Source organism: Phalacrocorax aristotelis, chromosome 1, assembly GCF_949628215.1.
Source record: "Phalacrocorax aristotelis chromosome 1, bGulAri2.1, whole genome shotgun sequence".
NCBI lineage: Eukaryota > Metazoa > Chordata > Aves > Suliformes > Phalacrocoracidae > Phalacrocorax > Phalacrocorax aristotelis.
Window position 1 is genome coordinate 159007461 of NC_134276.1, and position 70633 is coordinate 159078093.

The 70633-nt window shown below is 43.7% G+C and overlaps 4 protein-coding genes across 5 annotated transcripts in view; 2 read left to right on the forward strand and 2 right to left on the reverse strand.

Moving 5' to 3' along the window:
• Positions 1-1931: 1931 nt before the first annotated feature.
• PWP1 (PWP1 homolog, endonuclein) lies at positions 1932-21789 on the forward strand. The gene is made up of 15 exons (XM_075075768.1): positions 1932-2086; positions 2163-2221; positions 4505-4659; positions 5095-5180; positions 7565-7661; positions 9252-9362; positions 10099-10229; positions 11625-11698; positions 13866-13962; positions 14856-14917; positions 16679-16790; positions 17815-17905; positions 18750-18871; positions 19313-19418; positions 20083-21789. The coding sequence occupies exons 1-15, from the start codon at positions 2021-2023 to the stop codon at positions 20196-20198; spliced, it is 1485 nt and encodes a 494-aa protein (XP_074931869.1). The 5' UTR covers positions 1932-2020; the 3' UTR covers positions 20199-21789.
• A 560-nt stretch (positions 21790-22349) lies between these two features.
• On the reverse strand, positions 22350-40554 carry PRDM4 (PR/SET domain 4). 2 transcript variants are annotated; one of them, XM_075075753.1, is made up of 11 exons: positions 40452-40554; positions 38699-38832; positions 37849-38034; positions 34988-35782; positions 31765-31914; positions 30412-30530; positions 29580-29665; positions 28286-28413; positions 27426-27740; positions 24751-24919; positions 22350-23572 (listed from the first exon to the last, which is right to left on the reverse strand). In XM_075075753.1, exons 1-11 carry the CDS (start codon positions 40460-40462, stop codon positions 23263-23265), a joined length of 2403 nt encoding a protein of 800 aa, XP_074931854.1. In that variant the 5' UTR covers positions 40463-40554; the 3' UTR covers positions 22350-23262. The 2 variants fall into 2 exon arrangements, with proteins under 2 accessions (XP_074931854.1, XP_074931845.1); XM_075075744.1 differs by having other exon boundaries at positions 30412-30551.
• Positions 40555-46935: 6381 nt separating this feature from the next.
• ASCL4 (achaete-scute family bHLH transcription factor 4) lies at positions 46936-49584 on the forward strand. The gene has a single exon (XM_075084132.1). It carries the CDS (start codon positions 47553-47555, stop codon positions 48117-48119), a length of 567 nt encoding a protein of 188 aa, XP_074940233.1. The 5' UTR covers positions 46936-47552; the 3' UTR covers positions 48120-49584.
• Positions 49585-67945: 18361 nt separating this feature from the next.
• RTCB (RNA 2',3'-cyclic phosphate and 5'-OH ligase) overlaps positions 67946-70633 on the reverse strand; it is a 12075-nt gene continuing 9387 nt past the window's right edge. Inside the window, exons 11-12 of the mRNA XM_075075780.1 lie at positions 70116-70235; positions 67946-69039 (exon numbers count right to left, since the gene is read on the reverse strand). Coding sequence (XP_074931881.1) covers positions 68932-69039; positions 70116-70235 — 228 coding nt within the window. The 3' untranslated portion in view covers positions 67946-68931. The remainder of the gene's footprint in view (positions 69040-70115; positions 70236-70633) is intronic.

Here is a 70633-nt window from a genome sequence, read left to right on the forward strand (position 1 = left end):
ATGCCCATTCTACGGGGTACTACAAGGAATAGCTAGAAAGGCACAGCTTTTGCCTTGGTATGGTTGCGTCTACATTAAGACAAAATGCAGCAAATGGGTGAAATGAACAGGGTAGTGAAGAAGTAGTAATATTTTGATAGATATTTATTTCTCTCTCACGCCAGAACCACAGAAGAATTGGAATAAAATAATGACAATGTACAGTGGTGCTGCCTAGTGACATGTGGATGAAATAATGTGGCCATTGTATCTGCCAAGCTGAAGTTCGGTTGCCAAGTCCTTGAGCTTTACCATGAGAAATGCTCCTTCCCTTAACCTCAGCTTCCCATCCATGTAATTTGCAGCTATCCCCTGAATTAAGATTTCGGTGATGGAAACAGCAGTGATTTCTGCATGTTAGTAAGAGACTACCTTCCTATATATTCCAGCTGGCATTTTCTCTGATTTAATAAATTAGCTAGCATAGGATGCTGACATTTGGGAGGGCAAAAAGCAGCACCTCCTCTGAAGGCACCAGTCCCTCACAACTTCCTTCAACTCCCTCTCACTGTTGACTGTGCACTGGTTTCTTTTCCTTGGGTAAATTTTAGAGATCAGTAACAAAAACGATTTTCTAAAACTTTAATTTTGGTGGATTGCTGCCAGGACATTTCAGAGCCAAAGTGGAAGCAAACATCAGTGGGGCAGGTCTCTCCCTACAAGCAGGGGAAGCCATGATCCAGTGCGGGGAGCGAAGGACTTAAAGAGCCTGGAGATGGGGTAGCACTTTGCTTCACCTGAGCACCCAGGAGGAGGGGTTGCACGAGGACCTATTGCATGGCAAAGCATTAATTTCTGTTACTAATTGGGTTTTGAATTGGTCCCAGCCCCAGCTAAAGATGGCTGGGGTACCAAGTGTGACAGCCTGGCCTAATTAAGAGAAGCAACTAAGCACCCTTCCACAATTAATTTTATGAAAACCAGAGCAACTGTTGCTGAAGGCAGTCAGTGTCCCAGCAAGTTCAGTCAGAAACCAAGCATTTGTCACCCCTTGGCCCAGGGGTGCAAACAGCCCCAGCAGCCTGGTGGAAAAGGACCTGGGTGTGTCGGTTAACAGCTGGCTGAACATGAGCCGGCAGTGTGCCCAGGTGGCCAAGAAGGCCACCAGCATCCTCACTTGTATCAGGAATAGTGTGGCCAGCAGGAGCAGGGAAGTGATTGTGCCCCTGTACTCGGCACTGGTGAGGCCGCACCTCAAATACTGTGTTCAGTTTTGGGCCCCTCGGGACAAAAAGGATGTTGAGGTGCTGGAGTGTGTTCAGAGAAGAGCAACGAAACTGGTGAAAGGTCTAGAGAATGTGTCTGATGAGGAGCGGCTGAGGGAGTTGGGGTTGTTTAGCCTGGAGAAGAGGAGGCTGAGGGGAGATCTTATCGCTCTCTACAACTACCTGAAAGGAGGTTATAGTGAGGTGGGGGTTGGACTCTTCTCCCAAGTTACTAGCGATAGGATGATAGGAAATGGCCTCAGGTTGCATCAAGGGAGGTTTAGATTGGATATGAAGAAAAATTTCTGTACTGAAAGAGTGGTCAGGCATTGGAACAGGCTGCCCAGAGAGGTGGTGGAGTCAACATCCCTGGAGATATTAAAAAAACGTGTAGACCTGGCACTTCAGGTCATGGTTTAGGAGGCATGGTGGTGCTGATTTGACGGGTGGACCTGATGATCTTACAAATCTTTTAGGACCCTAACTATTCTGCGATTGTACGAGCCAACCGCCGCGCAGGCCCCACCGCGCAGGCCCGGCCCTCTCAGGGCCCGCCCCCTACAGGCCAACCGCCTCTTCCCCCTGTAGCTACGCTTACGCCCCTCCCCTCCTCCCGGGCTTTCCCGGCGCTCGGAGATGACCTCACACGGCTCTGTCTCCGCCCCTTCCGTTTTTCCCTCGCTGTTGCAGACGGACCCGCCGTCGTGTACGTCACTCGGGGCGCGCCGGAGTCGCTCGCACGTGCTGTCCCGCGCCGCTCGCTTGCCGCCGCCGCTATGAGCTGCCCCGTGACGTGCGCCGCCTGGGTGCGCTGCGGCGTTGCCAAGGAAACGCCGGACAAGGTGGGGGCGGTGGCCGGGCTGAGGGACACCCTCCCCACCCCGCCGCCCCTCACCCCGCTCTGTGTCCCCCCCGCAGGTGCAGCTCAGCGAGGAGGAGCTGAAGCGCCTCATCGAGGAGGCCCAGGAGAGGCTGGGGTGAGCCGGGGGGGGCGGCCGGGAGGGCGGGGGCCGCGCTGGAGGCGGGGGTGGAGCCCCTCGGCCGTGCCGCTGACATTGTTGAGGCTTGGGGGGGGTTGCTGAAGCCCCGGCTCGGGGTTCAGCTGCGAGCAGTGGCGATGGGCGGCGGCCGGCGCGGGTTCCTCCTGAAGCGGCTCTGTCAGGTCAGCCCGAGCTCCGGGAGGGTCGTTGGTCCGGAGTGAGAAAGGAGAAACGTTGGGTGGAGGAGACACGGCCTTCGTCGTGGGTATGACAACATGGGGTCGCTTCCCGTGTGGTGCTTCAGGTGCCAACCCCGCGCCGTCGGACCAGCTGCGCGCTTCAGGTGACGGCTGCAGAGACCGCTCGGGGCACGGCCCCGCTGGAGCTGCCCTTCCCGCCTCGAGCGAGGACATAAGTTGGGTTTGTAACCGTGGGTGCTCTGGAGATGTGGCAAACCGACATGGAAGTCCTGGACTGGCTGCGAAAAAGTGGATGTGGCGGGTGAGGCGTTGTAGTGTAAGCGAGCCTGGAGGCCACAGTGGGGCTTGGAATGGCTCGGTATTTATGCTTTGGCAAAAAAGGCAAAACATCACTCAGGGGTGTATTTATGGTTCACATATGAAATGGGGCACATCATCGCTCCACTCAGCACTGAAAGCCCTTAGTTGTGTAGTTACGTTAAGTTTTGTTGCTCATCTTTTAAGAAAAAGGTAAATAAACTTACAAAAAGAATAACAGAAGTGATGGATTTAGGAAACATGATCTGTGGAAGACAATAATGGCTCTCTTTTGTCTAGAAAAAGATGAGGTATTGAGGTCTCTTTTCTGGCCTTTTCCAGTTAGATCTGTTCATAGATTTAGGCTTCTGTTTCTGTTTCAGCTCTGTAGGGTGTGTGGTTATACCACAGTATGTGTGATTGAACAGGCACAACAGGTAGCAGTAGAAGCTTTTATAGTTGGGTGAACATTATCCACCCTATTACTGTTAGACAGATCTGTGACTTTATTGCTGAACGGAGTGTTTTGTCCCAGAATGTGTTTTGTTCTGGTTTTTTAACAGTTCCAAAATAATCTTAAACATTTGGAAGATTATTCTTTTATGTTAATTTCTTAACCAGTTGTTTAATGTTTTCTGTTATCTGTGGTGTTACTTGTTTCTCCTTCTTGCATGTGAACTTTTGGGCTTTTGAGTGGATCCCTTTCTCTTGCAATTCAAAAACATGGAAAGATTTGAGGTGCTGTTTGTTAGTAATTATGCATTCTGTTAGATTTCAGCATGGAAATTTAAAGACCTTCCTTAACAACCAAAGGGGTTATGATCTCTTTATAACACCTGGAACTTTGTAGAATTTGTTACGATGTCAGTCACTTTTTTTCCTGGACAAAGATCACAAACCAGACTCAGATTTAGAATTTCCAGTGGTAACAAGATAATTAGAGATTCTGAATCTAAATGTGAAGTGTTTATTTTACTGAACAGATTATAAAAACAGGCTTCTGATATTTACCTTAGAACATATCTATGAGAACTACCTTAGCTCATTGTTGTCTGTAAATTTTGCATGCAGAAGGACAGAAATACAGTGTTCAGCAGGGATGAGTTCCTATGGAGCACGCTCCATTGAGGCAATCTGAGATGTCTGTTAGGTTCTCAGCTGATGTTTAACGCATGCTTCCTTTTACTGAGTTCCTTGCATATGGAATTGTTGCCACAAAAGTTCCGAGTTTTCTACATGTTGTATAATTTACCCCATAAGAAGTAGTCCGCAATATCTCCCTACCTAATGAGTTTTATGTTGCTTTTTCTTCTAATTAAGTATGGAAGTATGAGGAAATAAGGTATTAAATTGTGAAGAAATGCAAGAGTCATCACACATGACAGGGCCTGTGGGTGGGAAGAAAACAAGGCAGGATTTAATTGGACACATGCAAACGTACAGAAGTGAGGTTGAGAGCGTTGTATCCACACAAAAATAAAAGGGTAAGAGAAAGGGGTTTAGACACATGATTTAGCTCTGTCGAGCAAAGTTTGTGCCACCTTTTGTCACAAAAACTTTCAAGGAAAAACTTTCTCTGGAAGCCTGAGAATAATGTTGCCTTGTATTTTGGGAAAAGGTAGGAAAGGAGTGATTGGATTTCCAAATTATTGGCGTAAAGACTTAAAACCCATGTGAACAGCCAGGATTGTGTGCTAAAATTTTGTTAGCAGTGCCCTAAGCAATTACCTAGAGGCATTCTAATGTCTGTCACAGTTTCTCAGGGTTGTGTATCTTTAAACAGGGATGGCGCTGATGGTAGCGATGAAGGCCAGATGGCACATGGCACAAATGTAGCCAATCCTGCAAGAGCTAACTCTTCTCATAAAAATGAAGACCTCTCTGACAATGAACTGGATGAATATGATCTGGAAAATTATGATGAAGAAGAATCCACAGGTAAGAAAAACTTAAATTTTAGATATGCAGCATAAGTGAAGAACTTTTTTACTTCTTGTTGTACTTAAGTCATTCGTATCCTAAAACTGCACAGTGATATGTTTCAAATGCTGGAAATTCACATTTTGGATTATTTGCTTGTCCCAGTTTCAGAACTTATTTAGTGAGTGAAATAATTCAATGTCGCCCTCCCTGACACTAGAACCCAGAGCAGTGTTGGAAAGGCCATCACTACCCCCCTGCTGTAGTGCTGGAGCAGAGCAGCAGAAGCCCCTGAAAGCACGAAGCAATTTAGTTTCCTGAGGTTATGTTTGGAACTTGGAAGTTCATTCACTCTTGATATTTTGCAATGCAGGTAATACAGGCGTTGGTACAGGACATTCTGACTTCACCTGCCAATTACATGTATAAAAATATTCTGAAATTCCCATCTAGGTGATTTAACACTTGGAGACAATTTGGCTACTCTGGCAGTATACGGAAGTAATGATAATGATCCTTTCATCACTCTAAAAACCACTGTAAGTACTGGAAAAATATTAAATATCTTTAACTGATTTTTAAGTTTATGCTGTTTATTTTCCCACATGGCCTCAGGGTCTGTAAGTGCTTGCAGTCCTTTTCCAAAGGAGTGCCAGATTTTTGATCAGACAGAACTCTTTTCTTTTAAAGTTGCTCTGTGCAGTTCCCTCTACATGTGCTTTTTACATTTAAGTCAGACATTAAGGTGACTTGGCTCATTATTTAAAGCCACGTGCTTCTGTATGTGGAGGCGGTTTGTCACCTATCTACTAGGACCCAGAAAATGCTTGAAGAAATAACAAATCTCAGTATCTGAGGCCACTAATAACCCAAATTAGAAAACCTGACAGATTGCGAGACTTACACCTTCCACTAGTTTGTGGAAGAAACCAGGCTGAGGTGGACTCAGGCTACATGTCAAATTAGGGGTATGGCATAAAGAAATATGTCCCTGATTATTATGCGTGTATTCACAGCGTACTGTGTAGTTGACAGTTTCTGCCTGTATTAGTTTCCACCAAGTATCAGATCCGGAATATCTTTGCAGAAGCTGGCTTTGTAGGAGCTCCGCAGGGGGTGAAGAAGTCTCTGGCTGTAGCCTAACACAAGTTAACTGTCAGCAGTGCTGTCCTGGTATGCAGCCTGTTTGTCTTTTTCTGGGGAGCAGGGATGCAGCATGCAAGGCATGAGGTAATCATACTACTCTACCTAACATCGGTATTGCCTTAGCTAGAATATTGGGCGCCTTTTCAGAAAAGACGCAGAGGGATTCTAGAGAGTATCCCTTAGTTCAGTTCAGAAGGATAAAATGCAGCTTTTAATTGGCTTAACTATGTCAATTATGTTAATATGTGGAGAGATAACAGAAATCAGTTACAAGGTGAGGTTGTCTGAGAAGAGACAATGTAATGTAGAGGACAGCTGGGAGAGACTGTGATCATCTGGGGCAGGGTGATGGAGTAGGTGAATTTTTGAGGCCTCTTCGAAGCATAAAGGTTCTGAGACTCTTCTGGGTGCTGTCCTTTCTATACTATTTTGTATTGTTAACGAAGCTAGTAAGGTTGAACGAAAAGAGTAGCTGTAGGCTTCTACCACAGGGTCTAGTTTGTGTGTCAGCAGACTTTGTCAAATGCGCGTGGTCTCAGACAAGGAGTTGTTATGGTGACTTCGCATACTGTAGCAAAGGTTGAGGAGGAAGGCATATGACTTATCTTTAAAAGTAGTTCACTTGCTATGTGCATTTTGGGGCACTGTATGTTTTCTCTGTGTTCCACTGAGTGGTCGATGATTTTTCTTGCTCCTGTGTACCAATAGAGGAGAGACATGCTTTAAAAGTGATTTTTAATATTTTTTTTTAATAGTCAAAGAGGTGGTGTTTGCACAGGGATTCAGGGAGAGTATGAGCTGCATTTATTCTGTGTCAGAAAAGCTAACTTTCTTCCAGACATAGAAAAATAGAACACTTTTTTTCTCAGGCCTTTCTTCTACACTCGAGTTCTTTCCTCAAATTTGGAAGAATACTTTTTAGTGCTTCAACATGCGTTTTATGTTGTCTTTTGGTATTTACTATTAGTACTGTTGAAGACTAAGTGCTATGTGGCATTAAGTTGATGAATTCAAAGGATTGCAGTACTTGATAGAATTCAAATATAGAAAAGATGCTGGAAGTGAATAAAAAAGAAAATCAAGTCTTGCAACGAGAAGTTCAAAAAGTCTTGTATGTGTTGTATATTTGAAGGATGGTACTCTGTTTGTGTAAGACTATTGACTTTTATGTAGGGTTCTTAGTTTTCCACTAACAAAAATTCCCTGAATGCCTTCCATTCCTCAGTAACAATGAAAATTAGATGAGAGGTTGCATCTGTTCCGGTACAGCTGAATGCCCAGTATAGCTGTAGGCAGTACTTTTCTGGAAATATTTTCCAGAAAGTAGACAATGCTTTAATGATCTTGGAATTGCTTCCTGGATGTGAGGAGCAGTTACAATACACTCATTGTGTAAAAAGCTGTTACACTACATAAATGTTCAAGGCATGAGGGCACAAGGGAAATAAGCTGTGTATGTGGGCTCCTGGTGGGGATTCTCTTCTCAGCCATGGGTTGCATCATGGTAGCCTCAAAAGATGGTTTCATATTTGGTAATTAAACATCTCTCTAAATCTGCTGAGGTCCTTCTGTCTATACAATAACTATTTGGTCTCCCCATGATGGAGTCTGGTTCCTGTCTTTCTCTGTTTACCACTATAAGACAGTTTCAGCAGCAGGGTGTTGGTTTTTTAGAGTTTTCAGCTATGGATAAAAGTTATTACTGCTTCAGTCTTTTGAATGTGTGTTGTTTAGCGCCTTGCTTAACATCTGTTGTCCTCTCCTTTTCGCTGTTCAGGATCAATATGAACAGGAGGACTTCTTGATTAAGCCCAGTGACAATCTTGTCCTTTGTGGCAGGGCTGATAAAGACTACTGTAGTTTGGAGGTCCATGGTAAGTAACATAGGATTTGTTCCTTACAGTGAACTTAAGGAATATGTCTTGCCTGTCCTGTTCCATACAGCTCTGTAGAGGGGCAGAGGTGTTTTGTCCAAGTCTTATTTTCTCCCTATCTGCCCTGTGTGTTTTGTCCTCTTTCCTATGTTGTGGTGCTTTTGCCACTTTCCAGAACTGGAGTATTTAATGTGGAGTTACTGTTATTTGGAGGATAGTGTGCCTTTATCAGGCTGTATAGATTTCCTTTCCTTATTTAATTCCTAATGACACTTAGAAAATACTATGGCATTTTTATTCTCTGAACATACAATCTTTCTTCCAAGCAGTCTTACTTTCCAGATCATGCAAGCTTCCTCTAGTGGTTTGTTGTTAGGTTTTTTCACTTGCTTTCTCCTTGCTTCTTTGAATGCGCTTTCCACTGCTAGGAGTGGAAGAATCAGCACCTTTTTATCATCTTAGTTTTAGAAGAGATGATCCTTAATAAGGTCTGAATACTACTTGTTGGAGAGAAGGGTTTAGTTTTTCTGTGTAAAAGATTTTTGTGTTGCAGCAAGGAGTACTGCTGAGTGTGCTGAAATTATCATCTCCTCCTATGGTGGTTCTTCGGGGGAATGTTTCTGGCCGCTTCTGCCATGGTACTTGTTTCTGCAAGCAAAGTATTCTATTTTAAGAGAACGGCAAGACCAAAGTGTTTGAAGGCATCTCTTCAGATACCAGCATCTGGCACTTTTTGTATCTGGGGGTGTTTACAATTTTTAAAAACTCTGTTATTTTCCCAGTATGAACTTATAAAACTACAGCACAGGCTTCTGCAGTTCATAACATTGGGTAGACCTGTCTTAATTACTAAGACTACTTAGTTAACTGAAGTTAACTGAAGACTTCAGTTAGTATCTGAACATCTGTCATGTTCACTTAAAAACAGCACAGTGATTTTGTGTGTGTGATGATAGCATTTTATTAAAATAATTAATGTGCTTTATCTGCTGTTCAGTTGGTAAATTTTTTTATTATAAGGAGAAAAATAGCTGGCTATAGCATTTAGTATGTGGTTGCTTTACCAGAACTCTCCATGTATCGCAGTTGCAACCTGCTAAAGGTAACTTCATCTGACTTCTTCAGCTTCCTTTGATTCGGAAACTGTTTGTCTTTTACCTTCATTTCGCCTTTGATTGTATCTAGAATTCTTTTTTTAATTGCTTATTCTATAAAATGAATGTCTAAACCTTCATTAATGTATCCTGATGCAGAAAGTGGTGGTGATAGATACAGAGTGTCTATTTTAAAGTGACCTTACAAACAAAGTAGTGTAGTATGCTACCAATAAAATGTCTAAGCTTTGCTGAGCTTGTTGCTTCTATCTAAAGTACACAGGAGTATGTTTGGTTTGTGTATTTCTATGAGGCATAACATTAGTACTTGGAGGCTCTGGCCTCTACACTAGAATTCTGAACATGCAGCGAATTTACATTCTGGATCTCTGACAATTTAATGTTTGCCACATCTGCCTTTTGCAGAAGTGAACTGTTAGTAGTTGCTTGCTTTCCCTCTTCACCGATGTCTTGTGTATCTTTAATTCTCTTTCAGTTTATAATCATGAAGAGAACTCATTTTATATACATCATGATATTCTCTTGCCGGCTTACCCTCTAAGTCTGGAGTGGTTGAATTTTGATCCTAGTCCCGATGAATCACTAGGTAAATTACAAAGGATACTGTAAATATCGAGTTAAATAACTTTTGCTTGAAAAGTATGTAAATGGAATGTTGTCACTAAAAACTTCCTCCAGTGGTATGAACAGAAATAAAACCAAGATACTGAGATGGAAAAACTGAATATTGGTTTTTTTGGTCCGGTGATACAGTCATCTTAGTGATGCTGCCGTAACAAGTGATTTGACTAAACCCCTGGTTTTATTATAAATAACTGAGTTCTTGTCAATTACCAGACCAAGCTCTTCTCTAATCCATTTTCCATTTGCAGATGAAAGGTTGCTTTTGTTCAAAATCATAATGGCCAATGCAGTTCATTAACTGTAAAACACAGCAACATTTATATAAATTTATGTACTTAGTAATATTTTTCCTGTTTTACAGAATATTTTTTTTTTGTTATTTAGCACAGGGAATGTGGGGTTTTTTTCCTTCTTAAAAAAAACAAACAAAATGTGGAACTTCGTACAGCTTCTTTGAACAAATATTTGTACTGGAGGGGAATTATATTGGAGAACAAGTAAATTTTTCTCTGGCCACATCTGCTGTCAGTTGGTATTTTTGATTTGCTCCTGTCAGTTAAAATCATCAAAGATGTTCAAGTAGAAGATTCTGGCACATAAGTTTTACTTAATCAAAGAAATAAGCAACAGTTGGATTGCCAGATATGCCGTTTCATAACTCTAAATAATTGTGGTTGCGTTTGGGTTTCTGCTTGTAGGAAACTATGTTGCAGTGGGTAACATGACCCCAGTTATTGACGTTTGGGACCTTGATATAGTAGAATCCTTAGAACCAGTCTTTTCTCTGGGAGACAAGAAGGAGAAAAAGAAGAAAAAGAAAGTAAAGAAAGTAAGTATTGCAAAATGGTTTATCTGGTTGGATGGAGGAAACTTAGAGCAAGGATAATGTTACTCACTTTTTTCCCTACACTGAAAAAATCATGGATAGTCTGGTTTAATTCTGTCTGTCCTGTTGAAAGATGGTATTTAGACAGGTTACAGAAGGTAATGTCATGGTCATCTGCGATAGGTTGAAATTAGTATTTTCCTGTGACTCAGAGTTGAAAAGGCATTGAGCAATGAAGGACAAGGTTGACACTAATAAAATACATTCACTCAGGATTCCCCTCTGTTAGCTTTATCTATCTAAAATTTAAGTATATATAAGATAGTCATCATCATCATAAGATGATTGCATAGAGACACCCCCAGAGAATGGCTGAGTTTCTTTTAGTGGACTGCAAGGAAAAACTTAACTACCAAAGAGGAAGGCTGAGGTTTAGACTGGATCCAAAGTTACATGAGATGAATCAGAGACTCATTGTGTTCCTGAATGTGTTGTTATGATTTGTCCAAATTCTTTGGTATGTAAAACAAGTATGGAAGATAATCTAGAACATTAAAGTTATGTTTTGCTTAGAGTAGATGCCTCAGAAAGTGCTTAAAGACTCCCTAGAGTAAATGGGGAAGGTGAACACTGGGTATATAGCTAATCTTGGTTTCCCAAACAAAGGAGCACTGCAGTGTTAGTCAGCTAAAGAACCGCTCTGTGAAATTGTGAAGGGGGTTTACGTCTTAAGCTCTCAGACGTTCTGGTTGTAAAAATAATAGGAAAAAAATATCCTTGGAAGGGCAATTTGTTCTGTGAAACTTGCGTCTGAAAATCACTGAGTGATCAGATTTGCTGTTGAAGATACCATTCATAAATGTTACCTCTGTGTGAAATACTAGTTGTTCTTTGTATGGATAACTAAAGCCTGGAATTAAGAACAGAAGAGGAATGGGGTGGCTTATGGGTGGTTTCCAGTTGCTGTCCCAGTAAACTTGGAAGCTTAACCATTTTAAATTAGAATTTGTAGGAGCTGGCAGCTACAAGGACCTAAAGCTCAATTAATTGGGAGGAGGGAGAGGGAACTGCCAGGAGTGTTTAGAAAGAAGCTGAAGAAGCTGCACATCAGCTGGAGACAATGAAAATTCTTCTGCTAGCCTGAAGGGAGTAACCAGTTCTGTAAGCCCACCAGCTGTGAATGGAGATTGGGGTAGGATGAATCTGAGATCTGGGGTAGGAGGTGAGGTGTAGGTACTGCAGAGGCAGTTCTATAAAAAGTCTTGTTTCAGCAAGTGAGAACAATATAAAACATGAAGTTGTTTGTGAAGGCATTAAGGACTTCATACTAATATGTTGTAATGCTTGATTTCCGTTGAAGCTGTGATTTTCAAAAGTATATTATATCTGCATATACAGAGTTTGTCTTCAGAAGAGACAGTGAAAGGACATACTGATGCTGTGCTTGATCTTTCATGGAATAAACAAAGCAGGTAAAAGAATACTTGGATAACAATAGTTGGTTACTAATTTGTGTACTTAATTAGGCATAATTTTTCACACAAAGCCAAAATCTTATGTAGTGTAACATTGAACTTGAAAGCAGTGCTGAAATTAATCAATTCTCAAAAATACACCCCCCCTTTTTTTTAACTAGCAGTCTTGATTTATGTTTCTTTTTAAAGCCTGTATATTGCTGCAGATAGCTTTTTATTTTGCAAGTTGTCTAGATGAGGGCAGAGCTAAGGTGAGTCTAAGCCATTTGATGCAGGAGCTACATTTAAGTCGAATGCACAAATGGAAGAAGCAGAAGAGCTGCCCTGATCTGCCAATGACCTAAAACATAATTTCAACAGACAGAAGTAGATTTACAGAAGGAAGTCCTTACTATGCTGGTCTTTCCCTCTGGCTTTTGCACCAGAGCTGTGAACAGAAAAGAGAGTGTAAAAGCCCTAATAGCACAGTTACAGAAATGCCTCTGAGCTTTGGGTCATCTTGTGCAGAGAGAATTCCCTGTTGCATGAATGAACTAGCAATGTAGTGCTGCTATTGAAGCAACACAAAGCTGGCCCATCTTCGGGGAGAGGTCAGGGACAATGTGCTGACTGAAATAAAGATGCTGCTGGTTTTTTATTGCTTAGGTGTTTTTTAGCAGTTCAGCTGTCCGAGGATCCTCAGCATGGGCCTTGCAACTGTTCCAGTCAGACATGGGCTGATTTTTTGTTTTTTTTTTTTTTTCCCGCTGTCATAAATGTCTCAGAAGTTACACATAGTCAGCTCTGCGTACTCCTGATCAGCAGGTGTAAGCCTTCATTTACAATGCTTTGCTATCTAGATATGGAACAAGGAAACATCCACATAGATGTGCAGTAAATGTACATAAATTGCACTCTTTAATTTACAGTATGTTGTCTACTGTTCTTAAATTATACATATGCACAGAGTGTGGTAGTGATCATTCCACAGTGTTACTGAAGAGCAGCTTTCATGTACCTATGAACAGTTGTCTGGTGATAATATGGAGGCAAGTCACAAAAATAATGGCTACAATAATTAAGTGTCTGGAATGCATAATTCTGTAATGTGCTGAGTTACAAACTCATCGATACTGGTTGATTTTTCTGGAAATAAGAACAGCCTTGAAGTGGGAAGTTTAGGGGCAAAACAAGGAACTCCTTGGAGCAGCTATATTTAAATGTTTTGGTAGTGGTGTTTTGTTTGGTGTGTTTTGTTTTTGTTTTTTAAGCAAGACATACTGTCACAAGTCTGTAAATAACTTTCTGCCTGTAGGTCATAATGATGTTACTGTAAAATGTTCTCGTAGCCTTCACTATGCATTTTCTTAACTTTCCCTTGTAACATCGTCTGGGAGAACAGTGTTTCCAGGATAATGTTAGCTCTTCCAGTCAGAAACGCTTGGTTAGTATTAAAAAAAAAAGTGTGTGGGGAGCAGTTTCAATCAGAAACAGCACATTGAGGTAACAGATCTGTTTTTAAGAGCAATGGTAGCAATTGTGCTGTGTATTTGACAGGCCTTTGGGAATGTTTTGAGGGTTTTTTTCTGATTAAACTTTTAAACTATGTGTTTATTGCATTGACATAACTGGTCAAATTTAAGTTGAAATATGAGGTCTGTAAACTAACAAAAACGTTAGCGGTTCTTTTCAGCATTCTGTGAAGGATGTACAGTGTTGGGTCTTCAGTAGTTATATAAACACTCGGATACTGGAGAGCAAAATATTTTAAAAACAGGTTTGACTCTTGGCTGTATGCATATGCAAATAAAACTAAGTTGCATAGGTAATGTTTAAAAATACTATCTTAATGTCAAAGGAAAGGAAGTGCTTAAAAGCCTTTCTTGCTTAGTTTTGTTCAGGAAATCTTCCATTAAATTAAATTTTAAGTAGTGTGGAGGGGGAAATAAAAGCAAACTGTCACTTATAAATGTTGAACTAGTATAATGTAATATAGCCTGTTAATAATCTTTACTTGTAATTTAGAATTACCTTCAGGAAATTATTCCTCAGGCTTGACATACAGTCTGGAGACCAGAGTGTATTTGAGTTCAGAATCAGGCTCTGCATGTATTTTGGTTTTTTGACCATTATTTGTTTGCATCTGTGTAAAGATTTCTAAAACTTATTTTTGATCCATTATCAGGAATGTTTTAGCAAGTGCGTCTGCTGACAGTACTGTGGTTCTGTGGGATATGTCTGTGGGTAAGCCAGCAGCCAGCCTGATGCTACATACAGACAAGGTATGTAATAATTGCTATGTTTCTTCCACTGTAAAATACAGAGAAAAAAATAACTGTAGTTTTTCATTAGCTGCTCGGTAGTGAACCCGTAGAACAATAATTCTGCAACTGTCTAACAACTGTGCAGAATTGTTTAAATTTCTGAATTAGTTGCTTCGGCGAACACCACCCTATTTGCTTTTTAAAATGTTATGTAACTTATCCTTTAGAAAGTCTGCAAAGATTTACAGCGGTTTTAAAAATGCCTTTTGTGTGAAAACCCCGATTGCTGGGAATCTAACAGTGCTGGTATAAGCTACAAAAAACAGATCTCTGAGCGTAGGTGAAACTGTAAATCTCCCTTAAAAGAAACAATGAGTGTTGGTTACAGTTTGTTCTAGGTAAGAAAGGTTTAAAGTAAATTATACTAAAATAACATAGTGATGAATACATCAGAAATTAATTAATCTCATAGTAATTAAAATGTGAAAGTTAGTTATTCATGGCTATAACCTTATTTTGCTGTTAGCAAAGTCACTGCCCTTAGCAAACTCCTGATTTTCATTTTTTGCTAACATCTGCATTTTTCCCCAAACTGGAAGCAGCTATTCTTTTACCTCTTCTGGCTTTTTTTTAATATCTAGAAGGGGGGCATATGGTTCTGTTCAGTTAAATTATGTTGGAAAATATCTTGTTTGCACTGGGTGCGATGTTTGAAATAAATGTAATGTTCATCTCTTGCACTGTTTTATGAGAAATCTGAGTATCAACAAGCTTAATAGGAGGGTGTTTTGGGGGGAAATGTGCTGGTTTTGAGGAGGGGGGGTTGTGCTCTGTTTGTTCAAAGAAAGTTCCTGTATATGTGTGTGTTATCTCAATGCTTATTTTTTAAAATAAAATCTTCTGTTCTCTAGGTCCAGACAGTGCAATTTCATCCGTTTGAAACTCAGACCCTTATTTCTGGATCTTACGATAAGTATGTCAGAGTAATGTTTTCAAATGTTCCATGTGGAAGGGTGGTAGTATTGAATTAAGCCCGTTAAGTTGCCTCATGTTTTCCTTTTCATTTGCTTATAACTGTGCCGAATTTGAATAATGTTACTGTTTTTTTCCAGTAAGGTAGCCAGGTTTGTATGTGGCCAAAATGAAGTTTTCCTTACCTCTTTCTCAGGACTAGCCAAATCCTTTAACCATCTGGACTGACATTTTCTATGCCAGGTATCTGACTGAATTTATTTCTTAATTTGGCCTTACGGCATTTTCTGCATTGGGAATGTGTCATGGGTCCTTCCTGTGAAAACTTGTCAAGGTTTTGCCAAACTGTAAGACCAGGGTAGGGGCATGAGAGGACTTCAAAATCCCAGTCCGCTCCCTACAACCTCTATTAATAGGCATGGCCATAGCCAAAGTTTAACAGGCTGCCTCCTGTGATTGCACCTTGGAGATGCTGTGAAATGATTTGTGTCTGCACACTTGGACTAGCTCTGTAATTGCTGCTCTTTATAAGCCAAACTTCCCCTCTGCTCTCCTAGGGGTAACTTTTAAATTTTGTTCTATAACCATGATTTCTTTTTTATATCGGCTTTCTTACTGTGTTTTTAAGACTCTGTCCTTGTGTTAAAGTGTTTAAAGACTTGTCAGTCTTTAGCCAGGCCTTTACGTTCTCTGTCTTGTATTATGCTCTCACTATGTCTGCTTAAGTAAAAGTGTCAGAGAAAAGCCCTTTATTGCTGTTAGGAACCTGCTTCTGTCCACTTTCCTCTCCCTCGACTTCCTTCCATAAAAATAAGAAGGAAAAAAAAGTCCAAACACTGAGACCAGTTTCTCGATCCATTTTTAGCTAGTCCGTTGATCCGACAGACACCTATAAACCAGTGTACTGTCAGTAAACTGCCTTTGAGAATGTTTCCTGTAAGCCTTCCCAGGACCACATGCTAGTCAATGAATATTGGCAGATGCCTTCATAACCTGACAGTTAGACTGCTAAAAATTGCTTATGTACTAAAAGTGTTGTTGTAAAATGCCTGGTAAAAGAGCTGAGAAAGCTAGATCTTTTTTCTTCCTTTAATTGTAGGATAGAGTCGGAGTGGGTTACACTGTGAATGTAAATTGTGGTGAGGTGTTGCGAGGGTGACGTCGGTGCTCCTTCCTTGCATTTGCATCAAGGAGCTTTCTGAGTTGAGACAGATTCTGCCACCACTGGACTGGGCACAAGCCTGTAAAGAATCCCAAAGGACCCACTAACTCCCATGTGCTCTTTCTCTTTTTTTGGAGCAGCATCTCCCTAACCGCTTGTAAAGATTAATTTTTTTTAATTAAAGCATGTTTGAAAATGTGTGTATACGTATTGCAACTTTATTTCTTTAGTGCATTTTTTGAACAGTCTTTACTTGAGTTTACTGAAGTCTGTTCATAATTAAGTGATATATTTGCATAATTATGATCTCCTGTATGATAAATATCTTATTGAGCAAATTCGTGCTCTCTTTGCTTAAATAGAATGGCTGCTTGTAAACAAGATGAAACGTTGAAGCATATGGAAAAAGCTTGTGCTTATCTGAGGAATTTTCATCTGTTATTGAGTCAGAAGACTAAATAGTGAAGTTGTTTCCATTTTCATTTTTGAACTGTAGTTTACATGGACCTTCTGTAGATGCCAGTGGTAAAAAAAAAAACCTTCATAAAGTATTCTGCCATGATTTTTTTTTTCTTAATTTCCTATCTGTTTTTCCCATAGATCAGCTGTGCTGTATGATTGCAGAAACCCACAAGATAACCATCGAATGTGGCGGTTTAGTGGTCAGGTTGAAAGAGTAACCTGGAATCACTTCTCACCTTGTCATTTGTTAGTGAGTACATGCTCTTCCATTCTTGGCCTGTTGAGTGTTGCCATTTCATTTAACCTGTATTTTCGTGTTCATAATGTTTCCGAATCATGTAATGGACCTGATGGGAAGTTGGTCTGTTGGCATTGCTTACTTTAAAAATGCAATATGTGGGAGGGTGGTTTTAAGTAGTTTTTTTTTTTAACAAGTACATCGAGACCATCTACTTATGTGATGCCTTAATTATGACAGAAGAAAAGCAATTGATGCTGCTGCATTTTTACTTCAGAGGCAACTTCTTTGCCATGTTGTTATAGTGTTCAGTGCCTGGGATATATTTTCCTTTGCATAGTTGCTATTGTGTTTCATGTAATGAGGCAGTTGCAGCTGAGAAGTAGCTAATTAGAACCAAGATGCTGAATATTAATTCAGTGTTTCAAATCAGCGCTAGAGGGCACTGTCCTCCTGTCTGCTATAGAGTAAAAATACCTCAGTTTTGTCAAGGTTTTTATAACACAACTTTTAAACAGAATTCAAAACCAAATGTTTTTTATTATTTCAATGGGTGTCTAGTTCTGTTTTTGTGTACAGCTAATAAAAGCAGTTTCTCAGTTCTGTTGGGATTATGATGTAGATATGTCAGTAAAATGATGCTTAGCTTTGCACAGGGCTATTGTGCAGCCACGGGATGGCTCCAGAAAGTTTGAACTACAATTAAGAGATTAAAGGCTCTGTATTTCATTGCCTAATGAGAAAGCCAAGCTTAGCAGTGCAACCGTCTCCAAAATACAGTTTAAGAAATTTGTATAGGATTAAGACTTAGTCCCTGCAGCATAGTTTAGGTACATAGAATAGCTCAGGCGCCAGATGGATGGAGACTGACTTCGGGCGTGCAGAACAGTGTACACTGTGTAGTGTGCCCTGCTGAGAAGTAGTGTAAGTCTGTCTCCAGCCACAGGGATTTAATAGAGGGTGGGTATTTCACAGGAGCTGTTTTACAAATGAGTGACCATGGCTGTTTGTTTTTAAAACGTTGTGGTTTCCTTAGGCAAGCACAGAGGATGGCTTTGTGTACTGTCTGGATGCTCGTTCTGATAAGCCGCTGTTTACTCTGAAAGCTCATGATGAAGAAGTGTCAGGTAAATTGTGTGTGTGTGTTGTGTTTGTCCCCAGTGGCGAGGCACATCTGGAAGATGTCTTTAACCGGTATGACTGAGGTGGTAGTGATTCCTTGCTTAACAAATTAGAGTTGAGCACAGTAATCATGGGCAGCTGGCGTGTGAAACACATCTCTGCTGAGAAGCTGTTATAAGCAAAGTATTTGAACAGCAGTGAACTTTTCTCAGTGAATATCGTGAATGAGCATGTCAAAACAGATCTGGTCACTTGGGACGCACTCCCTGTGCTCTTTGGGTGAGGAAGAATAATATACAATCTGGTCCAGGATTATGAACTATAATGTTTACCTCCTGTAGTAGTAATTATTTTATACTGACATTCAGTCTGGAGATGATTTAGGTATAGCACATGGGAAGGTTTTCACATTGCCTCATTTAGGCTACTTTAATTATTTGATCAGTGTAGAAGCTTCTAAGTAGCAAATGGAAGCACCCGATTAGGTGTCTAAAATGAGATCATGTGAATATGCCCCATCATCTTGGATAGCAAAGGAGATGGTCTTTGGCAAATGAAGAAAACTACCTGGGGAAGCCAGATCATGTGAAGTAAGAAGCAGAACAGTGGCTTCTTTGCCCTGTTACTGTTGTTGGATTGAGAGACTACCTGAAGTCAGTTTGCTCTCACTACAGGGAGCGGTGGCAGCGTGAAACGTCCGTTAGCTTTTTGCTCCTTTGTGCTGGAAGAGAGTTTAGCGTGAGGAGAATATTAGGTTTGTTCTCATGACTTCGCTTCAAAATGTGTCCTTGTCTCTGTGAAATCCTGGTTACCTGGTGCTCTCACACTGCCCCACTCTTCATCTTCCAGGGCTACAACTAAGCAGTCAGATCAAAGGGTGCCTTGTGACATCATCTGCTGACAAATATGTGAAAATCTGGGATATCCTGGGAGACAGACCAAGTTTAATTCATTCCAGGAATATGAAAATGGTAGAGTAATATTCATTTCTTGATTCCAAGATGGTTTATATGTAAACTGTCTGCTTAGAACCTTGTTTTACATAACATAACATCTTTTAGGAAAAAAAATATCACATCTGTGTATTCTGGGTAAATCATGCTCGTTACAGTGCAGTATTGAATTCGACATGTAATTGGCAGACTGCATCAACACCTCAGACCTCAACACCCGATACAATGTTCTAACAAGAACTATAGGTACCCCAACGTGTATCTGCCAGGTTCAAGATGAAGATGTGATTTACTGTTTGTAACTAGCAGCTCTTGAATTTGTGTCTTTACAAAATAAGTTTCAGGAAACTTAAGAGAGCTCACATTTGCTAAAACTTGCTTGGTGAAAGGATTTTCAGATGACAAATTCATTTTAGGATGGTATTTTTTAAAAAAATCCTCTTTCTGTCTCCCTCCCAGGGCGTTCTCTTCTGTGCAGCTTGCTGCCCTGACTTCCCGTTTGTTTTTGCCTTTGGAGGAGAGCGAGAAGGGCTGCGTGTTTGGGATATAAGCAAGATAGCTGCAGGTAACATTCTCATTCCTTTGAATCTTGTGGTTCTCCCCTTGTTCCCTGTGTGTATTTGTATATTCAGTAATGTTTTGTGGCTCTGAGAGAAACTGTAGGTTAATATTTTTAAATACCCCAAGACTGTGTATGTGTTCATGTTTTCAGCTTCAAAAAATGTAGGTGTTTTTCTAACTTGGAGAACTGTGTTTGCCACATTTATTTTCTTGTAGCTAAACGTGGGATGATGTAACACCTGATTTCTTGCAATACCCATGTTTTACTTTTTTCTTAATGTTCCTGGTGTAATCAAGTATCACATTCTTGAGCACCTGTAGGAATAAAAGTGAGGACTGGTTTTGACTGGTTGTAACTACATGTAACTAAACGGCATGAATTTTTGGAGAAGGCTTTCAAGAGCTTGGTGGAAACCAGAGAGACTAAAACCACAAATAAATTATTTAAACTTAACGTTTGCTCTTCAAAACACATCCATTTCACAGTACTTAAGTACAGGAATTACACACAGGAAAACCTCTAGAGATGCTCTGGGGGAGAAATAACAGGACTTTAGAACTGCACCAGGTTAGGGTTTCCATTCTGTGATGCTCACCGTGCTTTACCTGCTGTGCTGCTCTCATCTCTGGAACAGTACAATGTAAGCAATCCCCTGTCTGTGTTGCAGTGAATGAAGTTTTTGGAAACAGAGAGAGACTTGTTCTGGCTGGTACCACCTCTGTAGCTTGCAGCTCTGTGGCCGGAAGTACCAGCAATGATGCGGAGACAGCAATGGAATCGTGATGGACCGAACAACACAAAATCGAAGTAATTAATGGGACTATGATGAACATGCATTCTACAAATCCCCGTTTTGGTGAGAGTTCATAGAAATTACTCTAGTGTCTTGCAGTCTGCAGGGTTCTTCATCTCAGACAAAGAAACGTCATGATGTGGTTAAGCTCTACGTCAGCAGGTCCAAGTTCCTGCCTCTATTACTGGCTTTGAAAGATTAAATCACTTGCTTTTGCCTGAGATAATGATCCCTGAAACAGGGATCATATGTATAAAGTTGATATATAAAACGAAATCGTCACTAGACAAGCATCCTGCTTCTACCAGAAGTTTGTTGAATACTGCAAAGAAGGTGAATCTCTTCTAAAGGCATAAAGAAACATACTTCAGACAGCAGTTGTGTAATAAATAAACAAAAGCTGAGTGAAATGACAAGCGTAAATAGATAATTTATCCTTAATTTAAGGCTAGATTTACTGATTTCTGATACAGATTTTGGAAGTTCTTGTATGTAACTTTTTAAAGTCTTAAACGTATTTCTTGGGCAGTAAGTTGGAATCCCCGAGCAGAATCTTGAAATGCATTTGTAAGGCCTCAGACTACCAGTATCAAACCAGAAGTACCCCAGCTGTATCCCATCAAGATTAAGGGTTTCTTTCCCTGGTTCCACAGCACCTGAAGCTTATTGATCTTGCCTGTGTATTGGGTTTTTCTTCAAGCTCCAAAGATTTATATATATTTTAAAAAATATATAAATAGAATTAGAACTGAAATAAAGAGCTACTACTCAGAAGAGGATGAGAGGCTGCCAGGACACGAGGCGAGGGTAGGGATCTCAGCTGGTCACTGTCACTGGTCAAAGCTGTCCATGTTACATTACATACTCATGTTCTTAACTCCTCCCAGGTGTTTCTCCCTGAAACCTGAAGGCCTAACCACTGACTTAAACACTTCATTTATAGCATCAGGAACCTATCCAAGGAATGTGACTCAAACGATTTCCTCACATTTAAAATGAACACCCAAGTGCCTTACCCCAGGCTAGAAGTTAAACGATACTCTTACCCTCCTGTCAAGTGCTTCTCTTTCCACATACTGGAAGGTGTCTTATTAAAGTGCTGCTGCTGCAAAAACACTGAGTATTAAAGCAACTGGTATCAAAGCAGCTGTAGTGTCAGTGCATAGAGTTGACAAGCTCTTGGCCCCGCTCTCCACCCTAGCTCACGGTAACACGTTCTGGTGAGGCAAAGCAGATAAATGGTAGCAGTACAAATGGCAGGTGGGGAAAAGGCAGGGCTTCCAGGTTTCCTTCCCATCCCTTAAGTGGCTGCTTCTAAATCCAATGTTTCTAGTCTGGTGACAGGTGTTTAGCATGGCTCTACAGGAACCAAGAATATTTTGGATGTGTTGACATTCCTGCCTCAATCCTTTCTCTGCCAAGCAATAGTGAACAATGTGTGAACCACAAATTAACAACTGCTTTTGTGAAGCCTAAGACGGTGAAAGCATCGGAACCACCTCTGTTCAAGTGCTCTCCACTGAAGAGCTGCAAGTTTTTCTAAACCTTTCATTTGAAATAAACGCTTTGTGTTATGCTCTTTGGGGGTAGTAATTTCTATTACCTCTACCGCTGGTATTAATTGGTGCTGTAACTGTAGAAGATGCTTTTTGTTTTAGGAAGAAATTGCGTTACTGCAAGCCACAGACTTTTCCCTCAACTAAACAAAATCCCTCAGCCTGTCTTTCTGGAACTTAAAATTCACATACTGATCTCAGAGGGCAAGCCTGATGCATTTTCAGGTTTGAAGAACCCAGGGGGCTCACTAGGAGATCCAGCATACGGGGAGAGGTACCACTGAACTTAGGCCATTTAGGACAAGCACTAGAGCCTCTTTCACAAGTCCACCTGCAGCTGCCACCTCAGAGAACAGAGCTCAGCTCGCTGTTCTTTTACAGCACAGCCAGAGGAGCTACCTGACAAATCTACAAGGTTTAAAGCCAAGTTCTTAGCTGTGCCTGTTCAGGGAGGTGCGCCTACCTCTACTTTGTTCCAGGAAAGCTTGGGAGAGGCAGAGGCTGAAAGAGTGGTGTTATTTCTCTTAGCACCATTATCAGAAACATTTTTTCCAGAATGTGTAAATATTAAAAAAGAACACTAGAAAAGAGCCACATTTTTTAATTTTTTTAAAAGACGACAACAGAATGAAATACATCTTCATTCCATAAATAATATTAGCAGCAAACCCTCCCATTGCTCTAGGTGGCAAAAAGTTTACAGCACAAGATGTAACATATACTGTAAACACTGATCATCTGTAAGCCTCTTCCTCACGGAGTCTATACAGTCTTTACCTCTTTACCCGCTTACATTCTCCGGTAATGAGAACTAGTGAGTAATGAACTCTAGTGAACTAGAGTGAGAAGAGGCAAAACTGTTCTCCAAAACCCAATTTTTGTGGTTTTTTTTTTTTGTAGTGGGGTAATTGCCTTGTCTGCAAATGCTGATTTCATGGGCACTTTTTTTTTTTTAAATTAACCAAAGCTTTTTTCCCTTTTTTTTTTATTTATTGTTAGACAGCCTTTGCTCTGTGCCAAACTACATCCCTCAGTTAAAAACTATTTAAAAAAATGCACTGACTGCCACCACCATTTTTTTGTTTTTCTTATTGTCATAGCTTTGGCAGTTAAGGGCAGTTGGCTTACAGGTCACTGCAACCACCTGGCTACATTTCTGGATTGTGGCTCTTTACTCCAAGGGCTATGCAAAGTGGGTCATGTATCCCCACACTGGATGGATTATCTGAGTGATTTGGAAAAGAAGTATGCACGGTGCGCGTGAAAAAAATCTTGCCTCATATTTCCTTCTTGGCAACTGTTTACTTGTAGGTGCGTGATCAATTCTTGTTCAGTGTTTTGCCTACAGAGTTTATTAAGCGGTGGTAGTGCGGAGACCAAAACAGGAGGAAAATGCCTCATTTCACATATGCTGTTGACTGGGGAAACAAGGATGAGTTATTCTTTTCCTTCCCCAGTTTTAACAGCCCAGAAAATTTCCCCCTCTCTTCTCTTCTCTTCATTTGTGTCCAGAGAGGGCATCACCTGCTGAATAGACTCCATTGTTAATCCTACAGTCTTCAGTCCTCATAGAGTCTATTAATTCCTCCTCTGAATCCTCCTCCTCTTCCTCCTCTGGGGCTGACAGGCTGGATGTGGGGCCTTTACATATTTTTAAGTGGCGAGTGAGGTGATACTTAGTTAGATAAGCCTTGGAGCATTTTTCACAGACGTAGTCCCTCTTTCCTTCATGTGAATTGAGATGCTTCTTCAGGTGATTTGTCCTCAGAAACAGCTTGTCACACTTGGGGCACTTGATCTGCCGTTCTCTGAAAGATATGAAGAAGTTACGGTTTGCTTCTGCTGCAAGGCAGCTGGTCCTGTATTAAATAGTGGCGGGGTGGTGATAGAAAGGGTGAAAGGGTCAGTCTTGCTCCTAAATCTTACTTTCAACATACTTGAAGGAGAAGCAGAGCAGAAGTAACAGCACTACTGCAGCACTCAAGTGTAAATACTGCTCAGTGTTCTCTCACACAGTATGTACACAAAGCCCCTCTTCTCTCCCTGCCACCCCAGCAATATCACTGGCAGAAGTCAGGTTTTTTGGATTGACTGCTAGCTTGCAACCAACTGTTTCTCTTTCCTGCTGATAAATTAAAGAAGAAAGACGTCATCAAGAGTTTTGTTTGTTTGTTTTTCGCGTAAGACCAAAGGCTGGTTAAGCGCCAAGGTTTGGCAAGGGTAGAGGTGTTGCCATGGTGGAAAGGTTAGTCTCCCTCCTCCCTACCCTGCATAAATGGGGGGTGGGGGGGAGGGGTATGGAAGTAAAAGAAAACAAAGCTGCTGAGTGTTACCAACCCTTGGTCTGTAAATGCTAAGCAGAGGCTTACCAGACTGCAACAGTCAAATTCTGTACATGACTTTGCAAAACACCTCCCAGGAGTAGTGCTCCTGGCTCTGGCTGTTAGAACAAGCAGCAAAGCAAGTCTGTCTGTCTGCCTGTCTCTTGCTCATGCGAGCTGTGCTACGCTGTCTCCTACGCAGCATGACAGAAGCAGCAATCGATTCCAAGTGAGTACAAGAACCAGATGCTGAAAATGAAATAAGCAGAGGGCCTGGCTTTCGGCAAGCAGCCTTTAAGGGAGGACCTTGGATTGGGAATAACTAAACAGGAGGGCGAGATTCTGACAGCAAAAGAGAAGATCTGGCCTGGCAGAGAGCGGGGGGGTGGGAGAGACCTGTAGGTATCTGGAGGAGGACCTGGGGGTGGGGATGTGCCCTGACCGTAGGCATCTCCCCGTAGGAGGAGCAGGAGACCAAGTGCATGAATGAGACTGGGGGAGGAGGTAAGAGCTGGGAATGGCTGCGCCCTACCCCACTGCAAAGGGAGAGGGAGACCTATACCCCCTGGGCCAAACTATTTGCAGACTGGAGAGTCTCTCTTGGGCTGTTCAGCTTCATTATTTATTGCACTGGCCAGTCCAACACACCCTGTGAGATCACTTACTGCGTGTGAGTGAGTACGTGCTGCTTAAGGTCCTGCCTCCGCATGAAGAGCTTTTCACAGTAATCGCACTTCAGATTCTTCTCCCCTGTGTGGATGACCATGTGCGATTCCAGGTGAGCCTTCTGGGTGAACGATTTGTCGCAGAGGGTACAGCGGTAATTCTTCTGACCTAGGATTACATATGTACACCCACAAATTGACAGTCAGTGTTCCAAGAAATACAGTAAGCAAACACGCCTGACCACTTCTGAAGAAAATAAAATTTTACCCTCAAGAAAGGCAGATTCTTTGTGAACTGGACCTGTTTCCTCCCACAATTCCTTCAGACTCAGCAAAAAGCCCTACCTAGTTACAGTCTAGATTTAGCTATGCAGAAACCAGGCATTTGCCTTCAGCTCATCGTTCCCAAAGCTCTTTATCCCCCACCAAAGCAAAAAAAAAAACCAAACCACTTTGTGCTACTGTTTTGAACCACTGAGCCCTTCATGTGCTACACAGTTCTGCACTTAGTCCTTCTAAATACTACTGACTCCTCTTCCTCCAGTGCTTGTGGTCAGTCAGCCTTTCCCGTAAGACAGACTTTCTGCTTCTTGTCTATGCCAAGTGTGCCTCCCTGTTCTGCATATCGAAACAGCACCAGCAGACTTGTAAATTTTCCAGCAAAGAGATTCAGGCAAACACTTAAGAAGACTAGGCTTATCCATGATGAATTCTTGAGTAAAAATAACAGTAGCCTCCTTTTTAATAGTAACCATGGTAGCCATCTAGTTACTGTACCTGAGTACCTCCCCATCTCCACTAATTTCCCACAGGGACTGTATCTGATGCCTTACTGGAGCTCAACAACATTTGATGTGCTGCATTGCCTTTGTCTAGAAAAACAAGCTTGCTTATCTAACAAACACACCGGTACAAAGCTCACTGGCTCTTTGGTAACTTCTACATTTTATCCCATTTTTCCACTTATCTGTAGTTCTTCCATTATTCTTTGCCAGAGATAGTTCAAAACCCCTGCGTGCCACTGAATTCAGGCTACATCTGAATACCACTTGAACCCCTTTCCTGCTGCGTATTCTGTGGTCATGTATACCACATTTCTACTTGATCAGTTTATTAAAACTCCTCACTACTGAGCCCACAGCTTCGTATGCTTGACTCAAGTGTCCTGAACTCCCCGTTTTATTCCCTTTCCAGCTTTGTGACTTGCATTCTGTGACTCCCAATAGTTATTTCAACCTTGCTGAAAAAAAGGAGGCAAAAATATCCACGCTGTCTATTGCTGGCCTGTACTTGACCTTCACCCTCTCCCCTATCCTCACTCTGTGTTAAATCCATGCCTTTTGCTACGTCCTCTCTTCTTACACAGCTGAATTCACTGATCTGCTGGCAACTCCCCCATTATTCCCGAAGCCTCTAGCGATACCGAAATGCCCACAGAAGTCAACAGCATATTCAGACTTAAGTTTTGATGAGTCACAGAGCTGAGCCTTATCCACATCAGTCTGACCACACGGTTGCCAATTTCAGTCTTGTGCCATCTCCTTAAGATGAAAAATAATTCAAGTAGGAAAGAGGGGAAAGATCTCAGCCCCATATTTAAGTGGACGACTGTCCACACCACAAGCTGTCAGACCCAGCAGCTTTTTCTCATGAGTAGAAGGGAATCCTCATCTTATCATAGCTGCCAGCACTGGATCTGCTGTGGGGGAGCAAAGGGTTTGTGTCTCCCAGATGAAGGCCGACACTTCTTCCCAACTGTAATCAACTTCAACTCATCAAGTCCTGTTAGAACTGGCACAGTCAGCCAGAACACAGGTCTACATACCGTTCCATAAGCACCCACACCTCTGAACCCAGCGCAGTCCTATCCCACGCCAACTAGTGCTTAGACAGTGCTCAGGCATTAGTTTGGGTCAGCATGCACTAGAGAACATTCCTATAGACAGTCAGGATGCTGCCATTCTTACAGAAACAGGTCGAGGGAGGTGATTCTTCCCCTCTATTCTGCTCTTGTGAGACCCCAGCTGGAGTACTGCATCCAGTTCTAGGTCTCCAGTACAAGAAAGACACGGGCCTGTTAGGGTGGGTCCAGTGGAGGGCCATGAAAACAATCAGGGGGCTGGAGCACCTCTCCTATGAAGAAAGACTGAAAGAGTTGGGGTTGTTCAGCCTGGAGAAGAGAAGGCTCCACTGATACCTTATTGCAGCCTTTCAGTACTTAAAGGGAACTTATAACAAAGACAGAGACTTTTTACTAAGGCCTGTAGTGATGGGGCATGGGGCAATGGTTTTAAACTGAAAGAGGATAGATTTAGATTGAACACAAAGACTTTTTTTTTTTTTTTTTTTTTTTACAATGAGGGTAGTGAGACACTGGAACACATTTCCCAGAGAAGCTGTGGATGCCCCACCATTGGAAGTGTTCAAGGTCAGGCTGGACGGGGCTTTGAGTGACCTGATCTAGTGAAAGGCATCCCTGCCCATGGCAGGGGGGCTGGACTACATGATTTTTAAAGGTCCCTTCCAACCCCAAACATTCTACTATTCTTTGTTTCTACAAGCTTGGATTTATGGGCACAAGCTATGCCCTGCCAACTGGCCAAAAGATCACAGAGAACAGGTCCTGCCCCAATGTTTTACTAGCAGAGGCATCTCTGTAAGTCCCCAACCCTTACCTGTGTGTATCTTGAGGTGTGTCCGTAAGTTGCTAGGATCACTGAAAGCTTTGCTACAGAAATCGCACTTGTGTGGCTTCATGCCCATGTGCCCCATGAAGTGGACGTGAAGCTTGGAAGGGGAGATGAAAGCCTGTGGGCACATGGAGCACTTCCACTTCCTTTCCTTGCCATGGCCTGGTCCATGGCTGCTGCTGTGCCCCTGACTGGGGAGGTGGTTGTGAATATGGCTGCTCAAATGGGCCTTGAAGTCCGCATAGGAAGCGCATTCCTTTCCGCAGTGACAGATGTGCACATCCGGATGTTCGGGGACACCTTTGGGCACAAAAGCATCACTCTTAATGAGGCACAGCAAGGCCTAACAGAGCATGAGCATGATCCATGTTAACGCTTTGTCTGTGGGAGCAAAGCCAGCTGCAGAGATTATCACCCCCGCTCCTTTCAGCTCCGGTGCTTGCTTTTCAGCTCTTTTAGGTAGGCCATTTCAAATGTCTTGGGAGGCTAAACTTTGGAATGGTTTTGAGCACAGCTCCATGAATCCTAAATGGTGGGGGAGGATAGGAACACCTCCAGCTAGCAAAACTCCCTTAGCAGCAGATGGACGAACAGAAGAAAACCAACTCTTTTTCTCTGAAACTGCAATCTTTTACTCCTGATCAGTGAAATTAGACAGTGAAATACTTCTTTTAAACAATGGTACTTCTGTAGTCATGAAATGTAAAAGGAAACTATGACATGCACCACTAGGAACTGAGAAGGAACATAATGCACTCCCAAGTCACAGTGCCCAGAGATGGCACTAAAAGGGAATTCAAGCTGAGTACCCCTGGCAAAGCCAACAAAGATGAGCGCTTACTTACCAAGCTGTCGTGCATAGTCCCGACTGTAGTAAAAGAGAAGCTCGTGTTCAGGTGGGATGTCCCGAGAGGTGCAAAAGTACATTTTTCCATCGTGAGGATAAGCTACCAGATTCTGCTCTTCCCTGTTCCTATGGCAATAACGACAGTTATGAAAAAGAGCCCTCCAGAAATAATGACTTTTTGAGAGAGGAAAATTAAAGAAGGAAATTCCTGTAAATAGGTAATGAGAGAACCTCAATGCTTGTCAGCACATTATAAAAACTTTTATGCCTGTCACTTTTGTCCTTCTTTGTTAAAGGAAAGGAAAACTGGACCTTCAGAGCTAATCTGCTCCACTAAACAATATGTTTTTCACACCACTGCAATATCTTGCTGAGAAAATTATTAATAGACACTGGAGTGGGCTGAGAGAAGAGAGTTTATGACCTCTTAAGAAACTGCAAAAAAAAAAATATTTTTCATATTAACCCCCTTAAGAAACAGAGAACACATGAGGAAGAAATAAATATCAGTAAAGTCTTGAAGCAAAATTATCTTCAAAAATAACTCTTGAGAAGCATTTCCAAGATGCAATAATTAATCTGCTGAAGCTGTATCTTGCATACGTTTGCTCCTGGTATCTGAAACCAGCAAAAGCTCTGCTCCACTGCAATGGGAGATCAAGCATTAACTCTTGACTCCTGCATATGGAAGCAATGAAATGAATGGCATGGGAAAGCTAGTTTGTGTCACAGAGCAATAAAAAGGTTCAGCCTCCTCAGTGAACCACGTGTGGAGCAATACTGAAGCCAGTCTGAACAGTTTTCATTGCAAGTTCCAGAAAGATTGGAAAGGACAGCTCTTACAAGCTGTAAGAGCTTGGAACTTGGCCAAAAGAACCAGGGACACTTTGCTAATAAGTATTAAAATCAAAATAGACGATCAACATCATCTTCATAGATGTATCCAAAAGGAATGGGACAGAGGGAAAGCAGTAACAACCTAATACACACAGTAAGCTAATATAAAAAGAACCTGGTTTAAGGCTTTAGAACAAGGGAAACAAAGTAGGTGGGTAGGTTTGGGGCTGTTTTACTCCAGCACACATATTGATTCCCTCGTAACATTCTCCACTGCGTGCTGTTTCATTCTCCCCACCAGTCCAAGATGCCTAGATAATTCCTAAAGGTCCCCTTGGTCCTGACTCATTACCCATCTGGGCAGTCAGTGCAGCAGTGCATGTTCTCCAACATGGCCTCTTATGAGCCTACAGCTCAGGCTCCCAGCTACTTAGCACAGTACAGGTGGTTCTCACCTGGCTTTGCGTACAAACATCATCCAGTTACATTCATTTTCATCAGTTGTAATGATGCAGAACTCCAAGACACCATTGTGATAGATCTACCAGGAAAAACAAATGCAATCTTAGGACAAAACACAGCAAGAAATGCAGTGAAAGCCAGCTTCTTTCTTTAAGAGAGGATGTGTTTACCTAGAACAAGCCAGGAGGTCTCCGTTGCCGTTGCCAAGACCACAAGCCCTGTTCCTACTCCTTACTTTCCCCTTCACACAGGAATCTTGACCTCTCTGCTACCCAGGAGGCTAGAAAAACTGTTTATCAGCATCCTTCCCACACACCAGCTTTAGCTCCCAGCAGAATGCATTTGGCTGCTTTTCTTACAAGCCAAGCCTTGTGAATAATATCTGGGCAAGCAGTACATGTTTTATTTATATAGATCAATTTTGCTTTCTGAACCTGAAATGTTGTGAAAAAGAAAGCTTTAAAGGTTTTCTGAAACAATTCATTCATCACCTGAGGGAACTTTTGATAAACAATGACACAAAACAAACAAATGCTGCCTAGTAATGCATATACAATCTCTGCTGCAACTCCACACAAATACAGGAAACCACATACAGCCCTTTAAAAGAAAAGGCATTAAAGTAGTTCATTGTACTTCAGGATTGATTACCAGCATATCACAAGGTATACAACTCTGCTATGCTGATATTAAGTATTAAACAATCAAACTGCATTAATTTTTATTTTTGGCGAGGATGATAATGTTAAAGCTGCTGTGTCATGCAGCGGCTTTCACCAGATAAAGGCAATGCTGCAGAGCCTGTGAGCCACAGCATCCACTGACCTTCCAGATGTGACTAGCTGCTTTGTCTGTCCAGTCAGCCACCTCCAGAGAATGGCTCTGCTGCCCGATCAAAGGTCCAAAACAAGTCCTTACAGGAATGGTTTCTCGTGTCCACACACCTATCAGTAGAAGACCAAAATCTGCAGAAATCAATTACTTAACTAATCATGCATAACAAATAGGCAGGAGGTTTATGAAATAAAGCTCCAGGGGTAATATCTAGGCAAAAGACCATCAAAGCCTCTACTTCACATGTAAAACACACCTAAGGCAGAGACAAGAACCACCACCACCACATGACACTACTGGGAGCCGCTTTGTTTTAATTATAAATTTTATTTTATTTTTTTGTCAAAAGCAAGTAATTTACTTTTTAGTAAGCTATAAAACTAAGATCCTAGCCACTTGTACCAATTAAAAGTTTTCATGGCACTTTCTGCAGAAGCAGAAAATACTAGTTTCAGTAACTACATTTCGCCTACCTAATCCCCAGGAATTTCCAGAATTGTTGCTGGGCATTGTTAAGCAGCTTCTGCATTTCTCCCCAGAGGCAGCTGTATTTCTGTCATGGGCAGAGGGATTCCTGCGTGTATATTATTTATTATTAAACATTTTTTTATATAGATATATAGGTCTACATGAATACACTGAATAGCTTTTAGGAATAAACTGGGAACTAGTGCAGCTTGAAAAGAACAGATGTAATCTACTCTCAACAAGCAGCATCGCTAAGCAAGCCAATAATCACATTCTTCTCTAGCCTTCAGATCCTCAGGGTATTGCACTGTGCTCTTCCATTTCCAGGTGACAATGGTGTGAAATACAGTAACAAGCTCCATATCCAATGACAAGGTCACAGTCTACATGCCAAATGTAAATGGGAGGGGGGGAAAAAAAAAAACAAGACGCACTCGTGATCGATTCTCCAATGAAGAGTATCCAGAAGACCCACAGGTAGCAAACCAAGCTGATGAACAAGCAGACAGAAATCTCCTCCACTACTTCTAATTGTTACCTTCCCCCAAACTCCAACTGCTGTAACATTTCCTTATCAAAGCTGTGCTTGGGCTGTTTAGCACACAATAACAATAAACACCATACCTTCCTCGTGCCTGACCTTATCAAGCGTTTCAGTAACGCTCTGTGGCAGCACCCCTAGCGTCTAGCGGAAGTCTAAGCAGCAACCAGAGGACAAGAAGCTCTTGTGCAATGTGAGTCAGGGTGATTACAGAAGAGGAAACCACCTCTCTGTTGCAGTATTTCTTTCCCACATTATATTCCCTACAGTTTTTCAGTTCAGGCAGAGTGTATTTTAAATTGCTGCATAGAAATATATAGTAATCTGATTCTTACCCACTTCAGCTCCCATGATTGACTGCCGGAGGACGAGCTGCTTAGGGAGAGAAAGCCTGGCTCGGCTCTCTATTGGGGTGTCAGGGACAAAGGTGACAGGCCCGTGATCTGGGCAGTCCGATGGATATGCCTTGTCACACAGTGTGCACCCTGCATAGAGGAAAAGGAACAACAGGAATTAAAAGGATGCAACAGCCCCCACAGTGCAGTCAGCTACCTACCAATATGTTTCAGCTCAGCTCCTGGCAAAGGCTGCTTCTTATCTGGTTTAACTCATCTGCTTTACTAGCTTTGCTCAGAAGAATACAAACCATACAGTCAGATCGGCACCAACACGTCACTGTTCCTATCCAATTCAGATCAAATATGAGCATCCCCACCTGCCCCCCTGATGGTAACTTAATCATTTAGACTCTAGACTATCCCTACAGGTGCAATCTATCAATGGGACCGAGCCCACTCTTCATCAAAACTACTGCAAAACTGATGGTACTCTGCCCAGAGCGGGCAGTAATGCTGATGATGAAAGAGCCATTTTCTCCGTGATCACAAGTGGCATGACCTTTATTGGCAGAAAAATCCAAGCCATACCCAACCAAACGCTTTCTAACTGGTTATGTTTTTGGAGTTTACTGGGAACACAAGAGCTTTCTTGCATGTAGCACCTCAACGATATTCATGCAAAAGAACAGTAAGGTCTTCTTTCTAAAATTTTTCTAATTTGAACACACAAATCCCCTTATCTCCATTTACATTCAGACAATATGCAAATCTTCACGGCAGCAAAACCTGACCTCACTGGTGCTTTTGAAGGACCTACTGCAATAAACTCAGACAGTACACCTCTATGGGATGCCACCGAATGGAACAAAAACAAAAGCCCAAGAAGAATCAGTAGCATCTTTTTCCCAATCTGTCATTCAGCGTAAGTACTGCTGAAAAATAAACCACTCAAAGTCTTCCATCTAATAAATCTGGGAAAAAGTACAGCATAGACTGCTCTCATCTAGGAAAACTATGTCATTTTAATTTTCTATGAATGGAGCAACCAACACCTACTCAGCAACCACCCTCCTGATAAATCATTCTCAAAAAAGATGCTCAGCTAAGTAAGCAGAATCTCCACAAAGACCCTCTTTGGCCTCTTGATGGCCCAACTCCAGTATAAAAGACCTATCACAGAAGTAGTCTTCAGCAGGCATGAACAGCAGCTCCATTGATATTTGTTCGAAGTGATTTTTGGGACACTCCTTTCATACATCAGGGCACCAGAATCCAACCCCATACAAAATACAGTTTAAGCAACTACACAATTGTTACAGATAGGAAGGTACTCAGAAGAATTATTAGGTAGATCCTACATAAGAATTGCTTCATGTGCACAAAGACCGTAGCAGTACAGCAACTACAACAACCAGACCTGAGTAACAAGAAACACTATCTAGACAGGTTGTTTTTAAGCATTGCCTAGCACACACCACTATGGGTCTATGGACTAGCCCCAGGGAAGAAAAGCAAGTTCTAAGCATGTGACACTATCACTCGGAAAGGTTTAGGGATTCATATACAAGTGAAGTATACAGTTTCCTTTCCATTTCTGCCCTTGCCAAATAATGCAAAAAAACCCCCAAACTCAATCAAACCACAAAAACACCAGGGATTACATCTCTGATTTGGCTGCCCAGAACTGTAAGCAAAGATGATCAAAAGTTTCCCAAACATTTAGCACTGTAGCAAGGCACACTTTTTCTTCCCGCTTAGGAACAGTGTAAAAAGTTTTCTGAAAAAGGCCCCAATTCCTGCCTTCTCAGTGAGGAAAAACCACCAAAAGGATCCAAAACAACTCGTCCTCCTCGCTGTCACCTGTCTAGACGCAAATTCATGTTTTATTCAGGAGAATTTTAAAAACAACAACAAAAGTTAAGATTTAAACCTTCCCAAGTCAAAGATTTATTTTGCAAACACATGAAAGCTCTAGGCATGCAATAGCTGTTATAATGTCCTACCAATGGGGAACATCACCTGGGAAACAGCTTAGGTCTACTTTAAGTGTAGTGACAATAAGCTGGCACATCAAATCTTACTTAGGTGAATACGAGAAGTGATTTCACCACAAGCATGTTGCATATCATAGTATTTTGATCATTATTTGTTCAACATGCAACAGGTGCTTGTAAGAACTTCTGAGTGCATCAACTGTAAAACTCTTCCTCTAGGAGTTCTAAATTCATCATAGTTCTACACGCACCTAATTTTAAGTTACATTTTACCCCACAGAATAAAAGTTTCAACTCAAATGTCTGACTAGACACTTTGCAGTAAACTGTACCTCTCCCATTGCTAACCAAGCCACTATTTCTTTCCGTATCTTAAATGTTTGCAGGCAAAGCTTGTCATAAGGCTCTGGCAGTTGCAGGGCCAGATGGTGTGCAAGAGCAGCAATCAGCAATGCTGCCACAACTAATAAAACTGAATATAAAAGCCGGCCTTACGCTTCAGTGGCAGAAAGCCAGACATGCTGCGGGTGGAAGTTCAAATCTCTGTCCCAGCAAACAAGAACTTTGCAGTTCTCAAACACCACTCCTTGAATGATGACAGGATTGAGAGAGTGCAATGTCCAGTACTCCTCTCTTCCTAGGAGATCAACTAACCTCTGGACTAAAGTCCTTTGATGAGAATAATTAGAAATATTAAAACATCCCTCCCTCTCTGCTCTTTTTTCCAGCAGGTCGTGTTGAGAACAACATTTTCGTAATGACTGTTCATGGTTTAGTAAAAATTTTTCAAAAATCACATAACATCATACTCAACAACTATACCCACTCGATGAAATGTATGGTTTGTGGTGGTGGTAGCTGTTTTCTAACAGAGCAAGAAAAGTCATTTGTGATGTGTCTTTTGTTTTTTAAAGTATCATTGCAAAGGATATCAGCATATCCACAAAAGGCAAGAGGTTCACAAGGAACTCAGCTGCCAACTTCAGGGCAACAGGGGAGATGGATACAAAGAGAACGATGCTGAAACATCCTGTTACGTCAACTTCCAACTAGCACCGTTTCAGCGAGGTTAATCTGCCACTGCAGATGTTCCATCTTTCGTGGACTTGTTAAATAACTTTCTTTCTCCAGAAATCTGTAAGACTAGGAACAAGAGTCCCGTCATCCCACCCAACAACAGCTACATAACAAACCCTACTCCAAGAAAGCAGGAAATGCTCACTCACATATGGTAAACAAGGTTGCCATGTTCTCCTTGTTTGAATTCGAGTCTTCCATTTGCAGAGAGGATGGTACGAAGGCAAGATTGTCTGCAGACACATCCACGTGACTTGGCCCCATGGCTACTTCTTGATTCATGGAAGACACCGCCACCGGCTCGAGGCTGAGGCCCACTTCGTGCAAGGCTACTGAGTCCAGGGAAGCTAGGTTGTGTGAGGTAGAGAGCGCCACACTCACAGAGTTGGTGCTCATGGCCACAGTATGCATGGAGTCATTTAGTGTGCTGTCCGATATTCCTGTCACCCGCCCGGCGATGTGGTCGGGTTCCATGACGACAGGGAGTTCCAAAGTGCTACCGTGAATGGGAATGACACCGCCGTGTCCCACAGCGTCCGACGTCAAGTTACTCCCCACTGTATCTACAGCTAAAGGTTCATGGCTCCGGGAGCCATTTGGGATCTGTGAATGATCCCCGGCTACGTCATCCATTGTAAGCTCCTCGGTCATCCCATCTGTAGAGATGGGGCTGGTTACCCTTGAAACGCTCTCCATAGTGATTGTAGTATCCAGTGCTACCTCGTGGCTGTCACTAGGATGCAGATTTTGAGCACCATGCGTGTTCACTGTGCGGGAGTCCATGGACACAATCCCTGGCTCCAGCCCCACAGTTCCACTGGGCTGGTAGGGATCTAAGGCCGAGGGATTGCTGGAGACTGACAATGCCGGATTGCTATCAACATTTATAGTGTTGGGATGGATGTACTGAGGTGGAGGTCTGTCAGCCAAGTAAGATAAGATACCTGATGGAATGACAGGGGAACAGAGAAGAGAGTGAGATGACATCAGTTTTCAAATCTTGAACAAAAGTACCCCATCATCGCAGCATAGCACATTAAGATCTAGATCCCTGAAATCATGCTCTTTACCTTATGTCCAATTAAAAACCACCAATTCTAGTACATGGCTCAGAAACGTACACCAAGCCAATACTCTTGTCAAAGTATCATTTGACAACAAATACAGAGCTTCCATCCAACAGAGCAAGTCTCTATTATTTGACAAGCTCTGACCAGCCACATTTCTGGCAGCACCTAACCTAGGCTCCTCAGTAGAGAGACTGAATCAGAAAGGGGTTCTTCACATTTTAGGCATAATTTCTCATTCTCAAAAATAGCTCACAAAGGATGAAGGACTGCTAGTGGAATCTAACATTTGATAATCCCTCATTCACCTTTGCTAGGAGAAGCAGAAACAGTTCTCCAGGACACACCCTTTTTGCTTTGGTATTTTAGTTTTAACAATGACTACTTCCTTTAAGAGTAAGTCACACAACTGTCCAACTCGGAGATCATCAACTGCAATTCTGAAGAAAGAAGATAAGGTCTCTCAAAGGTATCATGAGTCATCTGCTCTCTTTCTTCAGATGAAAAGTATGTTGTTTCTCCTAAATCAATAGTCCAGTTAAATTTAAATCAGAAACCCTAATATATTTTCTGGTAGTTCTGGAAAGATCCTCCATGTAAACAACCTTGGAACTTAAGACAGAAGGAAACACTAACCTGTATTTACATACTACCAACTTCTCTTGTTGGACAAAGTTTAAAAAAAAAAAAATCTTTGGAGGAAATACATCAGCATATTCAAGTAAACAATACTTCCAGCGGAGACAGATTTTGCAGATTCTGCAAGATCTGAGTCAGCGTGTTTCTTTTTGGCCATGAACCCTATAAGCCATTTGCTCGGTAAAATTTTTCCACTCAGACATGTTTGTTACTACAAGCATGCAAGCACAGATACTCTTTCTGCAGCGTAACCCCACTAAAATGGCTAAGCCAAGAAATGGACAGTTAATTTAATCAGCTGCATCACATATTTCTGCATGCTATGCTGCCCCTTGGCTCAAACAAGGAGGATCCTTGAAGGCAGTAAGATGACTGATGGAAGGATCCTGTGAAACCTCAGGCTCAACATCAAGCAGACTTCTGCATAAATTATTCCAGCTCAGAAGAATGACAAATACCTTCAGTCCTCAAATGCACCATCTCCTCCTCTATTCTTTGCCCACAAAATGGACAGACTTGTAATGTGGTAGGAAAGGTTACTGCTAGGCATCTGGCAAGTTCAGCCGCTAGTCATCAGGTAGTTGATGAGATCTGGGCTGCTATATTTCTTTTCCTAAACTAGGCTGAACCAACAACACTCACTGGGTGACCTTGAGGAATTTTATCTACCTACTTCCACCCTGTCAATCTGAGCTACAAAACAAAACAAGGACTGCATTTAAAATTTGAATTTCTGTGTCTTCATAGACTAACATGTAAAGTTCTCTATCTATACTCTAAAACACATGCGAGAGAGGAATCAAGATAGAAATCAGTATGTTAGGCCTTTGGAAACCAACCTTAAACAAAAATGAAGAAAACCTATGCCATGGGCTACAGGGGTGGGAAAGAGCCCAAACTCCTCAGCTCATGGCTTGCTCTTTTTGAGCTTTGAACTACTGTAATCTACCATCACACACATATCAAGTAGTGCTTCAGACTACAGGAGGAAAAAAAGCAGCAGCTTTCAAATGACAGTGATTTAAGACAGAAACCAGGCATGCTTTGTTTTCTGTTAATCTTAAAAACAAAGCAGCAGGAAGAGTGACCAGAGGCTTGGTTTAAGCAGAAAATACCCTGCAATTCTCTTCATATACATACATAGAAACAGAGACCTGAAAATAAACATTAGTGACACAATAGACTCCAGACAAACCCCAGCAATTAACAGCTCTGCAAAATAGTCAGTCTTGCCTGCTTCAGGACAGGTGGCTCTTAAAAGAATTTCTCTCTCTGTTCCCATCCATCAGCACCACACTACTTACCAGGTAGGATGTGTCTGAAATAGCTGCTCTCCAGGTGAGGGTATGGTGGTGGAGGTAGGGTGTAGTTTCTCTCTGGTATACCACACATCACTCCTCGATCCCCAATACCCATTGGGAGCATGAGAGACAGAGCAGAGGGCAAGGAACTCAAGGAGGGGCCCAAGTTTGGAATTGCAACAGGCAAACCTGCAAGAGAAAATGCCCATTTAAATTCAATGGAACTACTTGAGCTTATGAACACACAAGCTAACAAAGAGGTTACTAATCCTGCAGGAGCTCCCTATGGAAGTACAGTATGGTACTGTTCAAAGTAAGGTGGCAAGCTTCAAAGAAAGGATCGCAGTTATCACAGCACTGAGGGATATGCCTGAATAAAGCTACATCTTTTTTGGATACATTACATTGGGCCCACTTCTACTTTACAATTGTAATGGACTTTTGTCTGTGCAACCCCCTGAAAAAAAGAGCTAGGGAAACAGTTTTGCTTTAGAAGTCAAAAATCATTATTTTCACGTGAGAGACGACAGACAGAGATGGAGACAGATTTGCAGCTACAGTTCGTATTTCAAAGGATTCTGCTACCACCCACCCACCCAAAGTGCAAACCACCCATTAGAACAAAATGAGACTCCTATTAAGGCATAAGCCTAGTAAGCACATATCCCTTTTGCTTTGCCCACATAAGCAATGGTTTATGGTCTACCCTTCCCCAATACTACATCAACTCATTATCTGCTAAAGACATGACTTGCTATCAGAGCAAGCACTGCTACACAGTTATGAACATTCCTGTGACAGAAAAACACAGAGCATGCGCTGCAATACCCTTTGTGGGAGCTCTCCCCATTACCTGGTGCTGGTAGGGCGTTGTGAGTGGGTGACGCTGCCAATCCCAAGTGACTCCCCGAGACCGGCAGGGTGTTGCTCACAGAGGATGAGGTCAGCTGGTCCATCCCTACTGGACTCAAGTTCATTTCATTCATTCTGGGGAGCAGGGAACAGAGAGGGGAGGGGAAAGAAGAGAAACAGAAGCAAGAACATTCCTGATTACTGACTACTGTGGTGAGGAAGGGCTGAGTAAACAAACTCAAAATCAGATATTGACACGTAAAAACACTGCAGTAGAAAGCTAAGCACAAAGCACATCAACCACTAACACTGTGATTGTATCACGATCAATACGTATTGATCACATTAGATAGCAATAACCAGGATTAAAAAGCCAGTTCAAAAAGACAAACCAGACCACAGCTTCTTCTTCCTTGCCATCCAGAAAACAAAGTCTCACTTCTTGTAGTCATATCCATTGTGATTAAAATATTGTGAACACAGATCAATTTGCAAGCTGAATGTCACAATTACTGGGACAACGGCATCTGATTTATATTTCTTGATTTCTGGGCACCACGTTCATGTTCAAAAACCAAAGTCAGGGAAGAAGAGGGGGGAAGATCACTTAAAACTGGTATTGGACACAAAACATCTAATTAACCACCAGTTTGAACAAGGCCAATAGTGACAAAAGTCACCTCTGCAAAATAGCCATGGTATAGGGTTTTAACAGATTGTCTCAGTCTGGTTTTGCAGACATGGCACACGCTCCTATCACGTTAAAAACTAGTACTGTGGATGATGTTATTTCATTGCAATCAACCAGTAGCTCTTGAGTGCCTGCACCTCACAAGCTACCCAAGCGGGTACACACCACACGAGCGGCTGTAGAGCTGTGGAAACCGCCAGGCTGCTGAACAACCCAAAACCCCAATCTTGGGAAAAAACATGCCAGCTCGTGGCACAACTGTCCTCTGGGGTCTCAAGCTGCACGTGCAGCCCGAACCAGTCCACGGGGCCAGGGACACCAAGGAGACACAGTCACCTCCCACTTGTCAACAACTTTGCAAGCTCTGCCTGGCCTGCACGCTGCCCACACACCAGCTCCAATCAGCGGTTCGTAGGGCCAGAAAGTCCGGCTGCCCCCACGGCGGTCACAACCCCGGCAATGAGACCGAACAGCCTCCATGCTGGCCCGGGCCTCTCACGCACCCTTTGCAAGCAGCAGGCCCGATCTCTGCAGTGCCGATGGAGAGCTGGAGCTTGGGTTGCCACTCCAGCAACGCAACGCACCGCTCGCCCTGGAAAAACGGCCAGATACACAAAACTCACGCAAGTTAACCCCAAAGGTCTGGGACAAACAAACAGAGTCGACGACTTTCATCTCGCTTCTGCCCAGTTTTCACATCGCGCACTCTCCCACCCTTGCCAACCGCCCCGCTTGTCTCCAGGGATGGCTTTGCGGGGCCCGGGGACATACCCCCCAAGCCCGGCCCAAGTGCCTGACGCGGTCGGCGATGCCCGAGGAGGGGATCCCCCACCCTCGACCCTGGACCGAGGGGTGCCGAAGCACCGGGGCCAAGCCTGGCGGCCTGCGGGAGGCGCTGAACGCTCCAGGGACCCCCTCCCGTCCTCGCCTCGCCTCTCAGCCCCGGTGCCCGCCGGCGCCGCAAGGCCCGAGGTGCCCGTCCCCCACCCCCGCCCGGCCGCGGTCCCGCCCGCCTCCCCCGGACCCCTAGCCCCCCGGGCCCGGCGGACGAGAGGGCGCTCACCTGGGGTGCATGGGGCCCGGCGCCTCTCCCGGCGGCGGAGCGGCCGCAGCCGCATCAGGGCCCTCAGCCCCGGCCCGCCGCCGCCCCTCGGGCAGGCGCCTGCCCCCGGCCCCGGCCCCGGCCCCAGCCCCAGCCACGGCCCGGCCGCAACCACCGCCGCCGCCGCCGCCTCATGGGCGGGGCCCCGAGCGGCGCGGACCCGGCCGCGGGAGGGGGGGAGCGCGGCAGCGGAGGCGGAGGGGGAGGAGGAGGAGGAGGAGGCAGGCGGCGATGGCGGCGGCGGGAGGGGGACGGGGGCCGCTTCCGCCGCCGCGCGCCACATCCAGGAAGCGGCACCACCGCCCCGGGGCTCAGCCGCTTCTCGCCGGCCGCCGCCGGGGTCCGCGGCGGGCCCAGGTCCGAGGACCGGCCGCTTCCGCCATGCTAGTGCGGAGGGGCCCGTCGGGGCTGCTAGTAGGGCCTTCCCGGTTCCCTGTCAGATCGGGGCCATCCCCGGCCTCCTGCCGGCCGCCTGCCCGCCGCCGCGCTCCCCGGCTCCCCGCCCTTGCCGGCTCCCCGCCAACCGCCGCAGGGCCCGGCACCGGCCCCCGTGCTGGAGGCTGGGGCCGGCCTGCCCTCGGTGAAGCTCGGCGGCGTTTTAGCCCCCGTCACCGCCACCTCTTCGTATTATCGACAGAGTATTTCTAGCGCTGCGGGCGCCGCTAGGGCGGGAGAGCCGGCCCCGGTAGCTGCCCAGGTACGCGGGGGTTCTCCCCTTCCAGAGGGGAGCATCTCGGCTGGCGCCCTCCGGTCGCAAGGCGTCCTCCCCGGCGCGGCCGGCCGAGAGGAAGCCCCCGCCCTCCGGCCCACGGTCTCCTGTGCCGCTTCTCTCAGGAGGGCACAACGCTCGCTCCTGTTGTTTCACACAGTACTCGCGGCTATCGCACTGCTTTCTCCTCGCGCCTCGTATCTGCTCATCGGAGGGCTGCATTTCGCGGCCGCCGGTACCATCAGCCTGTACTCCCCAGCTACCTTCTGGACATCAGCCGTTCTTCAACTATGATTTATGACTCATGTACAACTCTGGCTAAGGCTAGGTTGTAAAGGAATCTCTTCATGTGCACAAGTAGTTTTGTAGCTCATTTTTGGCTGTGACACGTGGATATTCATTGCACACGCTGCTCAAATCAATCTACAAGTTCCTTAAGTGCCAGGGTGAACAGCTGTTTCCTCAAACACCGTAATGTGTTTCTGTAGTTCGATCGTGCCTGACGCTTAAGCGATGCCTCATTTAACGAGATGTCCCTTGATAGGATCTCTGCACAGGAGGAAACTTACAGTATTTTTCTGCCCGCTACCTCTTGATCTAAAGAGCCTAAATGAAGGATTTGGAAGGATCATTTCAGTTCAGTACAAACCTGGGTTCTTCTAGGGGTGGAAACAGGCTCTCATTTGGCTTTAGCTGTCAGAAAGTTAGACACCCTGTATATGCTGGTTCTTCAAACTCGCTCTGTAGCTGACAGAGAGAAATAGGCTGCTGCAGGGAGTGCTTCGTCCCACCCTGAGGTAGCTGTCTGAGAAGAATCCCCTTTGGAGCTGCCTCTCTATGTCTATGGCCTGTAACTGGAATCTGTGAAATTATTTTAATCTAAATAGATGATTTCCAGAGGACTACATTTAGGCAAAGTAAATCCAGTTCTCTGTCATTCACGACCAAAAGGATGACCTCATTTAGTTTACCCCATACCCCACAACCTCTCCTGTTCTCCACTAAGCCAGATAATCCTTACTCCAACCATGACTGAGTATATCTGAATTGGCCCACAAACATTATTTCATCAAGTCAAGAACAAAACTCATCAAGTCCTCAGTTTTTTTCAGGACTGCTAAGCTCGTGATGGGGGGCCTTACTGTGTGCTTCCTTTATATGTGTGTAGTACCGCATATTCACAGGGTTGTTGCTAATATTTTGTATCTTTCCTATAAACTCCAGCGAATGACTACAAGGCCAAAAGTCTCTCTCTTCACATCACATTCTCTAATACCTAGGATATGACTGGAGACCTTACATTTTCAGTTGTCATCATTACAACTTTGCAGTTGTACTCAGTACATTTCAGTTCGGTCCTGAAACACTAGGTTATCCCAAGCCCTCAGCTTGTCTTAATGCCAATTATGATAGTGTAATTCTACTGCAGAACTGGCCTGGCACTGAAATCCTCGTGCTATTTCAACTATCTGAGCTGAAAGTAATACTTTGAGCCTATGAGCCAGATTGGATGTAGTCATACACAGATAAGAGTCTTTTCTCCTACTGTCAAACATGAGTCCTCCGAGATTCCAGCTTCTTTTGTAGTCATTTTACTCCCTTGAATGAATGATATCTTAACTACCAGTTTAAAGTACAAGTATCAAAGGAAGCCAGTGATAATACGAAGTGTCACCGAATGAGAAATTAATCTATGTCTACAGAGATGTACTCTGCACAACCAAGGTATAACACATTTGAGAACTGTTTTCTTCTGCAAGGGATGATATTTTTTATATACCAAATACTTTTATTATACATGAAGTGTTTTGATAAGGCAACTGTGCTATGACCCCTGAAAGCTTAGTTTATTGACATTTATAGCAGTACTTGCTGTGTGAGGAACAAATTACAGAGATGTTTTCCAAGTTGTCTTCAGACCCTGGAGACATACTGAAAGATAAGGGAGACTCTTGAAAGCACGGGGGAACGAGAGGCAGTAAGCAGGCTTCAGTCCTTCCATGTAGCGCAAAGGGTAGTCCCTGCTGGACCATGCCCACGACTCGATACAATCAGTTCTCTTCTGCTATTGCAAACCTGCCCTTGGGTTCTTTCTCAGAATAAGCAGAATTATGCTGTACCAAGGTTATGCAAAAAGCAATGGTTGAAGCCAACCGTTATCAAAAATACTAATTTCTCACCACCGTTTACTGACTTGTCAGCACTTTGCAGGCCTGTATTTTGGTGATAGTCACAGTATGAAATCTGGGTAGGTTAGGTGCAGCTTGCACTTCTAGCTATAGAGGTGGAGAGAGGTGGCCTATGCCATCCCATGCCAGGGATAAAACAGGATTAGAGTTGCACAACACTATTCAGTCTTGTATTCCTGAATCTCAATCTAAATTGCAGTTATTGCCATAATTCTGTGGAATGCAGTTAACATGAGAAACTGTTAATTTCATCATTTTATATCTTAATAAATTGCAGCAGCCCAGACAAACTATGATACGTATAATAAATACTAGAATTTAGTATAATTACAGTGCAGTAAAATATAATAAATGCATGATGTTTTGAGGTTCTCTTTTTAAACTTTTGATGTATTTTCTTCTTCCTGCTTCTCAGTAATGTGTTCACAGATAAAATAGTTGAGACATCATCTATTGGGAAATAGGTGGGCTCGCATGTGTTCAGCTGACTTGTGTTTCTACTACAATATCTCCACTGATGACTTTTATTTCAGACACAGAGAGACACAGTGTCAAGGAGAATCTGTTGCTTTGAGTAATTCAAAGCAATCACTGTGTAATGTCAGTAGTGTTATTCATGATTCTTGTTGGAGTGCAAACAAGTTGAGGGTTCCTTTGTACAAAGATTACATTCTTGTAGATACTGCGTTAGGATATAAGCAATTAAAACCATGACTAAGTTATATCTGGAAGGAAGATGCCTCAATGGTTTATTTTTAGGTATGTCAGAAATATTCGCTATTAGTTTTGGCTGGGTAATTAAGTGCCTATAGTGAAGGAAAAGAAAGGAGAAGTAAGGGCACCTGTGTGAACACCACAGGCAATGGAGTAAGTAAGGAATGTCCCAGAGTCCCCATTTAAACTTTGTACAATATAAATAGAAACAGGAAAACTTCCAGAATCTCAGAGACTGAATATCATCTCACGACAGTTTTGAAGCAGGCCTTTTCTGCCATTGTAGAGCAGCAAATAACATCTGATTTGTACCACCTGGAAAGCAAACCAGGCCATCTGCTTCTTATCAGCACGGAGGATATTGCATTCTGGAGTCAAAGCATCATCTGGGAAAAGGTGTGAAGAGGATTTAATTGGAGAAGCAGTGTAAGAAAGAAGATCAAAGGCTTTTCTTAGAAGAGGGACGTTATCCATGTAGTCTTAACCTACTCTTAAAAAAAAGGATACTTATTAGCCGTACTCTTTGGTGGGCTAGTCCTGCTACTTTCACTGAGTCTGCATGTGCAGACAGGTTGAGAAGGGCCTGCTTTGTGCAGAGGTTGGTAGGAGAATGATACATTGCATTAATCCTGCTCATGCTCACAACAAGGACCTTCAGTGAGACATGTGGTGTGTTGGCCTTGCACTGGCTCCCTGCCCAGGGGCAAACCCCTTTCGAGCAAGTGACATTAGATTGTCAACAAGATACAACGTTCAACAAAGGCCTTTGGCATATTTTCATATGTCTCTTGCACAGAAACAAAATCAGACTACAGGGTCCATTCAATATAAGATCAGCTTCAATCATTCAAATTAACAAATAACATTTGCCTATAATTTTTCTTCATGTATTTCTGTGAAGGATTAACAACATGGATTTTTCTGCAGGAAGAACAGGTGTCTGTTTAGCACAGGTGCAATTCTGACACTCTGGGAAGTGCCGGTGACCTGCATTTACAGTAAACATAGAAAAGAGGTCTGGCGGCAGGGAATAGTGCATTTGCATGACAGAACTGAAATGTAACCCTGCCTTTTGAACATGGCTAGACTTCTGGCAAGGTCATGGAGAGCTGTGAAACGTTCTGGCACCTGAGACCCCCCAAGAGGCATGCTTCTATTTCCCTACAGGAATACCGCCAGAAAGCAGCGTTTTAAATCTGACGATGACACAAACCAAATGTCCTTTTTCTACTTCAGGTATTTGCTTAGAGGCCAACATCCTCTTTGTTTTAAGAAAACTTTAAGTCCTACCCTACGTCAGTGCTACAGTGAATGAGCTATTTTCATTTAAGCATTCATTTCTGAAAACCTTTCTACTTGGAGACCTTTCTGACAGCAAAGCTTATAGTGCAAATGATACTGAAAAACCCCATACTGTTCAACTGCTTCCAAAGATTTTTTAAAAGGCAGAAAGGCTCTCTTGATTACTTGATCTGAAATTAGTTCTGCATACCATGGGGTGTTGCCCAATAATTCTTGCCTCACATCCATACCTTCCATCTGAGCTATGGCACATACTTTAGGAAGACATTTAGTTGTGACTGGAAAAGATTTCAACCCCTCATGAAATGCATTAGCTAACTCTTAGGTAATGCTACAAACCCTTCAGCTTCAAACACCAGCTCTTGCTAGGCAATGTTAGCGACAGAGGTGAAATTAGATGGATAGTTGGCCTGGCTTTTGAGCCATTTTGGTGCTGATCCTGCCCCAGGCATAGACCAGAGTGCAGGATTGTTCTCACTCATGTCTGTCTGGAATGCTCTGCCTGTATGTTCATCATACTTTGAAGATTACCATTAGTTTTTTGAAGCTGCAGAATAGGCCAGCAAAGATATGAAGGCTGACTTGAAAATGCACACTGACATAATTGTTGCGCGTTTCTGACTCAGCAGAGACATAGATGTGTTTCTCGGAGCGGAGGATGTTGTTTCAGTTACTCACTTTTCTGAGGCAGTTTGTCATGAAAGACAGAACAGGGCGGAAACTTTCACTTTGAGCAAAAGAACAGTTTTAATAGAGCCTATATGCCTGTACCTTTTCACATCCGTCCCTTCCCACAGCTCTCCCAGGCCAAACAAACATTCAACTCCCCAAACTGTTGGTAGCAAATAAAAGAAGTTCAGTTAACGGTGAAGATGTGTTTTCAGAAAAAATTATAACTATGGAGTTCTTGAACAACAACATGGGAAAAGTCAAAGACCCTTGGGTCTGCAGAAGATCGTAGCACAATTGGATATTTTAGAGGAAAGGCATGGATGAGAACATTGTGCCCTTATACTGCCAAAACTTGTATTTTGTCCACCTCTTCTCCTTGGCAAGCTGCAGACAATCTGGAGGATGCAACACAGATCTGGCACAGTCAAGAGGGATTTTCAGCTCCCCAATTAAAGCAGTGTGTAGGGTCCACCAGGTAAGCCAATATCTATGTAAACATCTAGTAATAGCTACACAGGGGGCAATCAGGGCATCACCTTTGTATTTGTTTATCTGAGGCAGGTGCTTGTAGTGATGACCAGAACGTTCCTGCAATTAGCAGAAACATGCAAAATGTTGAAGATTTTTTGAAAGTGTTCATGTTCAATTTGTGAAACTCACACTTCTTGAAAAAGCCTCTCTTTGGGTGAAGAAAGCGGTTTTGCTCTTACGCTTGCACGTATGCATTCTTGATCTGACATGACTTGCAACCACAAGAGAGCACTCTTTCCTTTGAAGATTTCTCAGCTTCCCCAGAAAGCTAGAGACATGCCATTTAAGTTTTGCAAACTGCTTGTGAGCTGTTTCAGTTAGACCGGAGCAGCCAAAACAACAAAGCTTGCAGTTGTCTTTTGGATTTCATTGTGAAAAGCCTTTGGGTAGTTTTCAGATGACAGAAGATCCTTGGTTCCTGAAAGGGAGGAGTTCTGCCAGAACTTTGAAGATCCCTGTAAACTTTGCAAATTACCCATCTTTTGGAGACAATTATATCAAACGATATTGTGGATTACAATACATGAGAAGTGTTTCGAGCCTGGAAGATTATTTATGTTTGGCATTAGCTCTTATGGTCATAATTTCAAGTGGAGAGAAAAGGAATACACAGGAACCGTCTTATTATCTTTTGAAATATGAAGATCAGAGGAAAAGAAGGGTTTAAAGTGTGGAGTGATGGTCCTCAAAACCTGTCTGTAAATTAGCTGGCATCCTGCATCTATAAAAACAACAAGACTTCGAGCTGATTTCCAGGCACAGAGTGGACCTCATGAGTTGTTAGCAGTGCTTTGAGATCTGAATTTTTATACGCCGCAGGAGGAGGAAATTGCAGCCTGCGGGGCAGAGTACCTATACAAATGTTTCCTCCTTGCTTGGACTGATAGAAGATTTGGAAGCCAAATTCAGGAACTGACATTCCACTGGTGAGGAAAAAAAAGAAGCATGGACATCAATAAAGATGATGACGGACTACTGAACAGGATTGCATTTCCAGGAGCTATGTCCCTGACTAACACCCATGTGCATCCCCATGGGGTGCCCCTGAGAGAGTCCTTTGGGGTTCCCTTCCATCTGGACCCATCTTACTGGGAGCAAGCCTACAGTGGGCATGCAGGTCGCATCTCCTACATCCCATTCCCTGGCTACGTGGGTGTCTATGACTATTCGTTTGAGCCTGCGTTCATTCGAAAGAGGAACGAGAGGGAAAGGCAGAGGGTGCGCTGTGTGAATGAGGGCTACACACGCCTGAGAGAGCACCTGCCTAAGGAATTTGCTGACAAGCGCCTCAGCAAAGTGGAGACCCTGAGAGCAGCAATAAGCTACATCAAACACCTGCAAAGCTTGCTGGACTGCCATCCCTTAGGGTCTAACAGTAAGGAAACGCTCTCTGCCAAGGAGCTCGCAGAAGCTCGAAGTCCTGGTCCCCCACGGGAGTGCAACAGTGATGGAGAGTCTAAAACCTCTTCAGCTTCATCCCCCTACAGTGAATTTGAGGAGACAGGCAGCTAGGAAACAGCCTCTCTGGAGACAGAAACCTTCAAGCTCGGTTGAAAACCAAATCTAAAACCCTGGGGATTTTTCTGCAGTTGAAAATGAATACCAGGAAAAGGGAAAACAGCTAGGGGGAAAAAAAAGGTATTTTCAATCTGTCAAAGGACTTTAAATGTTGATTGTACAAAATCTGAAGCTAAGGAAACAGTTATCTCTGAGGTTGCTTCAGCTATGTTACTAAACTTTATTTGGATTGTTAAAAATGAAGCAACTTTTGTATTCTAGTTTTCATTCAGCTTTTATTCTTTTCATCTATTTTCTTTTGCCTTTCACTCAATGAGACAGCAAAACCAGAAAAACCTATTTCAGGAAATCCCTCTCCCCTTTCTCCTGCTTCCTCCTGTAAGTTTTATTGTCTGTTTTTCCTGACTGCTAACCTGAGATGCACTAGATTGCAAACACATGGACTGGGAAAGATAAGATTTAGATAAAATGTCTTTCCCTAAAATTTTTAGAAAACTCACAGAAATACTTCTATTTCTGAAAAGACAAATTTTTAGTATAAATAAGGCTATATTTGGGAATGAATTTCTTTTACGGAATCTTCTAAAGTGAAAGAAGCAACTCATACATTGGGCACTGGCTATTTGGTGATTATTCGAAGGATAATTTTCAGGGAAAGAAAATCTAACACTTTCATTCTAATAAATGCTAGGAAGAAGGAAACAGGTTTCTGTAAGACTGCAGCACCTTCAAAAGCAAAGCTCCACTCATGGTACTGAAAAAAATGTTGCCAGCCTTTTTCTTTCTTTTCTGAAAATTGAGCTTGTGGACAAAATAGTCTTGATTGTGTCTTTTTGACAGGTCAGAGATCGTATGCTTAGAAATATGTTCCTGTAGTGGTTAGGTACTGGTGTGTACAAAAAGGATATCATTAAATATATCAGTTTACATCTGCATGGAAATGTAGGTATTTATCCTTTTGCTGAGGATATTGTGTTACTTTTTCAAAGAATGCACCTTTTAAAATTAATATCTCAAAATCTATGAAATAAGTTTAATTTGGACCATGTCTAATTAAAATGAGAATTTTTCTCCAAATTGCTCAAAAATCTTCCTTTCTCAAAAGCCAGATTTACATAACATTTAGGTATGTGCTTAAATCCCATTCTGAACATGGGTAAACTCCTTCTAACCCATGCACTTTCAACAGATCTTTCAAACTTTTGTTTTTTTGGCCTCACGTTGGTGAAATGGTTTTGAATCTTTTTGTCTTGTCTTCATGATATGCTGACTTAACAGCCGAAAAAATACTTGTGTATAAATAAGAACAAATACTGACCAAATACCTCAAAATGTGTCCGTATATTTCATTTAAATAAAAAATTTAATTAATCCTGGCTGTGTTTTTTTTTTTCATTTTCAGTTGCTAACAAATGGGACAGCACTGTTCGCAGGAGTAATGACTTTTCAGGAAAGAATAAGGAAGTAAATATGAACTGCTACCCATGAAAATAAATTTCAAATCTATATTCTTAAATCTAGATAAGGAGACGGTTTGTTCTGTGGGCATCTAATCAAAATCATTTGGAATAAAAATACTGATTTCTAGAATACTACTCGGAACATTTATACACTTTTAGCTATTGGGTGCCTGCCTTCAAGTACTTCCAGTCCACATCTGGGTCTAGCTAGTGCTGGAGCTCTGAACCCAATTATTTTTCTTAATTTACAGCCAATAACCTTGAAAAATAAACACATTTAGGCAAATCACAGAGCTCAGAAATGTAAGAAGCCTAAATGAGTTGTCCAAATAACTTGCTGCAAACTGTTCACTCAGTTTGACTGTATTGAAGCAGCGCTGCTAAAAACATCCATGGCAGTCACAGGCTTCATTCTTTATTCTTTGTATGGTAGCCAGCTTCCTTCTCTAATTACTATTTTGTTTTCCTAAGGGCTGTTACTTCTGCAGGGTCTCTTTCCCAGACTGAAAAGGTAGAAGTCTAGTTACCTGGACAGTTCTAAGGATCCAGAGCTGAAGCACTCAGTTTTGAGTGCATAAGCGTTAATATTTGTTATCCAAGAAAAGGGAGAAGGGCAAGGTAGTGGTCTGAATGTCTCATTGGGATTGATTATTTTTTCGCTTTTTTCCTTCCCTTTGCAGTCTCTGACAAGAGATTCAACGTCTCTGCCTCAGTTTTGAGATTTCTGGAAATACAGTAGTGCTGCTGGTAACTCTTGTCAGTAAGCCTGAATTGCGTTTCTCCCTCAAAGCAGAGATTAAATCTTTGTTATCTATGAAAAACATACACTTCCTCAGAGTACCTAAGACAAATTCTGTGAAATATATAGTTGTTTGTAAAGCAGTCTGAAGATGAAAAGCAGTTAATATACATATAATCACAGTAAATAGCCAAATCAAACTAAACCACTAAAAATAAAAATTACCACTGATACTTCCTGGGCAGGAGGCATCAGATAATGCTCCAAAATAAATTTTTTGGTCAGATGGTTGTCACAGAGGTATATTCAGAAGCCATAATCCTCTGATTTCCAAATCCCAGAGAGACGGTGTGGCTTGCCACCTTCTCCATGATCAGCTAGTTAGGCTGGCTGGAGAAGTGGATTGGGTCGTGCCTTTGCCCTCTTTCAGCTTCGTGTCACATGGGATGTTCCTCAACTGGAGTGTAACCAAGTAGAGAGCATCACATCCTGGGCCTGTGTTTGGCCGTCGCCACTGTAGGGTCTCTCTTCCCATGTGAGAGATCTGCTACATGCCCAGATGGGACTGGTTTATTTGTTACATATCCTTAATACTCTGCAGTCAGAACCAAACCTGTATTTTGTGAAATAATATTCTGGAAAAGGCCTCTGGACCTCAAGTCAAGGAGACTGGTTAAAAGTCTATATTTCAATAAAATGGTAGCAACTTTTTTTTAGATTATACATCTTTAACAGCTGTGGAGATGTCCTTAAAGTACCTCCCAGTCCAATCTCAATGCTGAAAATGCAAAAGCTGGAATGTCAAATGTAGCTTCATTTAATTTTAAAGGAAAATTAATTTCTGGATGAAAAGGAAATTCTTTCTGTGGGAAAAATCTGTCCCAGGTTGAACCATGCTCCTTAGGACAACAGTTCCTGTTATCATGCAAACATCTTGCACACTTTTACCATACGGAAGTAGAAAACAGCTCAAGATTTCCCAAATATGGATCAGTGGTTCCTAAAGACATCAACAAAGGTTTCAAGTGAATGCTACATTTCAAAAGCTTTCTTAAGTTGTTTTTGTCTAGACAAAGGTTTTCTTCAAAGCTTCTAAAGTGTATCATTATCAGACTTGGAAAGCAGACAATGATCCAACTTGTCACCCTGAGAATTAAAGTTTTAATAAAAATCTTGACCAGAAGAATTCTCTCCATGTGGCGCAATTACTATTTATAAGAAAGGCAAACACTGATATCCCTAGGCAACCATGCTACAGCTTTATCAAACTTGAACACCAAATGCAAACACTTTAATCTTTCTATCAAATGTGAAAAAAACCACACATCTGAAGTCTTCCCTCTTCTGCCATTAAATTACAAATCCATTTGCTCCTTGATATTATCAGCATTTTAAAGATGTGTAATCTTGGCCATGGGATTGCTTTTAATCCTCTAATAGCGATTTAGCTAATTTCTTTGTAAGACCCCATCCACACTCCTTTCATGTTATATTACCCAGTGTCAATAACATGGCCAAGGAAAACCAGAAGGTACTACAGAAAAGTCATGTTCAGACAGTAAAGCAATCAGGGCCAATTTATCTCACTGCAATAAATGAACAGGGAACATCCACATGAAAATAAAGAATCTTTGAAGACATTTGTCACCAGCATAGTTGGGAAGGAGGCAAAACAAGATCCAAAACATATTGACTCTCAAGTGGTACCAATGGGAGACCCCTGCTGAAGTTAGCTGAGGTCAACACTATAGCTGAGTAAGGTCTTAGTAAGTGTCTCCAAGATAGAGTCTAAGCGAATATAAATAACTTCAGTGGGTGCTCATCACTAGTAACCCTCAGCGTACAGATAAATGGCTACAGAGTAAGTGGTAAATTTGTTCTAGACAAATGGGGAGCAGCAAAATGGTAAGACCACATCTGTACCTAGCTCTTTTGTGAGACTGTCCAGCTGTAGATCTGGAAGCTCTGTAAACACAAGGTGAGCAACATTCTCCATCACCCTGAAGGTGTGTTTGTAGGTTAAAAACTGCTATAAATGCTCACTCATGTATTTCCGACATTATTTTTACACATATCTTTTCTTTACCTCACTGTGAATACATCCACTGACAGAGCAATGGAAAAGTTCTCCAAGTTGCCCTGGCTGGGAGAACAAACTAGAGGAGTGAAGGTGTTTCTAAAGGCAGATGCCTCTCTCTCTCCATATCTCAGTGGATCTCCATATAGTGGATCAAATGGTGAATCAAATACAGACTGGGGTTAGGCTGGGACGCTACTGAAATGAGCACAGACTGCCAAGAACATTTGCTTGGAATTTACATCAGTCTGGCAAGGTGGCACTGCTCAGAAGATGCCCCAGAGGTGGCTGAAAATGTTATTACTCAGGTACCCTGAGCCAAGACCCTGGAAACTCAATAGGAACCAGCATGTTGATTTGTGTCTCACTCATGTGGAGTGAAAGGGCCACCTTTTTCTGTCATCAGAATATCCTTTCCCCTACCCGCTCATATCCACCTTGCATAATTCTTCCACTGACCCTGGGGTCTGATTAATGTAGCAGGCACAGCTAGCTGGTGGGTTGGGGACCCAGCACCCAGCTGTAGTTGGGCGGGAGTGGGATTCTGGAGAGGCAGGTGGTGGCAGGGTGGGAGCGAAGGGTGGCAAAGCCCTTAATCATTTTTTTGCTAAAGACAAAGCAGTTTTGTTGTCTGCTTTCCAATGGAAACAAAGCTTAGACAATGCTCTGTGTGTGAGATGTTCAGTATCCAAAGACTTCTGAACCTCTGATTGATTTTCAGCCAACCCACATGGGAAGAGAGTCTAAAAATGCAAATAAAATTTCCCTTTTTTTTTTTTTTTTCCTTCAAAGCAGGGATTGGGCAGAGGCAGGGAGCCCAACTTACGGCTTATGGCTCTGGGTGATGAGCTGTGGTGCTTCACACTGGGTCAGATTCCTGGCCACCCAACTGCTGGAGGCCACAACCTCTGGGGCAGACACAGAGAACAGGCAGTGTGTCTGCTTTTTAGCCACCTCCAGTCATAACTGGGTGTATTCATGTAAAGTTGTCAAGGGCAAAACACCCGTCTGTGAAGCTGCATGGCTGAAGACTCTGATTCATTACCACCACTGTCTTTAGATATGTCTGAAGGGGCCAATACCCCCAAAACCGTGGGTTACAGGGGTGGAGAGCAGCGAGGGAGCCTGTATGTCACTCTGAGTTCCCTCACCCTTTTTCAAAAGCTTTTAAGCCAGGCTTGTGGGATTCACTGTCATTTCAGAATGAACCTGCATTTGCTGAAGCACCAAAAGTAAAGTCTATGTTACTGTGGACCTCAAGTTTTATCTATTTTTTTTGCACATGCAGGAAATTAAAAGATATATTGGTATGGATCATGTTTTTTAGCCAGGCTAAAAGAAGCCTTAAAAGAGAATCCATACATCTCTCTGCCAGTTTCCCCCTTGAAAATTTTGGAGACGTCTTGGCTCACTTCAGATATGACTGGAGATAGAGGTCTTGAAGACACGAAATTCCTACACAGTCCATGAACACTGGAACCATCAGAGTAAAAAGACACACCAAATTAGAGTCCTTGCAGAGGGGAGAACTAACGCTGAATTGTCTTTTCATTTTGACCCGCTTGATGGTCAGCCAGCCCATGGGCACCAGCCAGCCATCAGCAGGCATACATGCTTTGCACTAGCATAACATGCTGCCTTTTGCCTGTTCTGCTGGGTTCATGGGATAAAAATATGAATATTTGGAGGGAGTTTTGGATTTGGGGGTTGAAGCTGAATGAATGGACTGTGAGAGGCTGAAGGGTTGAAAATGTGGGGAAGGTAGTGGGCAGTGAAGCTTGGGAGCGTATAACACAACTCTAAGTCAAGCTGCATTTGCTGTGCTGCTCCCAAAACACCTTGTTTGTCCCCATGATTTTATTTTGATGTGGTGTGGTTCTGGGCATGTATAGCAGATTTTTGTGTTCCAGGGCTGTCAGCCGTCAGCACCTAATCCTAACCAATCTCTTCCATCTGCACTGAGATCACAAGGAGAACAAGTAGTTACAAATAACTGGAATTTTCATGTATTTTTATGTATTTGCTTTACTGCCAGCATTATGCTATATTAGGCTGCTCTCTAGATGTAGCTTTTTTAGATTTAAGAAGCGCCGAAGAAGCCCCAGGCTCAGCTGCAGGGGGTTTATCCCAGGGGAACACTCATGCGGAGGTGATGTGTGCATCCCCACACCAAGAGCTGTTGAAGCTCACTGGTGCTTAATGAATGAAACCGATAATAAACTGTGTATAAATTAAATAAGCCAGATGTACAAACGCAGGCATGTGTTTTGTGGTGTTTGTGCACAGGAAAAGGAGGAAGGATGGCAGGAGGGAAGGAGAAAAGAAAGTGAGTCTGACGTGTGGCATGCTGCTTGATATCAAATCAGCTGCATGGATGAAACAAGGAACAAATTAGATATGACACATTTTGGGGGAAGATTAATTCCTGAAGAAAAAAAAACCAAAATGAAAAGTCTTAAAGACAATATATTTGCAGGCAAACCCTGTGGAGATATAAAAAGCCTGTGAGATTTTGCATAGCAGAAATGTTAATGAGATCAAGCAAAGCAGCAACTCTTGCGGACCAGGACTTAGAGAGGGGCATAGGCAGGGCTGGAGAGAGGCATGACTCCCTCCCTGGCCCCACCACCAGCTAACGTGTGTGTTTTTCTACATTTAAAGTGCTTTTCTCCTTCCCCGAGCATATTTATCCTCCTCCACTGGGAGCGAGGAGCGCTCATGTCCCTGGAGGACAGTCTTTGCATTTTTAGCCCAGGGGTGCCATGAGTTTAGGGAGGACTGAGCTTTCCCTCTTGAGTCTTTGCTCACTTCAAGCATCCCTCACAAGCTTGACCATGATTGCCTGCATCTGGTGTCTCTGTCCCAAGGCAGAAATGAGAGGTGGGGCAGGCTGGGGCTGAACTGCATGGTGGGCCTTGATCCTGAAGGAGGAAAACAGAATAGTGGGGAGGGTAAGAGGAGACAAGAGCTGCGTCAAGGAGCCTGGAGCATGGATGGAGGCCAAGCGCAGGAGATGTCTCTCTTAAACGATTAGTTGCACCACTGGCACTGCCCTTCCTCCTTTTTCCTCCTCCGTGCCCATGGCAGGAGTCAGGAGTGATGCTGGAAACCACAGGGACGTTGTGTTGGGCATCGCAGGGGAAAGGGAGAGTGCTGGCTCTGTGAATGGGGGCGAGGGGACCGGGCCAAAGTCTGTAGTGTGAATGTCCAACTCAATATAGTAACACATCTGTTAGAAAGAGGAATCAGAGAGCTGTGGGCTAGGCATGTTCTGCTGGACATGATGGAAAGCTTTGTCAAGATCAGGACTATAGGAAGGGCTGTTCTCTGCTGCTAGTGTTTTCCAGAGTGTGGATATAACGATATCATAGCGATAATGCCCACTTTCTTTACATTTGCCATTCACCATCAATCCCCATAATTTTCCTTTTCTCCATCCTGTCTGCCCCTGTAGCCCTGGCTATTGCTATGGGGCAAGGGTATAGGGGCATGTCCTGGCTGTGTATTTTCTGTCATTCTCATACAGCAGCCTGATTTTAGCATCCCTTCTTGCTAACGCCTCTCTGCTGATCACACTACGTGTGGCCCTTGATGCAGATGGTTGTTCCTTGCAGAATCCAGGCAGGGAGCTGCTTAACAAGCAAAATTTAAATTAAAAAAAAAAAAAAAAAGCCCAACCCCTATCAAAAAACAAGCAGCAATATGATTTTACCACCAGCCATTGTGCAAAATTGGAGGAGACCACAGCATTTGCATGACAGTGAGTCTGCCTGCCTGCACCTCAGACACACCACATTTATCTGCCTACCATCTCTTCTCATGCGTCTTTTCTTGTTCATTATTGCAAAATACCTCCAAGCGTATTTCTTATTGAAGTGTGGAGCAGTAACGAGCAGGCTGTGCTCTAGCTGGGGAGTGGAGGGGATGATTACAGAGCTCGGCCCACCTGCTGTCAGGAGCCAAGTGATAAACCCCTATTACTTCAGTCCCAGGTTTTCCCTCTGTTTCAACAACAGTGTGGCCCTCCTCTTGCCTCTGTGCTGGGAACACCAGTAGATCCTGCCCCATTTCACTGGAAAATATCACCAGGCTGCTTCTATACCGCTTTACCAGGAGCTGGTTGCAGCCATGGCACTGCTGTGAGCTCACTGGGCTTCTTGTCCCTTGTGTGACTGGAAGCGCCTGAGTCCCTGTGCTCATAGATAAATCTGCCCTTACGTGTTACCCAGCTCTGGTATTGCAGAGCTGGTATCTGCGTCTATTCTATTCTATTCTATTCTATTCTATTCTATTCTATTCTATTCTATTCTATTCCAGGTATAGTGAGGGTGGTGGGGACGAAGAGATCTCTCTGCCAGTTGTCATGCCAACAATGCCACCAGCATCCTCCTTGCCATCAGCTCCCTCCTGCTGACTAATGCAAACCATCACTGAAGCCAGGCAAAAAGCCACAAAAAAGACCCAAATGAGTGCTCAGGCCCTGCCCAGTTCCACTATTGCTTCCTGGCTCTGACGATACACTCCCAACATGGCTGGGCAATGTTGTACCCACCCCTGCTCGCAGGGATGATGCCCCATGCAAGCAGTGGTGGCACATCCCAAGGGACCTGTTAGGACAGATCAAAGCTGGGCACCTACAGCATGTCAGTGTGACATGCTGTACAAATGCAAGATATTTGCCTCTGTTTATGTGTGGTGTGCTCCACAGCTTTGCATTTTGCAGTGCTATGAAATCTTCAGAGGGTCCATTTATGTTGACAAGCCTGTAAAGCATAAGGTTATTAAATGTTGTTTATAGTACCCTGTTTGAAAAGCTCATTAAGTTACCAGCTGGTTTTTTTGCTAAGAGCATGTTTCATAAGGGCGCCAAATAGTATATGCATGTGCTATGGGAGCTTGTGTTGAAAGGGCAAGAATAACAGCAGTGACGCCTTCATCATGCACTGGCTGAATTACTCTGTCATAGGGATGGCCAGTGTTATCAGAGGTGAATGAAATATGTTACTTTGTGATTGAAAAAACATTGCATTTAAACATTTTAAAATTTATTTTTGGTAAAACTTTTAACATTGGCTATTTGCTGCAAACTTTACTGGAATTTTACTGAGGTCATTGTCTTAAAGAGCACATTTTACATGTGCATCTTTGGTGAAAAGTCACAGTTTAGGTCATTTCGTCACCTAGTACTCACCGCAAAACCTAATAAAGTTACTGTGCATGTGGAGTGATGGGCATCAGAAGCTGTGGCTGGGTGGGAGATGGTTGTTCAGAGTGAGGATTAGGTGAGAGCAACACAGCCAGTGTGGCATCATGTGAAGCAGGCATTTGCAGAGAGCAGCTGGACAGGAATGGTTGGAAACAAACAGTTTAGACTGAGTTAAAGGAGATGCCTATTGATGTGTTGGAAAAGGATCCCAAGGTTTCATCCATGTGGGCCTACTAGGAAGGTGGCACTAAGAGCGTATTCAGTCTCAGGGTTTTTTCTTCCCCAAGAAGGAAGCCTAAAGTGGGGTCTCTGGCCAGACTTTCCATGGCAGAAGCACAGGGTAAGAACACCTCTAGGAAAGTCACTGGTGAGTTTTCTTCAGTGTTCTTAACTGCAAGACATAAAGTAAGAGTTTAGTAATCAAGTCCAGCATGTAAGTGTGGGCACAGGCATCTGTGGGGCAAATGCCACAGAGTGCCTACTACAGCAGGCACCAAGGTCCAGGGACCAGCGGCTTGGAGCATGGGGCAGGGCAGGGGGGCATCTGGTCTAAGTGTCCAGTATAACGTGTTACTCCAGAGTGACAATGGCAGCAGCAACCTCTGTCCAGGAATCATCAGGGCGATGCATTTTATTTTATACTCGAAATAAATTTTACAGACAAGACAATGTTTCTTTTGTAAATAACTGTGATGGCCATTTCCGTTTTGAAATAATACAATTGAAAATACTGTTAAAATGTATTTATATTGAACCATGCCTGCAAATGGAGGCAGCTTTGATTTTATTTTTGTCCTGAAAGCATTCCCTTCTTTTCAGCTAGCCCTAAGTTTTAATACTGAGAACAAAGTCCACAAGCTTATGCTTAGATATTGACAGCGACTTGATCGCAACAATTAGGAAAGCAACTTGGCAGAACTGGAAGCTTAAGGCATCCACACCATGAAAAGTGTGACTGGAAATCCATTGGACTTAGAATTTACTTGGAGAGGTTTAAGGAAAGGCAGTTTGTAAGGCAGAGTAAAAAAGCGCAAAAGCTTTGGAGAGTCACTGGGATCCCTGGAATATCAGATGCTATTTTTTTCTGAGACTCCTTGGGATGGAGCTTTTTGGAGAATAAGTTTTATAGAGAAATTCCGGTACCTCTTTATTTCAGCCAGGTTATATATATAAAAATATTACAACACAGAAGCTCCAAAGGGAAAGTGTGTATAAGACAGGCTATCAGGCAGTACTAGGAGTATATGCTACTTGGCACATTATGGATGTGAGACAACACCTATATGATTAAATCATATCCCTCCGTTCTTTCTTGTTTTTTTAATCCTAGGTTCAGTGGGACAAACTCACTCCCTCATGAAAGATCTGGCAGCTCCATCCGAGTCCTGAACCCTATCCAAGTGATAATTATACCTGTTTGAAATCCAGGAACTGAGAAGTAGCCTCCAGCCACTCAACAAAGGCTGCTCCAGTGCTCCGAGGAAGCGGTGCCGACACTTCCCTTCTCCTTGTCTGCCTCCTGCTGAAACGCATTTGCAGAGTTTCCTGAAGCCTCTAAGGCTTTTCCAGAGATCTGGTGGAACCAGATCTGGTATGTCATGAAGTATCATCACATGCAAAGGCAAAGAAACACCCCCACGGGCATAGTTAATGCAGATAAACCTTAATGGCTTCCCCCCCTCTCCAGTTGCGTATAATTAATCTTGGTTCAAATTGACATGTTTGATCTGCTTCTTTTAGACTTTGGATGTCTTTGAAGGAAGGGGGAGACCTTGTGATTTGATCTGGAGTGCCTAGGATATGCTCGGTGTTTAGCGGGCAGATTCCCTGAGCCCAGTGCTGGTCAGATGTGGAGGGCTCCTGGCTTGCAGACGTGGGGTGGGAGGGCAGAGGCTGAGGTGCTTCCCAAGCCGGGCCTCATGAGCCCCTTCACCTCAAGCCACCATTTCTCCAGGTCTCCCGTGAGTGATGAGGGCACCTGAGGCCCAGTGGTGGAAACCTTCTGCAGAGAAGAGGAGCTAATCGTCCCGCAAACAGACCCTGTAAGTCCTCTTTCCTGCAGTGTAAAAGAAAAGAAAGGCGTAGAGATGAAAAATGTATCCACTTCAAACAGGGAAATTTCCATTTGAAGTGCCGTCTTCGAGTCAAATCCTCCCCAGCAGCAGCACTTTTTTTCCCCTCAGTAGTGTGTATCAATTTCTTCTGACAACAGTTTCATGGCTTCGGGATAAAAAAGCCCAGCTCCATTGGTATTATATTTTACAACTACAGACAGACCATGGAGATTAAAATTCTTTGGATGAGTCACCAAAGATGGGGAGGGGGGAGGTGGGTCCGCCAGGCGTTGTGAAATGCAGGTTGAACACAAAACAAACTGAATCCAGCCTTTCATCCCCGGCAGTGCCATGGAGGCTGGGCCTTCTCCTGCATCAGGAAGAAGGTGGACGCAGGCGGTGGGCGACGGGGGCAGAGCTAAGGAGACACCATCACAAGGGGCCTTGCATGCTGCAGAGGTGGCAGAGGTGGCTTCTTGCCCTCCACGGCAGCTGACTCAGGGCTGGGGAGGCCTCAGGGCTCTTCTCACTCCTTATGGCACAATATTAATTTCTCATTTCCCTGGCAAACACAAGCAGCTGAAGAAGAAAATAATTTCCGGTTGGTCCACAAGGGTTTTGTTTTTGTTTGGGTTTTTTTTTTTCCCTGCTGGAACCAAAGGCCTCCCTTAAATGTTTTCTTCCCCAAAGTGCAGCGTTTTGGTTTGATCTCCAGAGTTTTTGAAGTCCTTCATGAAGTAAAGCGAAACAAAACCCCATGTGCTGACATGCATTGCTGAAATGTTTGCCACTGAAAACGTCAGTCAAACACTGTCCCTTTCCCCAGTCTACCCTCCTTTCCCACCTTCCCAACTAAACGCCCTGATGATTTTGGCATGGAGTCTAGATGAGTCAAATAAGCTTTATCAGCAAAAAAAAAAATCTGCTGGAGGAAAACCACCTCATGGCACCCCAGCTTGCCCTGGAAAACTGCCTTCACTGGGAGCGTAGCCAGAGGGACCTGGTTTAGGCCATTGGTGGAAACCTCTCTGCTTAAGGTTGCCTTGTGCGTAGCTTTAATCCCTTTGTGCAGAGGGAGCTGGAGCCTGCCAGGAGCTGCCATGGGATTACTTTCTCTTACAGTATATGTTTTTTTATTGCATCAGATTATGGTTTTAAACCTCAGCATCCAACCCAGCCACCACTCCTCCACACTAGACACTACCCTTGCAAGTAAGGGAGTTGGGGTTAGTTCTGGCCTCACACTGGTACACTCAGGAGAAGTCCTCCAAGAGCCTTTGCAGGCTGTTGGCAGAACTGAAGATGTCTGAAAGCTTCATTAACTGGCTTCACACCCATAACATGTCCAGAGTCTAGATAAAGGACTCAAATCCTCCAGGATTGCCCCAGCCCCTCTTCCTGAATCTTCTGCTCCAAGTGACACTGGTCTCTGCTGAGACAGGCTTGTGGAATTATGGTGGGAAGATCCCTAGAAGACTTCCCTGCCTCTGCAGTTGGCATTAATATTAGGACTAAGTCAGCTACGAGCTCCCATTTCTCCCTCACTGATCTATTTACCTCATGGCTGTTTTTCTGGGCAGCAGCACAGCCTGGATGCTCAACAGGGCACTTTCCTGAGTGACAGTGACTTTCCCCAGCAGCTTGGTCAGCTCCTGGGAATTGCATGGGGTGCGCTGCAGGTTGCAGAGAACAGTTCTGGTCTCCCAGGCTGCCCTCCCAATGCTTCTTGTCCATGTCTGCTAGGTTCAAGCCTGCTCTCATGCTGCCATCTCCTCTTGCAAAGAGAAGTCAAGGATGCACCTAGACAGAGCTACTCAGTGGGATTTTGTGTACCTTCATCCTCCTTGTGATAGAGACACTGGGACTCAAACATCCCCACAAACAACCTGATGCTCTCTCAGCTTCTGTCCCTTAGCACATGAACACATGCAGGTGGCAAAAGCGAGGTGGCACATTTAGTCTTCACAAAAGTCTAGGTTCTGTATCCTCAAAGCACAAAGTAATTTAGACACCTCACTGGCACAGAACTCATGGTAACGGTCCACCTCAGAAGCTTTGCTTTGTAGCCAGAGGACTATGAAAACTTAGAAAAGTTTTGCAGTGACTACTTGAACGTCTGAACAGCTTACAAGCTCTTCTGCTTTTAGTTTAGATCATGACAGGAGTGAACCCAACCCTCCAGCAGTGCCAGAAGCTGCAGAAGACAGGCACACAGGGCTGCTGCACGCTTGCAGGGCTGGTGATGAGCACGGGACAGCTGGGGCCGGGCTCTGCAGAGAGGTACTGCTGCCCTCAGCACCACCCGTAGGTGCAGAAGGAGATGGTTCGTGAATCAGAGCTTGATATTTAAATAGGAAAGACTGGTAAAAAGTGAGAGTAAAGGAAGTCATCTTTATCCCTGTTTGCAGATAAGGCACCAAGACATAGGAAGACAAAATGACTTGGTACAGGCTGGACAAGTCTGTGGTGGATCAGAGTGCTGAAAGCTGCTCTCTGGAGATGTAACCAAATGCCTCAGCCTTATGCCGAACTTTTCTCTCCAGTAACAGGTCTGTGACAGAGGATTCACTTTCTGCCAGAGGAACAAGGAGGAAAGGAGACAGCAATGGTGCTTTTGGCTGCTATTGATAATCATCAAATAGTTTGAATTCCTGCCTGAGAGACAAGGAAACGAGTATTTGTCTCACAAACAAGGCTTCATGTTTCTCAATCAAGATAAAACTTCTGTCTCATCCACTGACCATTAATGGAAGAGCTCGCGGGGTCTGGCAGGAAAAGCAGCCAGAAGCCTGTGTGTCTCCTGAACTCATGGGATTTGTGGAGGCCTTGCCCAGGTCACCTGCAGCCCTGGGACTGAGGCAGGGAGGGATGGGGGGGTACAGGAGGGACAACCCCTCTCCGGAGCAGCGCGAAGTCCCCAGCACACCACGCACCTGTGAGCAAGGGTCTCCCTTCCCTGATGTCCCCTCCGTGGCCTGGCCAGCTGCCCTACGGGTGCTGCAGCCCTCGTGAGACCCCTCCCCTGGGGAAATGCTGCACTGTGGAGGTGCCCACTGGCTCTGTAGGTTCCTGAGGAGGAGAGCACCCGGCACTGCCTGCACAGTGCTGCCTGCACCGAAAGGCACCCTCCTGCCAGAACAGCCCCACGTTCCAGGCTGGGCAAAGAGGTTTCCATGGGTGCAGAGGTTTTCCCTCCACCCCAGGGCTCAGCCCCCCCCACCCTGAAGGAGCTCCAGCTCTGCAGGCACGTACAGGCTTACGTTGGGAAGGAGGCAAAGTCCTTTCTGGGCTACACTCAAAATACACAGATACTCAAAATGGAGAAGAAAGTGCTTGTCACAGTAATTTCTGTATCTGCCTGATAAAAAACTCCTATGAGAGGTGAATGGCGAAAATCCCTTTAGCAAGAGCTACAGTAAAAATACACTCCAGGGGAAAAATAATTTACAGTGATACGTTTTTCTTCCTCATCCAAGAAGTGGTTAAGGATTTGGCAGGGAAAGAGTGGAGGAACTGATCACCCCACCTATGATTTTAAAGCTTAATTGTCTGCAAATGCCACAAATTTATAGTCCAACAATAATAAGCATTAGACAAAAATAAAACTCTGGGTTGTTTTTTTTTTAATAAAGATTAAAACTGCAAACAGGTTACAACTCTTAAAAGCCAAGAGCTGGGTAACCAGGTGATTTATCGGCTGGGCGCTCCTCCAGCCAGGAAACCTACCTTTTCCTTCTGCCTCAAACTACAGAAAGGGTAATAAAAAGTTAGGGTTATTATTTTTTATTTTGGCAGTACCACCTGGAGCCTGCTACCTCAGGACTGACACAGAAACAGAGCATGGTGCTGGTACCCCAAGACCCAACTGATGGAACCCAAAGGGCTCACAGTTGCTTGCCACAGGGGGATGATGCTGCCCACAGGGCCCGGGGAGGTTTTGGTGGCTGTTCTGTCTTTCCTCTGCCACGAGGGTCAAAGGGCAACAATTTGGGGCAGAAGCACGCTTGGGTGCTTGTGCTGACATAGAAGAGCTAAGGCCAAGCTTTACACAGTCCCTCATACGCTCCAGGCTAGGCAGGGTTCAGCGATCCAGATCCTCCTCCATTATTCTAAGTACTGTATTTGATTGCTTTTCATCCCCCTCCATGCCCCCTTAAATTTTGTCATAAAACCCTAATGCCTTGTCCTTGAGTGTGTATATTCACAACCACTGGCAGCCTGCATTTCTCCCTGGGCGGCTCTTCCCTATGAGCATGCTCAGGTTTGGTAATCTCCTACTGCTTAAGTGATTCAGGTAATAAGCTGCTGCTCTAATGCATCAGGGCTTGGACCTTATCCGAACACACCCACTGCCTCATCTTCCCCCGCGGGAGCTGCACCCCTCCCTCCCCTGCAGGGGCCCCTTCTCCATCTATTTCTTCTTCCCCTCCTGACATGGCAGGGGAACAGGTTACCCGGGTTTGCATTTCACAGGAAAGAGCAGAAAGCCCGACCTACCTGACTTCCCACCCCACACTGGCTCACTGGGTCTGAGAACAGAGAGGGGAAGAGCCTGGGCTCCCACCTTGCCTCCCCAATGCAAGGCACAACTTGCACAGGGGAAAAACGGGGTTGATGCCTCAGTTTCCGCAGGCACTGAAGGAGAAGAGAAAGGAGGAAAATGCTTCCCCCCCTTCCAACCACGCGCTGGGCAAAGCTGAGCCTAAGCAGAAAGCAGGGTGCTGGCTGTAGCTTAGATGGGGTGGGGGAATAGCAATTCAGGCTCCATCGCAAGGCTGACTCAAACACCCCCATGTCTCAGGGAGGGCAGCCCAGCCCCTATGTGTCTTTTGCTAAGCTAGTAAATATTAGATTGAGTGCTGGCAGATGACTCCATTTCCCTTTCCTGGTCCTAATCTCTGCAGTTAAGATTAGTGATTATTTTGGTTTCTGAGCTTTATATGCAATGTGAACCAAAGCAGTCTCCTGGATTTTGGGAACAGGGCACAGGAAGATGGGGATGTGGTCAGCACCATGAAAGCCAGCAGCAGCAGCAGCTCAGGATTGCTTAGTCGGTGCCTGAGGAGACTGAGTTGCACATCTGCCCCAGGGAGTTCAGGGGCTTTTCTGTACCCTCAGCTCCCTGCCTCCCTCAGCTCACACACCACTCGGCACTCCTCCCGCTTCAGGGAACGACCCCCCACCCTCCTGTTACATATTGCAATTTAAAACCAAATACCCAACCAGAAACCACATAATTATTGGTGTTCCGTGGGTGCCAGGAGGTTACCATCTTCCTCTCCCTCCCACAGTGCAGGGGACAAAGCACCTGCGCCTGGTATCGCCCTGGCTGGGGATCTGCAGAGCTCCTGCTTTTCCGCGTACACCTCCCACTGCCACCTCTCCAGGCAAAAAAACAGAGGTGTTTGCAATTGAAACCCCTCGTTCTAGGACAGGGCTCAAGAGAGCAAAGCAAATGCCAGGTACAGGCAGGGCCCGCTGCTTAATTGAAGCCTTCCTTCTGCAAGCAGGGGAGCATGTTGGCACATGCTGCAGGAGGGATATTGCTTTGATTGCTTTGAAGACTGGGGGGCGGAGGGAGAAGAGAAGAGGCCAGTTAAGTGTGTTTATGTTTGAGAGGAACAAAGGAGAGCGGAGGAGAGGCCGGGGGGGGGTGCCTGCGCCAGAGATGTGTCAGAGATCACTTGTTCCTCCTGGGCCAGAACACCAGCCCGGGACCACCAGCGGAGGAGGCCCCAGTGTGTGCAGAGCTGTGTTTAAAGCACGGAGGGGAAAGATAGAGCAGAGTAAAAAAACTCCTAAGAGTCTTAGGATGGTGATTAAACATGATGCAGGTTAGACACTGGGCTGCCAACCAGTGGAGTGTGCAATACAGACAAATGCACCACAGCAGATAACACTGCAAGCGTGTACATTGCTGGGTCCTGGTTTCCCCTGGGGGAGGCTGAATTAGGGAAGTTAGGGAGCCCTGGGGTACACAAAGTTTAACCAAGTCGAAGAGAAGGAGGCCGTGAGCTGCACTCCAGCTCTGCCATCCATTATGGCAAATCAAGCACGGGTTCCTCTGCTGGCAACGCTGCCGGGAGGAACTGCCTTCCCAGGAGGAACTCTCACATGGCCAGAGGCTGAGTGCTGCCTCTTCTGCCTCACAGTGCACCCCAGCGAACAGCACCCCCCAGCACGGGGGATGCATTTAGAGGGCTCTCTTTCAGTGTCATCCACCATGACCAAAAACCCAAAGTGCTTCTTTGTTTGCTATTTAATGCTGTGCTGATGGTGACGTGCACAAGTCTCTGAGTGCACCGTGAACAAGTCAGTTCCTGACAAGAGAGGAAGCGCTCACCCGCGCTGTCGCTGCACAGCACCAGTCCCTGCAGCAAGCCCTGTGAGCACAGAGAGGAGGAAAATGCCACTGAAGCCACCGCCAGAGGTGACACCTTCTACTTCTCAGAGGCAGTAGCCGTTTTGGCAGGTCCAATCTCTAAGTTAAAACACCTTGTTCTCAAGCAGAGAATAAGATAAACGCACTGGGCTATTTGTTCTCACTAAAAAGAAGCCTGCATCCAAGGACTGGTTTTATTGCAGTGGCTGAAGGCAGACTTAATACAGACACCCTGTGCGAGGCCCCAAGGCCAGCAAACCTTCTGCTGCGGGTCATCATGCAGATGACTGAATCAACTACTCTTAGAGAGGGAATAGTTGAGTGCCTGCAGTTGCAGAGGTGTGCAACAAGCTCCAGGGGCGTGGCGTAGATGCGGATCTTCTACCTGCGGTTTTCCACCAACAAAAAATGAAGAAAAGCAGACCCTAACACTCACCAAAGCTTTTTCAGTCTTTCAGGGAAGGGAGGGAAGCACGTCATACATTAACAGATACTTCTGAGTTCTCAGTAACCTTCCATGGAAGCAGTGATGGTTGGATAACCATATTGGCTCTTCGGTGTTGCCAAGATGCTTCTGCAGATCCACCTGTATTTCAGCACATGAATTTTAATACTGCATGCCTTTCCTACCTACATTTTTTTCATTTATTTTTTAAAATGCAGATTAAAAAGAGTTAGTGGACAGCCCTATTTGGAATAAAAAAAAAAGAGACTTGAATTACAAAAACATCCAAGTTTAAACAAAGACCTGGTCGACATCTTACATTTTCACTCTTACTTTTTTAGGTGGTTAGGAAACCAGCACTCTCCATACAGCACAACCTATAACGAAAACTAGTACTAGCAACAGGAAACCAAAATTGGCAGCACTTCTTGCATTCTTCAATGCTAATGCATAAACACTGATGATCAGAGAGGCTTAAGGCATACATACAAGAGCACCTCCATGGTACACAGGATTTCTGCTTGTTGTAAAAAACCTGAAATTTGTCTCTTAGCAGCAATGGTAGGTAAAAGTTGAAAGGAGAACTCTGTTTGAGAAATGCTTCTGTATTTTTAAATATGAATGTTTTAAGGGTTCCCTTGTGTTCCACATCACAGAGTCTGAAATACTTATAGACAGAAACTTCTGCATCGAACATGCACTTCTGCAGAAGATTTGAGACCAACAATTTGACTTTCAGTCACTGGAGGTTAATTCACGTTTTTAAGTGAAATGATTTTTGTCTGAATTTCAGCAAGCCTGTCTCAGAGACGGCAATCTGGAACAATTCTACTGGAGAAAGCAGGGAAAACCAAGAAACTGTCGTTAAAATTCAGATTCACAAGGGCTCACAGCAGTGACTACGACTGCACGTGCTGCTTCTGAACCTGCAGCAAATACAGTATTTGAACTTAAGAAACCAATAAGCACAAAGTGATTAAGATGGTAAAAAGCCATTATGCCTCCTGCGAACAACAGGTTTCAGCCAAGATCCTAAACTTAAAAGGATGTTTCATCAAAAGGCACTTCAGGCAATCAATCACTATCTGCTCCTTTTACATGAGTCCTTGGCAGGGCTCCACTCTTGCTTTGAGGTTTTGTTTTCCTCCAGCTGCCCTCTTGTGTCTGCATACAGGCTTACAGGCAAGATCCATCCCCTAGCCAGTGAGGTGGACCCAGCGGGCCCGGAGAAAGACAAACGGTAGCTATCACACTCTTGTCACAGCCAAGCTGAGAAAACAGCCCTGCGCGGCTCTTCTCCTGTACCCTCCAAGAAATCCTGCCGTCTGCACATTTCTTTTTGCAAGATCCATCAGCTAAAGTCACAAAATGTGGTGGGTTTCAAGCTCATATATGTACTTAAAAGGGGGACAACAGACGTTTTAGGCACCGAACAAACATGACACGGACGCGCTGTGGTGTCCATCTTCCCATTTTATTTGTAATCCCCAAAATGATCCAGTGGGGATGGTCAGCTTCATTAACCAAGACCGGAGGGGAGTGTAAATGAAACATCAGAAGTGACATCACACTGGGCCTGACCCTGCAATTGGACTCACCTGAATTAGAGCTGCAGGACACAGTGAGCAACATTACCCAAGCCAACTTGTACATGCTTAGGACTTTGCAAAATGTTGGATCAGCACATCTGTAAGTTGTTAAGTCACAACTTTTACTGGGCAAACAAAACCTTTCAAAGCAACATACTCAGTCCTACCAGCATTTCCACAAGACTGTGGAACACCTACTTGTACTGAGCCAAGTACACCAGGTGCTGTGTTAAATGGGAGAGGGTGGAGGAAGAGGGGAGGACTGTGCCTCAAGCCTAGCTAGTCCCTCTCAACCCAAGCAGGAGACCACTCCCAACTCCCTATTTCTTACCCAACTGCCACAAAACATGCAACAATATAGACTATGCATAAAGGTATCCACAAACACAGCAACCTCTCCCTGCCCAGAAGCGCTATACCCTGCCTGTCAGAGTACTTCTATATGCAGAAAGAGCTCCAGGCACTCAGGTGCAGAGACAGCAGGTCTGGTTCATACGCCACCTTCGCTGATGGAGGTGGTCTTGCAGCACAGCAATTAGTGAAAAACTCAGACAAGTCTAAAGTCCTGCCTGTGGAATCACCAGGCAAATGAGGGAGGGACTGCGTATAAAACTCACAACTTATTTTTTGCCCTCTCCTCATAAGAACACCATATAACGTGGAGGGGGATGGGGGGCAATAATTTTGCCTAGGAGTGGTTAAAAATAGGGGTATCCTCAACTGTTGTGTTTCCAGAACAGGGATGTGATATCTGAGCATCCTACAGAGTCCAAGAGGTGTGGGAAGATGATGGTTCTCGTCAGTTTTATGTAAGGCCTGGAGATGTTGGTGTGTTTCTGCTGCCTTGTCAGTTCCTAGCCTTTTATAACAGCAATAGGTCTCAGTTTAATGGCTTTCTTGCTGATGCCAGCTGCATGGCAGGTGTTAACCACATCTGTCACATTCTTATAAGACTCTGGTGCCTGGAGGCGGAAGAGAAAAAAAGAAAAAAAAAAAGACAAAACTATAAACAATCCAAAGTCACAGAAGTTAGGTGTAGGCTTTTGATACCCACTCTTCTCTTTGCAAAAATAGAATCATATGAATTGAAGGTATAGCAGTAGGTGAGCATACTGAGAATCTGGCCACCTTACATATCTAGGAAATCTATGAGACACTTGGCTTTCCAAATAAGCTTTCACCGTATTTCAGATAAAATACTAGCTATTTGGTTCAGTTTTCCCTATATTCTCAGATAATCCAGTCCACCAGCACGTGAGAATGTCAAGCCTCATTACCGGGCAGGAAGTCACTCCAACTTCCTCCTTACTGATAGCCTTTAAGATTTATCTTCACTGCCCCTTAGTGACAGGAATCAGGATCTCTAGAGCTCCCCCTCCAGCATTCTGACAAGGACGCTGCTCTTAAATAGAGGTTTTAATGCGATCAACATGTTTGTACAATACCAACACTCATAGCAGCATAGTTTGAAATGATTAACATGCTTCTATGAGTGAGGCTGCGAACAGAAAAGACATTATAGTATGTTAATGCAGTGGAACTGAAAGTCATAATAATCAGTTTCCTAGCCATTCAGAGTTCTCTTCTTAAGCAAATACAGGAATTAATCTTAATAATCTCTCATACACTGCTAATAACCTACATGACAGCTGCAATGTAAAGTAAGTTTAAAAGCTGTGAGAACATCGTTCAAGAAAAGAATTCATAAAACAACTACTTTTGTGATGCTCACACAAAGACTACTCAGGGTCAATAGTAATTATCCCTATCGCCAGGTAGAAGAGGAAAAAAGCACATCCTCCACAAAAGCTGTCGAACATGCATCTCCCCTTCCAGCAGGATTTTAGGGACAGGGAAGACTTTGCATTATTTAAAAAAAAAAACTTTATAGCTCTATTGGAAATCGCACAAGCGATCACTAGTGATCACTTGGCTCTACAAAAAAAAAAAAAAAAAAAAAAAATCAAGTCAGGGAGGGTCATTCTGCCACGAAGCAAGACTCCCTTTTCCCTCTCAGATAATGAAGTATTAAACTCACTTCTTCCATGACCAGTTTGGGAGAAGCAACACGGATGGCAATGCCCATGTCAGCCAGCTTGTCCAATACATCCTGGAAGTCCAAGTTACGTCGAGATTTGGCTCGAGACAGTGCACGACCCTAGACAGCAGTTTTGTTAGTTCTACTTTTTGTAGCAGTATGGAAAAACAGAACTCTTTCTTATTCATGAAAAACATTATTATAAGTACACACAGAATGGCTCAGAGTACAGACAACGTAAACCAGAAAACAGGAAATGAATTTAGACTTTAGGTGATGGGCTCCTGCAAAATCACACACCTGGTATGATGGCTAGGAAAGTTCCGTGTGTATAACATACTAGTCTACAAGTGTCTTTTTACCCAAACCACTTATCAGAGAGTGTTCAGGAGTCAGAGTTTTACTGGAAGCTATTTATCTTCCTCAATCATCCTGCCTCACACTGTAAATAACAGGAGAGAGAACATATTCTAACTACTGAGGAGTTTTATATGGACAGCCTCAGCACAGTTAATCCC

Excerpts from the sequence above, each read along its gene's own strand:
- PWP1 (XM_075075768.1), top strand. The coding sequence starts at position 2,021 with ATGAGCTGCCCCGTGACGTGCGCCGCCTGGGTGCGCTGCGGCGTTGCC. Across the intron at positions 5,181-7,564 it reads TCATCACTCTAAAAACCACT|GATCAATATGAACAGGAGGA; the intron begins GTAAGTACTGGA and ends TTCGCTGTTCAG. Across the intron at positions 13,963-14,855 it reads TGATGCTACATACAGACAAG|GTCCAGACAGTGCAATTTCA; the intron begins GTATGTAATAAT and ends TCTGTTCTCTAG.
- PRDM4 (XM_075075744.1), bottom strand. Across the intron at positions 29,666-30,411 it reads CAGCTAGTCACATCTGGAAG|ATCTATCACAATGGTGTCTT; the intron begins GTCAGTGGATGC and ends TTTTCCTGGTAG. Across the intron at positions 27,741-28,285 it reads GGACTATGCACGACAGCTTG|GTGTCCCCGAACATCCGGAT; the intron begins GTAAGTAAGCGC and ends TTGTGCCCAAAG.
- ASCL4 (XM_075084132.1), top strand. The coding sequence starts at position 47,553 with ATGGACATCAATAAAGATGATGACGGACTACTGAACAGGATTGCATTT.